Here is a 72089-nt window from a genome sequence, read left to right as displayed (position 1 = left end):
TGCGACCGTTTCACAATTAAAATAATAAAATGCAAAAGTGAACTATTTTTTGTCATTTTCTTCATATCCTATTCTAAAACAAATTAATCCCTAATTAATACTAAAGTATAAAATTAAATCCTAAGTGTGAATGCATATCTTATGTATTTTTTGTATGAGTTAACGTGCACAAATAAAAATGCAATAATTATCAGAAAATGACACCAAAATGCACAATAATGAAGAAAAATCATTTTGCTTGAATTTTGGGAATAATTCATATATAGGGCAAAAATCACGTGCTCACACTACCGGATCTCCACACCCATCGTACAAGCTAAACTTTGGCACTTTAAACCCCGCGGGCAGGCGAACGTCAGGGAACCTACACAACTCTTTGTAAGACATGCTAACCTGGTCTCCCGTCCCTTGCATGTTCTTTAAAGACTGTTCTACGCTTTTCAGCTTCCGAGATATCTCATGTCACCCTTCTTTTCCTGTAACCTTTTCATTTTCAGCATGAAGCTCATCCCGAGGGCTCTTCTTGTATGAGTCAGGAACCTTGTGGGCAACCTTTGAGGGGTAATATTGGTCATCATGAGCTTTGAGTGGGTATTCATTGTTGGGAATAACAGATATGACAGGAGGATAGTTTTGAGGAGAGGTAATTGGAGGATGAGTGATGGAGCTACTAGGGTGGTTGGGAAAGCTGTGATAAACGGGTGGATCTGGAGAGTATGGAGGATCATCTGGTATTATGACCGGAGTTTAGGTAAGGGTAGCATCTAAGAAGCTAGGTTGTGGCGGGGGTGGTGCCTTCCCAATCATCCAGGCCTGATACATGTCCGCAATGTGTTATCTTAACATCCTTACCTCTTCAACCAACTCATTGCCCTGTTCAACCAATTGCTTTTGGGCACCAGTACCAGCCAACTCAATTCCGTTGCTGTCTGCCATTGCCTTTCGACCTTATGTTGTAAAGAAGAGTTACCACTTTAAGAACCACCAACCAACCACCTTCCTGCTCAATGAAGATAACAAAAGGAACCAAATGGGGACATCCTGTTAGCATTAGGGCATTTAACAACTAAAAATATCACATTGCGTGCAATGCACCTAGCAACAATTAACGGTTCTAGAATGACTTCTAGGGTCACAAGGTCACTTGGCATCAACCCAATTTTATTTATTCAATCTTCTTCTCTTTTCTTTTCTAGCACTTCTTAGCTCGCTAATTTTCTTTCCTCTTTTTTTTCTTCTGATTATCGCTCTTTTTCTTCCTTCTCATTTCTCACATCCCATAATTTCACCATCTTTTTCTTCTTTTTTTTTCTTTTCTTTTTCTTTTTCTTTTGGTAAAAAAAATGATTCGATTGAACGTTATGTAGGTTGCCTACGTATCATGACGCCGCATGAATCAGATCTTTGCGTAGTTCTGAAAGAATGGGAATAAAGTAAACAAACTAACGTTCTTTTTTCTTTTCTCTTTTTTTTTTAACTTAAGGACTATTCTTATAAGAAAAGAGGAATAAAAGAACCAATTTTTTTTTATTTTCTAGACTTAATGTTCTATAAACTATTGCAAACTCAAGCTTAACGAGCATATATTTTTTGCTTTTTTTTAAACAAACACTCTATGGGAAATTATTAAAGAAAAACCCTATAAGAGAAAAAAAAAATATTTTTTGACTCTTTTTATTAGGAAGAAGATCGAAAGAATAAACCACAGAAAAATATTTTGAATTTTTATTTGATATCCTGATGCAGGATTTTGAAACAAGCAATGAAAAAGATAAAATAACATATTTTTGGATTTCAATTTGATTGCCTAAAGGAAGAAACTTTAAACAAAAGATAAAATATGTTCTTTTTTCTTCTATGTACAATATCCTAAAATTCTTGGGAAAATAAAAGAATATTTTATTTTTATTTTTCATTAATTTCCCAAAGAAGAACCTCAAAAGAAATTTTTTTTGGATTTTTGAGATTAATGCCTTAAAGAAAACTTTTAAAAAGGTACTAAAAGGAATTTTTTTTTTAATTTTGGTCCTAATATAGTAAAGAGAATATAAAAACAATTTTTATTTAAATCCTAGATATTAATTGCTAAAGGAAAAACCACCTCCAAAATACTTTTTTTTTAATTCCTACAATTAGTATTCTAAAGAAAATTCCTAACGGAAATATAAAACGCAAATTTTTTTTTGGATTTTTATTCATTACACACCCTTTCAAATGCAACATAGAAAGTACAATAATAATAATAATAAAAATCGTCATTACTATACAAAACTAAAAGGTAAAAGACGACATAAAATAAAAAAAATAAAAAAACAGGCTCAAAACTTAAAAAGAAAAGAAAATCTTCTTTTAATCCACTACTGAATTAGCGATCCTGACTAGATGTCCTGAGGCTCTGTCATGCTCAAACTCCGATAAGTAAATCCACGCTTGTATGAGAAAATTAAAACCAAATAGGTTATAGACCTAGAGCGCTATGTGAGACAATAACCCTTCCTGTTGGAAACATGCAAGACATGATTTAGGCTATTTTTGCAAAATGACTTATTTGGCCAAAAGATGGCTAGAAGTACAAAATTTGGCTAAGACCCCGCAAAGCCAAGAACCTAAGATTTACTAGGAAGATCGGACCCTATGTGGGTTGCCTATGTATCACGCCCCGAAAGACGAGAATCAGGTATGCATAGTTCGGGCAGATTGGAAATGGGCGAGAATTAAAAAAAAACAACTAATTTAGAGAAAACATATTTTTTTCTTTTTAAAAAAAAATGATGAGACATGTAACTTTTTTTGGATTTTTTTGATTTTTTTTTTTGATTTTCTTATTTACGGAAAATGATAAAAAGTGCAAAATCTCTTTTTTTTTTGAATTTTCAAGCTCTTTTTTTTTTCTTAACAAGAATGTGACAGAAAACATAATTGGGCCCCACTCACTTTATCTTCATACTTCAACCTCTTTTTCTTTTTTATTTGCCCTCAACTATCATTGGTTCACCAAATGACCCTTTTACCCTTGAAGAAATGCAACATGTAGCACATAGGATGCATCAAGATGGTCTGTTATTTTGGGTACATCTGTCCTAGACGGACCCAACCCCTGTGTTAAGTCACCAAAGTCAGATGCATGTGATGCAAAAAAGTGTTCCTACTAGGGATCCGGCATGATGCTGAGTTATTCTAGGTTCAAAACCTGGGTATGTGTTCTAGACTGTGTACCCGAGCGGACAACTTGAGCCGAGGAGCGGGCTACGTACCGGGAACCAAAAGGCCATCCGGCTTAGTAACTTGTCCGAGCCTCTTTCTTATTTCAAGATATGACACTAACAGAATAGGGAGTCACGGCCAGCGTGCACATCCCCGAAGATGAGAAGAGAAGGGTTTCGTAGCAGTTTATATACAATTCAGATAATATCAAAGCGGTAAAAGCAACATTTAGCACATTAGGCCCACACATGTAATAAAATCAGATAACAGATAAAACCAAATATAACAATTCATCTAAGCTTGAATTCTTGAACCCTGAACCAGAGATTCTAGGTTCTTGTCCCCAGCAGAGTTGCCAGAGCTGTCACACCTCCCTTTTACCTACACCTCTGTAAAGGGGTATATAAGGGAGTTTTTTTCCAACTTAAAGTGACAATCAAAACGGGATTATTTATTTATTAAATTCAGAGTCGCCACTTGGGTTAGTTTTAGGGTGTCCCAAGTCACCAGTTCAAATCCCAAATCGAGGAAAAGATTAACTCTGTTTTACAGTTTGCGAACACAAAAATTCGGGTAAGGAATTCTGTTAACCCGGGAGAAGGTGTTAGGCATTCCCGAATTCCGTGGTTCTAGCACAGTCGCTCAACTGTTATAATTGACCTATTATCTTATTTTAACACATGTTTTAACCTATAGTTCAATTTTAAACTTTATAACCGCTTAAATTATTTTTAAGGAAAATTTCAACGTTATCTAAAACACATCTTGAACCACGTCACATAAATACACCCACGGTCCACGACACATTTTATTAACGTTGTTGAGATTTGGATTTGTGTCACATAAATGCACACCCGAGTTTAGGGAGTAATTTTAAATAGCGCGCCTAAAGCAGCTACACACTTCATGAACTATTTTTCCTTAAACAACTTTGAGATTATAGTAAAGGCCATAGGTTATTAAAATTATTGTAGAAAAATATAAATTAGAGATACCTACAACTTATTAAATTGTTAGCAATCTCTATCAAGAAATCGTTCAACGTTTGGGCTTAATAATAGGGACAACGTTTGGGTATTCTATGTTTAATTCCTAAGTGACAAAGTTGATTCTCCTATGAGCCAATATCAGCCCTCAGTGAGGGTTAACCCTTTAACTACTCAATGGCTCATTTAAAACCCAATCACGACCTCAATGCCTTAAAAGTCCATTTTAAATTCATCTTTTACCTTCTTTAATATTAAAACACATGGACCTAAAAAATTTTCTAAGTTCTATTTATCAAACCTCAAGGCTCTCTGCAGATTTCTTTTGAAAATAAAACTAAACTTCTTTTTAAAAAATTAATTAACCATACTCTACAATTATCATAGAGAAAGCAATGAACTAATACGACACTTTATCAAGCAAAAATAGTGAATAAGATTTAAATCACTCCAAAATTGCAATAAAAAGAAACATAATGTGAATCTATAATGAACAGTGAAGGGAATAACCTTAATTGTCTTTTATTTTTTAAACTCAATTTGCGCAGAGGATCTCACATTTGAACAGAGCTTGGAGCAAAAATGTTTAAACTCAAAGTCAACATACAGAGAAATTGATTCCAACGAACAAAGACCGGAAACCAATCGCCAAACTCAAATAGGACCTCACCGGTGTCCTCGAAACCTGCCGAAAAACCCGAATCCCCACAGCAGCAAAAACTAGAAGAAAGAAGCTATTTATAACGGGGTTTGGCGGTTATTTGGAGCTGATCTCAAGATCGATTTCAACTGGGTTTTGCGGCTGATGTTGCTGCTTTTAGGACTATTTCTCGGGAGATTTTGGGGTTAAATGGCTGCTTCTTTGGCTGAATTGTGTTACTTTATTTTTCAGTTGCATTTAAGAGGTGTGTTGCAACTGTTTTGGGCTGGTTTTTGTGGGAAATGGTGGTGCAATGGGTGGAAATTTTATGGCGTTAAAGCTGGAGAAGAGAGCTAAAAGTCTATGAATTTTCTCCTATAGAAACGGGAATTCCAATTGAGGAAGAAGGCTGGCGGTTTTTTTTTTCTCGTCACTCTCTGTTTCAGTCCTTTTTTTCCAGATCTTTTCTCTCTTTCTTTTCCCTTTTTATTTTTCAGCTCTAGGGTCTTATAGGTCTAGAGTCTATGTTTACATTTTGTGTATTTTGCCAATTAGTCCCTAGGTCTTTTGTATTAAGTCCTTAGGGTCTTTTTATTTATTTTTTGTTCAAAGAAGAGTCTAGAAGGATCTCTAAGGTTGGCTTAACGGGTATTGGGTATTGGGCCAAGAATTGGACTTTAAAACTCTTAAAATTGTGGTCTAATACCTTAATTGACTCCTTTTAAAATAAGATAGAAATACTACACAATGTCAAAGCTAATCCTAATTAATTAAACTAAACATGAAACTATTTTTGTGTTTTCGAAATTATATAAAGATAAAAATAAGGTACTATTTTTGTATTTTTTTTAAATTTATGAAAAATACATAAACTAAAATATTTTTTGTAATTTTCATTTTTCTTGTAATAAAATAAAGTAAAAGAGTAAAAATTAGTTGAAATAACTATATTATGCCTAAATTAAATATTTACATGCTAAAATATAAAAATCTTGGGGAGGGTCAAAAATCACATGTCTACAATCAACAATCAACCAAACAAAATACAGAACTAGAAGAAGTTCATCAGAAGTCAGACAGGTGCACACATCCACTTAGGGGGTAATGGGGATTTGGGGTAAGCATAAGGCACATAGTAAACATAGATACACACAGGTACAGAACCAGAGGGGCCCTTTAAAGGGGGTCAAGTCTTTTTAAAGTGTAGCATGAACTGTAGAGTTAATACATAATCAAGAAGCATAGGATAGCCAATTACTTTACACAAGAAGGGGGCATGCTAGGGATCAGGGAAACATAGAGACATTAAGACATACTAGAAGGGGATCCTAAGGGGTATATAGCATGCAGTAAAGAAGACAATGAAGTAGACATGCTATTTGAAGGTTTAACAACAAAATCATTTTTAAAAGCATATTAGAAACATGACAAATTGAAGTAATAGTACGAGCATATTATTTTTGGGACTTGAATTAAAATTGGAATATACCAGTAAAGGGGATAGTAAACACAAAGTGAAAGAGAACCCAGTAGTCAGCCTTGGCTTTCAGCCGACTGACTTTAGACAGTAGTAAGTGACAAAAAAAGAGAGCAGAAAGCTTTTTAGTGTGAAGGAGAGAGTTTTTGAACCAATGTGTTCGTGTCTTTGTGTTAATGAGAGAGAGTACATATATAGTAGTTCGAAATTAGATAAAAATAAGGCAAGAATCATAGTAGCATAGTAATTATGGAACCAAATACTAATCAAAATCAAATCAATGCAAGTACTCCTTTAATTAAGGGGTAATCAACCAACGGTAATAGGCAAAAATGATTACGGAAAGAAATCAAGTAGAGCATAAGGTACAAAATAGACAATTAGGGGTAAGTACATAGGGGATCAATTAAGGAAATAACTAATGAAGAATCGATAAAATACTCGGTTAACCAAATAAGATAAGAAAATAAAATAAAGTTGCAGAATATGGAAATAATCGAAAATCAGCATATAGTAAATCATGGAACCAAGGATTCGAAATTACTGATTTAAGGAGAGTAACATGGGTTCCCAAGAATAAGCAAATAAACAAGTTAAAACAGGAGAATCGAAAGTCTAAAGGGAAGTTTTTCAAATCAAGCCAGGAAACAAGGAGCTCAGAATTAATCAAGGAGAGAGTCATGAGTTAATGTTTCAGCATATAAATAAAGTGAGATAGGAGTAACCAAACATAGAAAGCAAAGAGGCAAGTCTTGACCAGTCAAGACGAATACAAGCACATAGAGCTGATGTAGGTTAGTCATAAGAAACTCAGTAGAAACACATTCAAAGCGAGATAGTCACAGAAACTCAAACTAGAACAGGCCTGTCACAAAATCAAATGAAGAAACCTAAAAAAATTAGGGCTTTCAATATAGGAGAGTTGAAGAGGTAGTAAACTCACAGAATCAGTCGAAATATGCAAGAAATAGAAGTTTAAACATAAAAATCAGTTTAAATAAAGTTTTAGAAGAATTTCCGAAAACCCTAATTTTAGAAGAAGACGAAAAAGCACTTGGAATCAACAATTCTCATAAAAGAGTTCCAAGGATAGTATAAAACATCAAAGAAACAAACCCAAATCGTTATAAATTTGTACAGATCTAGGATATGTTGGCAAAAATTAGGGTTTCAGAAGAAACCCAAATAGAGATGAAAGAACCTGTCTAGAATCCCAAGGATCGTAACAAATACGGCGTGATTTTTCTCGAAATCACACTGGAGTAGCCAAGAACAGATAAGTGACGAACCCTAGATGCAAGTCGGCATGGCCCTGGGCCCTTGAAGACCTTAGAGAAAGCAAACATGGAACTAGAGAAGCCATTGGAGGCTTAGGAGTCAACGAGAGATCACCGAAGAAGACCGAAAAAGAGAGGTTGGTGGTTAAAAGGGCTAGGGTTAGGTTGAGTTACTGAGAGAGGAGAGGAGAGGAGAGAATACAGAGGCGGCGGATTTGGGAGAATGAGACAGGGATAGGGTCGTTTAGGATTAAAAAAGGAAGGAGTTAATATGGGCCTCAGATCAACGACCATGATTTAATTAGTTATGGGTTGTGTAGGCGGGTTTAGTGTTTGGGTCGGGTAATTTAATACGAAATTGGGCTGGGGTTGGGTTTAAATTAAGGCTAAAATTGAAATATAATCTGGCTATATTTTAAATAGCTAATTTATCCCTATATAATTTATAATAAATAATTCCTAGAAAATAATTTTGTGTGTCAAAATGATTTAAATATATACCTAATATTTTAAAAATATAGAAGATCAATTTTATGCATATAAATATAATTATACATTAACAGGGCTAATATTGCAATTATATGCAATTTAGCTTTAAAAATACAAAATGCAATTATAAAAATGCATAAAAAATACTCTAACCATATTTTGACATAAATATATAAATTAAATGACTAAATCACCACAAATATAATTTGAGGGATAATTATTGGGGATTTTATGAGTAAAAGGGAAGGAAATAAATCAATTTAAAATCTTTAAAATTTTGGAAAAATTATAACAACCTTGTGCATGATTATATATGCATATATATGCTATTTTGAATGTATTTATATATATATAAAAAATATAAGAAAAATTGGGTATCAACAGACTCCACCAGATGCAATTTGCTATCCCAGCCAGTGGAATTTGCTAACTATCTAAAGCCTTTGGCTTCAGAAAAAGATTGGGAAAATATACAGGCTCTCTCGAGAAAGTGCTTGTTGAACAATGTCATGCACAATGCCGCAGCAGTACATTCTTTACTTCCTTTGTTATTTCTTCTGTTTTTCCTCAAAATATCCTGAGTTTGCCCCTCTTATGTTGTAGGCCAACTTTCTTGCTTCTGAGGACCTCCAAAGGTTGATTCGGGAAAAGGAAGAACTTACCTTCGCACGAGATCAACCTTTGGCCGAGCGGGAGCTGTTGCTCGCCTCTTAGAATTGGAAGCCAAAGTTGATGAGGTTGTTGTATCGAAGACTCGTTTGCAGCAAAGCGAGTAAGAAGTGGTAACCCTTAGCCAAGAGATTGGCCCGCTGAGGGTTAAATTTGATATTCTTAGTCATATAAATCTCAACTGTTCATCCTCCTGGATAGCAATTAAGCTAGAAACTACGAGAATATTGTTTAAATCCAATCCCTGTAGATATGATATTATACTATACTATCTTTGATTAGCGAGCACTGTTTAAGTATGTGTTTAGCGCTCGTCATATTTTGGCGTTGCCGGGGATTGACAATCAATAGTATTTGAAATAGTTTGTAGTGCTAATTCAGGAATTAGCTTTTATATTTTCTTTTCTTTCTCTTATTTTTATTTTTGCTTAGTTAACGTCTCTTCAAGATTTCTTTTGTTGAAGAACTCTTGAAGAAAATATTCTTGATATTGATTCTAAATAAAATGAAGATGGAGCATAACCAGCCTAAGAAAACTGTTCCAGAGTTAGCAGCTGAACATTATCACAAGTCTGCTATTTGTTTTAAATGTGGTGGATGTCACGACCCAAAATCCATTAAAGGTCGTGATGGCGTTGGACACCATTGTCAGGCAAGCCAACACCAAATAGTTAATTTAATTCTCATTTTAATATTTTTGAAATCATAAATGTCCTTCAATTTAACTACTAAAAGGTGAACTTTATAGAAAAATAACAATTTTTTTCCAATTTCAATACTGACTATCCCATAATCCTCCCAGGACCCGGTGTCACAAGTGCATGAGCATTTACTAAAGAATAAAATAAAATAAAATAAATAACTGTCTGGTATATAAATTTGGACAGAAAGGAAAATATCAATACTCTGAAGGAGACTCTACTGGCTGCGGATCGCACATAAGATGCAGCTCGCCTCAAGTCCCCGTATCAACCACGCCGCTGCATTGACAAGACCACGAAATGTATATATATGTTTGTACAACAAAATGTACAGCAAGTGTAGTATGAGTACGAAAATAACGCGTACCCGCTAAGTATCTAGTCTAACCTCGACGAATTAGTGACGAGGTTGACTTCGACACTTACTAGTGGTCTGAATATAATAATGTGAGATTCTAATTAAGCATGATTTATAAAGATAACAATAAAACTACTGGACAATTCTTTCATCATATTAAAGAACCCCAAGAACTTCCTTCATTTAAAACATTTGATTTCGCAAACAACGTATCTATACAAATTATAAAAGGGTTTCCAGTTTTATTATCACACATAAATTTCACCGAGGACGTTTGGCCCGATCTAACATATATGTAAGTTGTGCACTGCCGAGGGTCGAACGACACGAACCATAGATGCATCTGTAAATTTTTCCACTCGCAAATCATACATGCGACGCGGTCCCTGCTCGCAAATCATACATGCGGAGCGGTCAAATATAAATATATGGAAATATTCCACTCGCGAATCATACCTGCGATGCGGCCAAATATAAGTTTAACATTTAAATCATATCTCTTTCTTGATTCTTTTTAAAATAATGGAAATTCAACTTGAAACTTTTAAAGGAAATTACCCCGCTCGTGAAACATACGTGCAATGCGGTTACACATAGATTTCTTAAGCTATTATAATATTCCTCAATTATTTTCGAAATTTCGAAGTTCAAATGAAATCTTTTAAATCTTAAATTCTTGAAATTTCAACTCTTTCAAGGAAATTATTACACAACCTCAATCTTGTTTCTTCTTAGGCAACCCACAAACATAAATCGAGAACAATATCAACAAGGCATAATGTAGACCTAGACTACCCGGGCATAAGCATAGCTAGTAGCTACGTACGGACTCTCGTCACCTCGCGCATACGTAGTCTTCCACAATTAAAAGCACATATTAATTTATTTCAGCTATAGGGTTAATTCCCTCTTACAATGTTAGCAAGGAGACTTACTTCATCTCAAGGCATACTTTTCGGTCCAAGGATGAGCTCAAACTTCCAAATCGGTGCCAAACAATCTAAAACTATTCAAATGGTGCATAAACAAATCAATATACGCTCAAAAGTTCATATTCCAACTATTAAGGTGATTACCCAACTCTAAATGCAAGATTTCTAAAATTCAACCCGGGCCCACGTGCCCGAATTTTCAAATATTTTCGAAGATAAACTTTACCCATAACCCCAAGAACTCAAATATATAATTTTTTTTTCAAATTACATGCCCAAATTCGTGGTCAAAATCCAAAAATACTAATTTCTAAGTTTTTTTACCAAAACCCCAAGTTTTCACTAATTTTCCATGAATTTATATATATATTCAAGTATTTAACTTGCAATATGAGGGAATCATTTACCTTGACATGGATCATGAAAATGGAGCTCCAAAATCGCTCCTATGTCGGCTCCTATGGAGGAAATGAGATGAAATGAGCCAAACCCATTTTTTCAAACTTATACACTTCCCAGGGGACCCTTCTTCGCGTTCGCGAGCCCCCCATCGTGTTCACGATGAACAAAATTCTCAAAAGCCATTTCCAAACTCTTCTTAGATAGCCTCTAGTATAAAGGCCATAACATTTTATAATAAACTCAAAATGATAAATGGTTTAATATTTTGAAAACTAGACACCAAGATTTACAACTCTCATGTTTTGGTTATCTTCCAATTCCTTATAGATTTTGAGATATAAGCTGCCAAAGTCAACCCTGTGTAACACAAATTTCTTCTTCATCTTTCCGGACAGCCTGTAGTGTATAAGCCAAACTTATGTTACACAAATCCAAATTCTAAATGGTTTACTTTTCTTAAAATTAGACACAAAGGGACACAACCTTCATTTTTGGATAATCTTTAAATTCCTTATAGATTATAAGATATGAGCCTCCGAAGTCAGACCTGCGTAATAGAGATATTCTTCTTCGCGAACGCAAGAATCTCTTCGCGAATGCGAATAACAAATCCCAGAAGCCAAATCCTTCTTCGAGAATGCAAGAGGATTGATCGGGTCCAACTCTACACCACTAAGAGTGGCAAGAGCGGTTGATGCAGCTTTTATCCGAGAAGGTCGGGATCGAATCCACAAGGAGCTAATATAATGTTTGGAGTTGGATTCCTATCTAATCTAGCAGTGTGTAGTGCTCTTGATTACACTTCCAATCATTCTTGTTTGTTTGTTACTTCTAATTTTTATACTAATGATGCACGAAATTAAGCCAAGTAGATATTTTTGTAGGGTTTTCTAAATGAGTAAAGAGGCACTAGGGAAGTGACTTACTCCTAGGTGAGTATCTAACGGGATCTAAAAATTAGGGCAATAATGTTATAGTTGGGATCGTGATATAGCCAATGCACGAAGCTACTCGCTCTATATCTCTCAGTAGTAAGAGTGACTTTGCCCTAATTGACTTTCTCAAGCCCAATTGGGTGTTCAATTTATGCAAGCAATATTGGCTCAAATTGAAACCTAATCTAATTAACAATATGGAACCCTAAGTCAAAAATAAAAAGAAAAAGGAAGAAGAAGAAGTAAGAACTATCAATTTAAAAGAAAATAAGAACAAAATTAAAGACTAAGGATCGATTGAATTACTAGATGTGAAATGTGAGACAAATGAAGTTCAGTTCTTGTGTTTGTGCAAGTTAGGGCATGGATGAACAGTGTTCTATGGTTGTTTGAGAGTAAAATGATTGAAAAGTGTAAAAGGCTCTAGGACCGCCTATTTATATAAAAGACCCAGGGCCCATGCAGTCTTACCTACCGCGGCCGCGGTAAATCATCGCGGACCGCGGTTGTGAATTTCAGAAGGGCTGTTGTTTTGAGACTCCGCGGACCGCGAAAAATGCTCCGCGACAATTTCTGCGGTAAGCCAAACCTGACTGCAAAAAATGCACTGCGACAGCAGTTGAAACTTCAGAGAAGTTCCATTTTGGACCTTTTAGCATCGCTGACCGCGATCAATTTCCGCCTCCGCGGTAAGGCCATCGCGACTGCAAAAAATGGAGCGCGACAGCGGTCCAAACTTCAAAGAGTGCCAATTTTTTCAGATTAGTCCTACACTATATCCAACATCCCTATATATATCTCACAACCCGTTAGTCCAAAAACAAATCCTACACTAAGAAGAAAATTAAAGAAAAACAAGAAGAAAAACACATGGGTTGCCTCCCAAGAAGCGCCTGATTTAATGTCGCGGCACAACGCAGGTTACCATCAATCAATTGAGATGGATCATTGCCACTACGTGGTTGTCATCAAACTTGCCAAGATAGTGCTTGACTCTGTGCCTATTAACTCTGAAGATCTCACCATTTTTATTTTTCAAATCAAGAGCACCAAACGGAGTCACAAGCACCACCTCAAAAGGTCCACTCCATTTTGATTTAAGCTTTCCCGGAAATAGTCGTAACCGAGAATTAAACAAGAGAACCAAACCACCCACTTTGAACTCATTGCCACGAGAATACTTGTCATGAAGGTACTTCATCTTGTCCTTATACAAGGATGAACTGAAGTAGGTATGAAACCAGAACTCATCAAGCTTATTAAGCTGCTCCACCCGAAGGTTTGCTGCCACATCCCATTCAAGATTTAACTTTCTCAAAGCCCACGTGGCCTTGTGCTCTAACTCAACCAGTAGATGGAAAGCTTTTCCAAACACCAACCGGTATGGAGACATACCAATCACAGTCTTGTAAGCAGTCCTATAAGCCCACAAAGCATCATCTAATTTCTTTGACTAATCGGTCCTATTTGCATTGACTGTCTTTGACAATATGATTTTGATCTCCCTATTGGAGACCTCAACTTACCCACTAGGTTAAGGATGGTAAGGGATAGAAACCTTGTGATTGAGACCATACTTTGCAAGAAAAGTGTCAAATGCCTTATTGCAAAAATGAGACCCTCCATCACTGATGATTGCTCTAGGAGTGCCAAACCGAGTAACGATACTCTTCTTGAGAAAAGCCACAACACTCTGGTCCTCATTGTTGGGTAAAGCCACAGCCTTAACCCACTTTGAAACATAATCAACGGCCACCAGAATGTACGTGTTGCCACAAGAACTTACAAACAGACCCATGAAATCAATGCCCCACACATCAAATATGTCAACCTCAAGAATGGTAGTGAGAGGCATCTCATCCTTCTCTGAAATCCCGCATACTCTTTGACACTCATCACATTTCTTCACAAGTTCACTTGTATCCTTGTACAATATAGGCCAATAAAAACCACAACTAAGCACCTTTGAAGCTGTCCTCGCCCCACCATAATGACCACCGTAGGGAGAGGAATGACAAACATCCAGAATACTTATTTGATCTTCTTCCGGAACACATCTCCGGATCACACCATCATTACAGAGTTTGAACAAGTAGGGCTCATCTCAGTAGTAGTCCAAGCTATCCCGTTCAAGCTTCTTCCTTTGATTAGAAGAGAGCTCACACTGAACAATACCGGTCACAAGAAAGTTGGCAACATCCGCAAAACAAGGCATGCTATTCACCAATACAAAGAGGAGTTGCTCATCAGGGAATGAATCATAAATTTAGAGGCAATCACAAGGCCTCCCCTCCTCCTCTAAGTGGGACAAGTGGTCCGCCACTTAGTTTTCACACCCTTTCCGGTCCACAATCTCAAGATCAAGATCCTGAAGCGATAAGACCATCTCATCAATCGAGCTTTGGCATCATTCTTCGTCATCAAGTAGCGAAGTGTTGCATGGTCGGTATGAACTATTACCTTGGCACCCATAAGATACGGCCTAAACTTCTCCATTACGAACACAATTGCTAACAACTCTTTTTCTGTCACCATGTAATTCACTTGAGCATCATTCATTATTTTTCTTACATAATACACTAGATGAAACATCTTATTCACTCTTTGACCCAAGACCGCTCCTACCTTAACATCGCTTATGTCACGCATGAGCTCAAAAGGTAAGCTCCAATTGGGTGCGGTAATAAAGGGAGTGGTTTTCAATTTGTACTTTAGGAGTTCATAAGCTTTCATACATTCTTCATTGAACATGAACTTGGCATCCTTTTCTAATAACTTGCACAAGAGATTCACTACCTTAGAAAAGTCTTTGATGAATCTTCGGTAGAACCCCCATGCCGAAGAAAACTCCTAACCCCTTTAACTGAAGTAGGAGGAGGAAGATTTGAGATCACTTCAATTTTAGCCTTGTCCACCTCTATTCTGTGCTTCGAGATCTTATGTCCGAGGACAATGCCCTCCTCGACCATAAAGTGGCATTTTCTTAGTTAAGCACAAGATTGGTTTCTTCACAACTGGCCAACACCCTAGCAAGATTTTTCAAATATTCTTCAAACGAGTCACCCATAACACTGAAGTCATCCATGAACACCTCCAAAATGTCCTAAACCATATCAGTAAATATGGCCATCATACACCGCTGGAATGTAGCGGGTGCATTACACAACCCAAATGGCATCCTAGAAAAGGCAAAGGTGCCATACGGATAAGTGAAGGTTGTTTTCTCCTAATCTTCCGGAGCAATCAAAATCTAGTTGTACCCGGAGTACCTATCCAAGAAATAGTAGAAGGCACGCCCAGCAAGTATATCTAGCATCTGGTCAAGAAAGGACAATGGAAAGTGATCCTTGCGGGTCACTTTATTCAGCTTGCGGTAGTCCATGCACACCCTTCATACGGTGACAGTCCTAGTGGGAATCAACTCATTTTTTGCATTGGTAACCATAGTCGTACCACCCTTCTTCGGCACACATTGCACCGGAGAAGTCTAATAACTATTCGAGATGGGGTACACAACCCCTGCATCCAACCACTTAATCACCTCCTTTTTTACAACTTATTGCATAGCCTCGTTCAACCTCCTTTGATGTTCCATGGAGGGCTTGGCATCATCTTCAAGAATAATCTTGTGCATGCAAAAGGCGGGGCTTATTCCCTGAATATCAGCTAGATTCCATCCAATTGCCTTCTTCCATTTTTGGAGCACCGCCAATGTGGCATCTACCTGCATGTTAGTAAGACAAGAGGATAGAATAACTAGCAAAGTTGAACTAGGGCCTAAGAATTCATACTTGAGGTGTGGAGGCAAAGGCTTTAACTCCAACATGGGAGGTTCCTCGATTGAGGGCTTTGTTGGTGGAGTCTTTCTATTCTCAAGATCCAAAGAGAGCTTTTGAGGTTCATAAGAGTAAGAGCCCATTCCATACAAAGCATTGACACACTCCACCCGGCCTTCATCCTCACTGACATCAAGGTTCAACAATACCGCCTCTAGAGGGTCCTCAACATTGATCATTGCACTAGTATCATCAACTATCACTTTCGTGACAAGATCCATAAAAGAGCATATTTTAGTACTGTTGGGTTGCTTCACTGACTTGCATACATAAAAGACCACTTTTTTATAACCCACCCGGAAGGTGAGTTACCCTGCTTCCACATCAACTAAGGCCTTCCCAGTTGCAAGGAAAGGTCTTCCCAATATTATCAGAACCTCATAATCAACCTCGTAGTCCAAGATCACAAAGTCAGCATGCAAAATGAACTTGTCCACCCGAACAAGAACATCATCGATAATACCAAGCGACCTCTTCATCATTCTATTCGCCATTTTCAACCTCATTGAAGTAGCCCTCAATTTACCTATACCCAAAGATTTGAACACAGAGTAAGGCATCAAATTGATACTTGCACCCAAATCGCACAATGCCTTAGCAAAATCCGCACTCCCAATAGTACACGGAATGGTGAAAGCGCTGGGATCTTCAAGCTTTGGAGAAATCGAGTGCACAATTGCACTTACTTGGTGAGTCATTTTGATGGTCTCACAATCCATGGATCTCTTTTTAGTCACCAAGTCTTTCATGAACTTGGCGTAACCCGACATTTGCTCAAGAGCTTCCATCAAAGGGACATTAATTGATAAGCTCTTCATCATGTCAATAAATTTCCTAAATTGGTTCTCTTTCTTTTGTTCGCAAGCCTTTAAGGGTAAGGTGGAGGAGGCCTTGGCAAGGGAGACTTAGCCTTGGGCACTACTATTTCCGGTATGTCTATTACGTGTTCCCTAGATGGGTTCACGTCATCTTGGGTCTCCATCTCATCATCATGAACATCAATCCCAACTTCCGTATTCATATTCTCTTCTCTCACTTGCTCTTCAACTAGAGGAACATCATCATCTTGCACTTGAATCTAATCACTTACAATTTTTTTTTGCTTGGAGGTATTCACATCACCACCTCGACCGCTACTAGTAATCACCGCCATTGTATGCCCGGTGTTGTTCTCACCCTTTAAGTTTACTACCGTATCACTAGGTAGAGCCCCCTTAGGGCGAGTATTCAAAGACTGTGAAATCTGGCCAAGTTGAACCTCCAAATTCTGGATTGAAGTACTGTGGGATGCCAACTGGGCATCAAAGTCGGCGTTCTTCTTCATCATTTGTTCAAACATCATCTCGATCCTTCCTATCTCATTGTTTGACGAGCTAGGACCATGGGACGGAAATGGAGGTGGGTTGTTTGGTTGTTGATACATCGGAGGCCTTTGAAGCCTTGCCCCCGATTCCCTTGATTGCCATTGTTCCAACCCCCTTGGTTGTTGTTTCCTCCCCAATTGTTGTTGTTGCCACTCTAGTTGCCCTGATTGTTCTGGTTGCCCCAATTTTGATTGTTGTTCCTCCAGTTGCTATTGCCTTGTTGGTTTTGATTTCTCCAATTTCCTTGGGATCTCCACTGTTTTTGTTGGTTAGGAGCATTGCCCCTTTGTCCTCGGTAATTGTTCACGTATTGCACTTCTTCATTTTGCTCATCATAGCCCTCATCTTGATTGAAACCCCCACTACCTTGGTCATATTGATCCGAACTACCTTGACCTTGTTAACCTCTTTGTCTCCTCTTATTGACCAACATGTTGACCCCTTCCATAGCATTTACTTGTCTAGGAGCTTGAACTTGTTGCAATTGAGCTTTTGCCAACTGGTTCATTGTTGTAGTTAACTCTGCTATTGCCTGGCCATGATCATGGAGCTCTTTATGCAAGTGGATGACAGTGGGGTCACCCTGTGGCACATTGGCTCGACTTTGCCAAGCTGAGGAAGTATCTGCCATCTCATCCAATATCTCACACGCTTGATCATAAGGTGTGTTCACAAAATTTCTCCCTTCTAGCTGGTTCACTACATACTGATTGGTCGTGTTAATGCCATGGTAGAATGTTTGTTGAATCATTGCTTCGGTCATGTCATTGTTCGGACATTCTTCAACCATTGTCCGACATCTCTCCCAGATCTCATGAAGTGGTTCATTAGGTTCCTGTTTGAAGGCCAAAATCTCATCTCTCAAAGTCGCCATATGCCCCGACAAGAAAAACTTGGCTATAAACTTGTCCGCCAACTCATCCCACGTAGTGATGAAATGTTTGGAAAGCCTTTAAAGCTAGTCCAAAGCTTTCCCTCTAAGTGATAAAGGGAACAATCTCAATCGAAGTGCATCCTCTGACACATTTGTTTGCTTGCTTCCCCAACAGGTATCCACAAAGCCTTTAGGATATTTATAAGCATTCTGATGGGGAGCACCTGTGAAATACCCTCGCTGCTCCAACAAAGTCAATATTACATTTGTAATTTGGAAATTGCCCTGCCCGGATCTGGGGTAGGACAATCGCACTAGCATATCTTTCATTTGGAAGCACCCGAGGAGCCGCTCTTGGAGGTGGCGAGGGAGGGTCTGGAACATTATCATTGGCCTAGTGGCCTCTCCTTTGAGCTTGAGGAACTATAGGTACCTCATCATCAATATTGTGATCTACCTCCTCCCCCGGAATAGCATTTCCAAGAGGGTCACTGTTATTGTTCGCCATTTTGTACCTGAATTGGCGACACACACAAATTAGTATCACATAAGGAAAGAAAAACAAGACACAAAACTATTTAGATAGTTATCCAAAACTGTTAGCTCCCCGGCAACGTCGCCAAAAAGTGATCGGGTCCAACCCTACACCACTACAGAGTGGCAAGAGCAGTTAATGCAGCTTTTATCCGAGAAGGTTAGGATTGAATCCACATGGAGCTAATCTAATGTTTGGAGTTGGATTCCTATCTAATCTAGCAGTGTGTAGCGCTCTTGATTACACTTCCAATCATTCTTGTTTGTTTGTTACTTCTAATTTTTATACTAGTGATGTATGAAATTAAGCCAAGTAGATATTTTTGTAGGGTTTTCTAAATGGGTAAAGAGGAACTAGGGAAGTGACTTACTCCTAGGTGAGTATCTAATAGGATCTAGAACTTAGGGCAATGATGTTATAGTTGGAATCGTGATATAGCCAATGCACGAAGCTACTCACTCTACACTTCTTGGTAGTAAGAGTGACTTTGCCCTAATTGACTTTCTCAAGCCAATTGGGTGCTCAATTTGTGCAAGCAATGTTGTCTCAAGTCGGTTATTACTGTCTTTAGGTTTAACCCTTTAATTGGGGCTATCAATCTCTTGAATACACCCCAATTCCTTGTTGGCCTAAATTTCCTAGACTTAAGCTCTCTTTCTCAAGAAGAGCCTATGTCAAAAAGGCACAAATTAGTGTTTGCAACCACTAATTCAACATAGAAAGCATAAATCAGGCCAAATATCAACCACCCATAAATATCTAAGCCATAAATTAAGAGGCCCATTAAATACCCACACTAGGGTTGAGCCACAACCCTAGCTAATGGGTTTAGCTACTCATAATTGAAGAAAACATTATAGATTGAGATGAAGAATAATCCATAAATTTTATTACAAGATAAGAGTCTAAGATTAATTGCTAAGTAAGCTATAAAATTACACAAAATAGACAAAAACGGCGTTCACGTGCTCAGATAACATAAGATGAACTAAAAATCTAAAAAAGTAGTATTTATACACAACTAAATTTTTCAGATAAAAATTCCCCTAACAAAAGTACCGCTGACAACGGAAAATGGACCGCTGCAGCGATGAGGTTACCGCGGCCGCGTAAAATCAACCCCGAACCGTGGTCTTCTAGTTTTAGCTTCAACTTTGGCTCTCTGAATCTCTTCACTGTGCACCACAGAAACAGGACCGTTAGTCACGGTAGAGGTCGCATAAAATCACCGCGGACCGCGATAGCTTGCAATCTCAGAAAATGCATCTCTCCAAACCTTGCCACCGCGGACCGCGATAAAAGGACTGCAGTCATGGTGGGTCTTCTGCTCTGCGGTGGATTTTTCGTTGTAGCACTGCTTTGACTTGGCTTTTGAACTTGTGCAGGTTTCACTCCTTTTTGAGCTGGTTATGACATCTTTGTCTCTTCTTAACCAAACACTGCAAACAAGCACAACAAGTTAGCTTTTGGGAATACTTGTACACATTTGTAATCCAAAACTCAAGCAAAAGGAGCATAAAATAGACTAGAATCCCTAGTTATCAAGGATCCTCGCGAACACGAAGAACAATACCAGACACCAGCATCAGCTATTGCAAAATAGCCCGAAATAATTCGAAACCACCCCGAAACACACCCGAGGCCCTCGAGACCCCGTCCAATCACACAAACTAGTCTCATAACATAACACGGACTTGCTCGAGGCCTCAAATCACATCAAACAACATCGAAATCATGAATCACACTTCAATTCAAGCTTGATGAACTTTAGAACTTCAAACTTCTACATTCGATGTTGAAACCTAACAAATCACGTCCGATTGATCTCAAATTTTGCACACAAGTGACATTAGATATTACAGACATACTCCTACTTCCGAAATTGGAATCCTACCCCGATATCAAAAAGTTCACTTCTAGTCAAACTTCTCAAAAACCTTCAAATTTCTAACTTTCGCCAAATGACCCCAAAATGACCTATAGAGCTCCGAATCCACTTTCGGACGCGCTCTCAACACCAGAATCACTATGCGGAGCTATTCCCAGACTTGGAATCCCAAACAAACATCGATAATATTGAAATACACCTCAACCCAAATTTATGAAATTTTTCCAAAATGCCATTTTCCACAATAGGCGTTGAAATGCTCCTGGGTTATCCAAAACCCGATCCGGACATATGCCCAAATCCAAAATCATCATACAAATCTGTTGTAACCTTCAAATCCCAATTTCGAGGTCTTTTACTCAAAAATCACACTTTAGTCAATTCCTCCAACTTAAGGCTTCCGAATTTAGAATTTTCTTTCCAAATCAACTCCAAACTTTCCGAAATTCATATCTGACCATGCGTACAAGTCATAATACCTAAAGTGGAGCTGCTCATAGACTCAAACCGTCGAGCGACGCGCTAGAGCTCAAAACGACCAGTCGGATTGCTATAGTGGAGATCATCTATGGGTTGACTGTCAAGCAGGTAAGTATTCCTCCTATAGCTTATTTTTGAACACTCTCACTTTGTTTCTAGTCCGTACAGGTATGATATTTCTTATGGGCACAATCCTAACTCTAGTTGGTATGAATACCCTTATTATGATTGGAATGAAAGCAAAGTGAGATAACCACCTTAAGAAGAGAATGGTAGTTTAGAAGAGCTTATATATAAATTCATAAATAAGGTAGAAGAGAGATTACACAAGATGATGAAGCCATTAATAACCTAATGATGCAAGTGAGTCAAATAGTAAGTACACTTTCAGAAAGCTATTTGCATTATGATGGTGAATATACGGACGAGATACCTTATGAGAATGAGCCTATCCGAGAGGATGAGCATCCACAGAGCCAGCTTTCCACTCAGCAAGAGGACTCTGATTTAAGTGTCATGATTGAAAATAAGGCTTTGGTTGATTATAAAGTAATAGAAGAAGAGTTCAAACCCCATCCACCTATCCACATTTATAATTTTTAGTAGACGAGAAAGAGGAACAAATGGTCTTGGACTTACTAGAGGAATACCGACATGACCTTTCTTCTTCATTTTCTTATTCTAACCTTGATCATGTGGATTTTATTTTTGGGAATTTATAGGAATATGTAGGGATGATCTTGTGAAGTAATGCAAATACAAGTTGAGGATAATTCTACAAGAACAATCCACCGCTCAAAATGAGGCCAAGAAAGAAAAAGAGCGGGTCTTACAAATATCCTTAGAGGACTTTGGCTTGATAAGCTCTATAAAGAATCTCGAGGAGTGAAAATGAAGAATGAATTTAGAATTAGGGGTGGAGTTCACAAGTTCTCGAAAACAAAAAAGTTCAAGGGAGTTTTCTTTACCTCTTACTTTTTATTTGTGTGTCATGGGGACATGCCACAATTTAAAGTGTGGGGTGGGGATGTAAAGGTGTAAATATGTAAATGTGCATTTGTTTTATTTCTTTTGATTGAATTTTCTTTAAAATCGATTTCCTTAGGTAGTGTATTCCTTAGGTAGTGTAATAATTCCCTCTTAGTTTTTCTTTGTACCGTGGTTCTTTTTCATGGTTTTTGTTTGAACCAGGTGTAGTTAGTTTTTATATTTATTTTTTAGGAGTACGAGATCTTGTGCTGTGATTTTAAATGAAAGCAATATCTCTTTACTTTATTATGCCTAGAGAATTATAAGTGCTTTAGTTATGACGCTTAGGCTCATTTTTTGACTCTTGTATAAGTATCTTAAATTGTATGATTTTAACTTTGCTTAACTACTTTTACCAGAGTGTCTCAATGAGTCCGATCCTGAGTGAGTTATGTGCCATGCGTATGTTAGGTTTTATGTATTATGTGCACTGAATTCGATATCTAGAACTTGCCCCGTGTGTTTGTAAAGCGAAATACTAGTTTTATTCAGTCTTGGAAGTGATATAGACATTTCTGTGTTGAGCCAGTTATTAGTTGTTACCCATCTAGTTTTTATGTATCTTAGTTAACCCCTTTGAGCCTGTAATCATGTTTCTTTGGCAACCACATTACAAGTCTTTCCCATTTATTTGAATTGACCATCTATTTGAACCTTTTTACTTCTCGCGGGCACTTGAATTTGTTATAAACTTTGTAAAAGTTAAAGTATGGGGTGTTGATTTAGCTTTTGAGTGGAACTATTAAAATAAGGAGAAAGGTGCAATGTTTAGAAAAAGTAAGAGCCGCTTGAATTAAAAGAGAAAATAAAAAAATGAAAAAAAGTAGTTGTATTGTTGTGAAAAAAAATACTCATTGATAGTGGTAACTCTTGATGTAGTTGTGCTTAAAGGAGTTGGAAGTTGATGTATATTGAAGTAAAGGTGCAGTTATGGTTTGACATAAATGTGAGATTTTGAACGGTCAATTGTACGTATTAAAGTGCTTAGGGAGGTGTAGCCACTATATCCAAGTGTATCCTACCTGTACCGCAGCCTACATTACAACCAAATAAACTCCTACTTGATCCTTGACTTAATGAGATCAATCAGTAGATTAGTACATTACGGAAAAGCTTATGGTACGTCTTTTGTGGCACATGAATGTTACTTCTGCGAGTGAGTGAATTCTTTCTATCTTGAGTTCCTAATTATTAAAATTTATTATCTGTGCAACTACTCTCTATTGTTGTGTGAGGGAACTTGATTCATGAAGGAAAGGTAATATCATTGACCTTTGTGATAGAGTAAGCGAGCGGGTTGTGAAAAATATGTGGTGTTGTTGAGTCAACTCTTGAGGCGATGATCTTACGGTATTGTGCTTAATCTATTTGATTATTCTTGGTGTGATGAGTTAGGAGAGTTGTTCAAAAAGTTCGTGTCTATGTAAAGTGTAGTTTGATTTCTCGAGGACGAGTAATGGTTTAAGTGTGGGGTGTTGATGGTAGGCTATAATCCCGTATTTTAGTCGCTTATTACACTCTAATTTACTGCATTTTACTTGTGTTTGAGCTTTAATGTTAGTGTATTGCACTTATTGTTTGTTTTATTCCTTGTAGGAAGTGATTTCGAATTTAAATGTTATTCGAAAGCTAAATCGAACAAGTTGGAGTTTTGAAGTCTAAGTAAAAGCCCAACGGATCAAACTAGGATCGCGTTCGGGGGTCGAGGACTAAGTCTGGATATCAAAAGGTGAGAAAACAAAAATCACTCTGAGAAAATTGCACTACCGCGCCGCGGGCCTCATAGTGCTAGTGCAATTTTCCTGCAAAGTGAAAAAAACTCGATATCTATAAAATCTGCACAGCCACGCCACATGGAGCGCGACGAGGTGCGACGCAGCACGACAGTGCAAACTATGGCCAGAAATGATTTTGCAACATGTTCTACAATTTCCCAGTAGCGCCGCATAGGGTGGCGGGGGCCACAACGTAGTAGCCCAAAAATGTTAGAGTGACTTCTCATTACCACTAAAAATGATAGTTTCGTCCGGGGTTTGTTTTGGGGGCGGCTTAAATACACCAAAACACCATTTTAGATGGACTTTTGAATAGTTTTAGACCTAAAAAGCTAAGGAGGAGTGGGAAGAACACAAGCACAAGGATTTCATCATTCCTTCCTCACTCAAGATCCGGATTTGGATTGAATTTATGTTTTCCTATACTTTAATTATATTTTTGATAAATTTCTTTATGTCTATGGAGTAGTTCCTTTTGGGGTTTGACAGATTTGGTATATTGATTATTGTTTGATAACTCTAGTTTTATGTATTTGAATCATTTTGGAAGATTTAATTGTTGCATCTATATTCACTAGTTCATATAATCGAGGAAGGCATAACTTGTGATATCTTTGTATCATATTGTTGGTTGAGTTCATAGATTAAACCTAGTTATCTTTGCATCTTTGAATCATTGATTAAACCTAGTTAGGAGAATAATCAAAAGTGGTTTTCCTAAAAACCGATCCACTACGCATTCTTGCATATCTTTAGAGTGCCTAAATTGGTTCATCTCATGAGGTTAAGACTTAATCGAGATAGGAGTTTCTGCTGAACATTTGTACTAATAATAGAGTGAATTCGAGAGACTCACTTGAAGATTTGAAGTGAATTATCTAGAGTTAGATCCCGAATAATTATCTTGCACCTATCCTGTCAAAACCTATCTTCTCCCACTAATAACCTTAGGTGTTTATTCCTTGTTTCGAAAGTCATTAGTCAATAGCTTTAGATTCTTAGTTAATTTCAATTCTTAGTCACATAAATCTCAATTATTGATCCTCCTGGATATCAATTAAGCTAGAAACTACGAGAATATTATTTAAATTCAATCCTCGTGGATAATATATTATAATATACTATCTTTTATTAGCGAGAACAATTTAAGTGTATGTTTTGCACTCGTCAAGGGTTTTCATATGTATTTGTGCAAGTTTGCTTTTTGCGTCTTTTTGTGCAAGGCTTCGGGGGTATTTTGTTCCCGAAGGCATTTTGATTTCGGACATAAGTTCTTCCGAGATCAACCCTTTAATGTGAGGTTTTTCATAAGAGAGGGCCCTCTTATGTTTACAATGTTTTTGGCTCTTCGATTGTAATATCGTTCCATTCTCTGCTTTTGGCTGCCATTCTTATATGCGCCAAGTCCCTATGCTCATCGAGCAACTCCAAGTTGATTAACATTGATTCGTTGTTTGACTCTTCATTTGCTTGGAAATATCTCAAGGTGGGCTCCCCTACTTCCACTAGGATCAAAGCTTCTGCCCCATACACAAGGGAAAAGGAGGTTCTCCTGTGATTGATTTGGCCATTGTTCGGTACGCCTATAGCACTTCAGGAAGTTCTTCAAGCCATTTGCCTTTGGACGCTTCCAACCTTTTCTTGAGATTTTGTATAATCACTTTGTTCGTTGATTCCACTTGACCATTTGCGCTCGGAAGATAGGGTGATGATGTGATCTCTTTATTTTCAAATCTTTAAGGAACTTTTTTTGATCTTTGAACCAAAAATTAAGTCCTATTATCGCATGCTATCTCTTTAGGTATTCCAAACCTGTAGACTATGTTTTCCCACAAGAAATCCACTACCTCATATTTGTTGATCATCTGATAAGGACCTGCTTCAACCCAGTAAGAAAAATAGTTAATTAAAATCAAAAGAAACCTTACCTTACCAGGAGTTAGCGGAAGTGGTCCGACGATATCCATTTCCCACTTCATGAATGGCCACGTAGACAGAACTGAATGTAGTAGTTCTACCGGCTCATATACTAGAGGTGTGTAGCGTTGGCACTTATCGCATTTTTGTACGAAAACTTTGGCATCTTGTTTTATGCGAGGCCATTAATATCATGCCCTTACCAGTTTTAGCACTAAAGAATCTGCGCCCAAATGGTTTCCTCATTTCCCTTCGTGGACTTCTCGCATTATGTAATTAGCTTCGGACGCACCCACACATTGGGCCAGCAGGCCTTAGATAGATTTTCTGTAGAGTTGGCCTCCTTTGAAGCTATATCGTGCTGCTTTAGTGTGCAGCGCCTGCGATTCCTTGGAATCTTCAGGCAACTTCTCGTGCTTGAGATAATCGATGATCTCATTCCTCTATTTCCAAACCAAATTAATCATATGTACCTCGTAGTAGCTATCCACATCCAGGACCCAGTGCATGAGTTATACTACCGTCCTGGAATCTGATTCCTTTATTTTTGTTGATGAACCGAGGTTAGCCAGTGCATCCGCTTCTGCATTTTCTTCCCTCAGGATATGAGTAATCGACCACTCCCAAAATCGAGCCTGGACTTTCACTATATATTGTTGCATGTGCTCCTCTTTGGTTTCGAAGATCCCGTAGACCTGATTTACCACCAGCTGAGAGTTTCATTTGATTTCTATGACCTCAGAATCTAGTCCTGGGGCCAATTTGAGTCCTGTAATTAAAGCCTCATACTCTGCTTCATTGTTAGTTAAAGGGACCATTCTTATAGCTTGCCTTAGAGTTTCTCCCGAAGGCGTTATTAATGTTATGCCAAGCTTGGACCCCTTTACATTGAAGGCTCCGTCCGTAAATAAGGTCCAAACTCCTTATGTCAATTTTGACACCATTACTGCCTCTTTAGTCTCTAGAGGCAAAAATCTCGGACTAAAATTGGCCACAAAGTCGGCCAAAACTTGTGACTTAATTGCAGTCTTTGATTTATATTCTATGTCGAATTCACTCATTTCGATGGCCCATTTGGCCAATCTACCTGAGAGTTCGAGTTTGTGAAGGATGTTCTGCAGGGGAAATATATCCATTACAACTATTGAGTGACATTGGATGTAAGGCCTCAGCTTCCTAGTGGTGACTACGAGAGTTAAGGCTAGCTTCTCCAAATGCGGGTAGCGAGTTTCTGCATTTACCGCTACTTCCGAGATTGTGAGGTAGACTAACAATGTTTCACCTTCCTTCGATTTTGAAAGTAATGAAGGGCTTGACAAGTACTTTTTCAAATCTCTCAAAGCCTGCTGGCATTCCTAGGTCCATTCGAAGTTGTTTTTCTTTTTGAGCAACATGAAGAAATAATGGCATTTCTCTGATGATCGAGAAATGAACCTGCTTAAAGCAGCCAATCTCCCCGTGAACCATTGGACTTCTTTCACGCTCGATAGTTGGTCCGGTATGTCTTCGATGGCTTTGATCATATCGGGGTTTACCTCAATCCCCCTTTGTGATACCAGACATCCTAGGAACTTGTCAGAGCTGACCCCGAACGTGCACTTCTCGGGGTTAAGCTTCATGTTATGTTTCCTTAAGATGTCAAAAGTTTCTTGCAGATGCTTAAGATGATCACCTGCATTCAAAGACTTAACTAGCATATCGTCTATATAAACTTCCATAAATTTTCCTATTTGTTTTTCAAACATCTTGTTTACGAGCCACTAATAAGTGGCTCCAGCGTTCTTCAACCCGAAGGGCATCACATTATAGCAATATGTGCCGAATTTTGTTATGAACGAAGTCTTTTCCTGATCCTCCGGGTTAATCCTAATTTGGTTGTACCTGGAATAAGCATCGAAGAAACTCATTAACTCGTGCCCGACCGGCGCATTAATCATTTGATCGATGTTTGCCGGTGAGAACGAGTCTTTCGGGCATGCCTTATTCAAGTTCTTGTAATCTACACACATGCAAAAATTATTGTTCTACTTAGGAAATACTAATACATTAGCTAGCTAATTTGTATACTTCACCTCCTGGATTGAAACCGATATCAAGTAGGCGAGTTACCTCTTCTTTGACAAACTTATTCTTGGCCTCCGCAATAAGGCGTTTCTTTTGTCTTATCGGAGGGATGTTGGGATCCAAGATTAACTTGGGCACGACCACTTCCATTGGGATACTTGTCATGTCCTCGTGCGAATATGCAAAACAATCAGCATTATGTTTAAGAAATTCGATAAAGCCAATCCTGAGCTCGGGGTGCAGTCATGCCCCCAAGTGGATTTTTTTTCTAAGAACTTTTCAAATAATTCAACTTGCTCGAGCGTTTCTACTGTGGATTTTGTTGCATCCGTATCTTATGGTACCCGAAAATATCTCGGCACCTGATAAGATTCTGACACTTCTTCCCCTAGCTAACATCATTTGATTCGAGAGCGGGCGCCGGTTGCTGTAGTTACCATGTGTCCTTCCCTTTAATACAAGAGATCGAAATTGCATTAATCTCCCTCACCGCAAGTTTATCGCCCCTTATTTGTTTGATCCCTTCGGGTGTTGGTAATTTCAGCAACTGATGATACGTTGATGATACAACTCTCATCTTGGGCAACCATAGTCTTCCCAGAATAATATTATATCCCATATCAACATCCACCACTTCAAAAAGAGTCGTCTTCATCACTTCTTCGGCATTCGTGTGTATCAAGATATCTTCTCAAGTTGGCACGCTTCTGAGGTTGAATCCGGCGAGGAGTTTTGTGGCCAGAACGATGCTTTTGATGAGTTTGGCTTGCTCCAATACCCTCTATTGTATGATATGGTACGAACTCCCTCAATCCACTAGAACATATTTGATTTTAAAATCTAATACATTTAAAGAAATTACCAAGGCATCGTTGTGTGTATCTGTCTGCGTCCTCCTACGTAAAAGTGATGTCATCTACGGCACCTTCCCGGAGCCTCTTGCTTTGGTATATAAATACCTTTGTCTTTTTTTGCTGCCGAGAAAGTGACCCTATTGATATCGTTCCCCCCGAAGATCATGTTGATCGTCTGATGCGGAGAATCTTCTCCTGCTTTTGAGGGTTCTGCGTTATCACGATTGCGATCATAATTGTTCTTGACCCGGTCACTTAAGAATTCTCTAAGATGCCCATTCTTCAATAGTATCACCACTTCTTCTCGCAAATGTCTACGGTCCCCAGTCCAGTGGCCATTCATCCGGTGGTATTCACACCACAAGTTGGGATCCCTCTGGATAGGATCGGAGCTCATTGGCTTCCGGAACCGCACTTCTTTGATGTTTTTATAGATGATACTAACTCCACTATACTGATATTGAAATTGTATTTTGGTAGCCTAGGGTAGGAAGGATCTTGCGTACCTGACGCTTATTTGTCCTACAATGATCTTTGTTCAGATCACAATCAGTTCTTCTGTCAGTAGCAAACCTATTTGTTGACCGGAACCCTCTGTTATGTCCTTCGATCCGTTTGTAGGGCAAAAACCGGTCCCTTGAAGACCGTCTATCTGTGTCAAAATCATCTTTTGATTTTTCTTTATTCTTCTCCCGTTCTTTTGCCAATGGTAGGAAGCCAACCTGATCATCTTCGGTCCTTATCTTTGACTCATACTGATTGTGGACATCCGCCCAAGTTGTCACTTAGAATTCAAGCAAGCTTTCCTTTAGTTTCCGGGAAGCGTCTAAACTTTTCAGATTCAGCCCCTTGGTAAATGCTTCAGCCGCCCATTCGTCCGGAACATCCGGGAGCAACATCTTCTCCTTTTGGAAATGAGTGACAAACTCCCATAGCAACTCGGATTCTCCTTGTGCAATTCTGAATATGTCGGCCTTTCGGGCCTGCACCTTTCTGGCTCCAGCATAAGCCTTAATAAAAGAGTTTGCGAGCATCTCAAAGGATTCTATGGAGTGCTCGAGTAACAACAAATACCATGTCGAGGCTCCCCTCATGAGAGTCTCTCCAAATTTCTTCAGCAAAATGGATTCAATCTCGTAGGGAGCTAAATTATTTCCCTTTACCGCCGTTGTATAGGTGGTAATATGCTCCTAAGGGTTTGAAGTTCCATCATACTCATGTCGGGCATTTTAAGCCGCTTTGGGATTAATTTTTGTGTTGCGCTGGGATTTGGTCCATATGGGCATTCACTCCCTCATAAATCGTAAGAGTTCACTCTTAAAGGGATTGTTCTCATTGTTGGGGCTGGATCCGCTCCCCCAACCCCATCGGAGCCAACCTCGCCATGTGAGGTGGCCTAGAATGATCACTTGTTGTTCTTGTATGACCCTTACCGTATCAATAACATGCACTTCTTCAGCATCATCGGAAGTCGCCTCCCGAACATGTCGTGGGTACCGCCTATCGTGGATAGGCGAGGCATCGTTCCCCTCATTGTGGTTGTCACTAACTGAATCCTTGTGACGAGGCTGGTCTCCTTAAGCCTCAAGATTGTGAGTATTGTTAACACCATTTTCTGCCATTTTTTGTGATTTTTGCTAATACAAATAATCAAAACACGTTAGTAAAAGAGGCAAGGATCAACTTAATTATACGTCTGTCTAGGCCCCACGGTGGACGCCAAACCGTTTACCCGTAAAATAGTACAGTTGAATTTATACATGGTTTCTTGACAACTGAATTAATTTAATCCTAAAATAATAGAATAATTAAAGTTTACGCAATACTTAGCCTTGAAACGAAGATAAAATCACAGAAGCAGTAATTCCGGGAGCTGAGCTTCCGGGCAGAATAGTGATGAAATCAAGGAATAAGAAGATAAAATTGTATAAAACTTTGAATCAATTGTAGTATAAGTTTGCCAGAAAAGTCTCCCTTTCCAATGATAACAGAACTCACTATTTATAAGTGCACCTAGAGAACAAGGTCCTAGGATCATGCCCTTCTTTAATATCAATTATGAGGGCCATTGATGAAGGTGTAACGGTGAACATAAATGACAAATTCTCTGTAATGTGAAACACATTAAATACTGTGAAATATTCTCCATTAAATACTATCGGGAGGATGGTATTTATTGCATCTTTACAAGTGTCATTTTTTCTGGTGACAAATGGGATGATTGCCTTCGGTTCTAACTATCCTCCCGCCTTAAGTTTCACGTGTCACCCTCTTAAGTGGCCACCTAACATAGCATATTTTACCCTATACAATACGATAAAAGTTAAAGGTAAGGATCAATTTTGCTTGTCAAAATAGTGTTTAACATGTTCAATATTCTTAAACTATAATGACAAAAAGAAACATGAAACAATAAATGTAAAATACACAAAGACCTTATTAAACTTTTCCGGAAAATGTATTTGAACACTTAAACTAATCGGGTGACTTTTTACTCCCTCAACACATTGTGAGTGAATTTTAGTTGACACTCCATGACACCATACCGATTAAAGAGTAACGAGTATGGGCTACACTCTTTATGATGATGCCACATCATTAATGAGGTTTGCCATGGCAGACCACCCAAGTCTAGCACTTTGGTAAAATGGCAAACCTCATTAATGACGTGGTTGTATTGGGAAAAATTATATTTAGATATAAAAGAGACGTGTCGAGACACGTAGACTGGTCAAATGGTCAAAGAATTACAACTAGCCAAGAGGCACGAGTTGCAACAGATACGAGCAAATGGCAGAGGAAGAGGCACGAGCAGTTATTCAAATAACTTAGCGCCCGTACCTATCTAAGTTTTATGTCCGAGAATCAAAAGGAATGAATGTAGCAATAGAAAAGAGTGCAGATACGACATTTAATAGGCATTAAATGTGGAATACGTTAGAGAATTTGTATTGAATGTAATAATTATGCAACGTAGCATTCATTGTCTTTAATTACTCATAATAGCCTCATTATGATTTGGGCAAAATGTATATCTCCAAGATATCTATAAAAAGGAGATATCTGATCAATTGTAAGGACACAAAAAAAACTATTGGAATAAACTTTGGTTTACTTATTTTTCTCTTGATTACTCTCTTGCTACCTAAATTACTTCCTTTTATACATTCTTTTGATTATCAGTAACCCGTATTCTTCTAAATTCTAGCTTTGACTAAAATTTCATTTTTTGGTTAAACAAATTGGTTCCGTTACCGGAAAACTGATAATCTATTTTCTTTTCACTTAACTTTCCTTGTTGCATCCATTATGTCGAACAACAATGACAACACTCAAGGAAACCAAGAGAACCAACAAAATCGGGGAGATCCATAGAATATTAACACTCAAGTTCCTACTCCACGAGACTCTCCACGACAATCTCATGAGGGTACTCCTGATGGGTCTCAAATAAACGAGCATGCTCAATTTGAAAATGTTAAAGCTGTTGATGAAGCTTTGCAGAAATTAATTGTTGCTTAGGTCAACGAAGTTGTTGAGGCACTTGTTAACTAATTACCTGTTGCAACACCCACACCTACTCCAAATAATAACACTTTGGAAAACCCTCGTTCCGGGCTTGTTAACTCAGGCAGCGGTGGAACTCCTAGTGAATCACAGGAGAGAGAACCAGGTAATGTAATTAATTCTGATTTACAAAATTTAGTACTAACCTTGCAGAAACATCTCAAGGAGCAAAGTGAGCACATAGAGCAGATACCTGGGGTGCCGCCCATAATCAAAGGGGTAGATATGGATAGATATTCGCAACAACCCTGGAAGCCAAGTGCTGCTCCACTCCTGATTCCAAAAAAGTTCAAAATGCCTGATATTCCAAAATATGATGGAACAACAGACCCACGAGATCACGTGACTGCATTCACAACGGGCGTAAAAGGCAACGATTTGACTAAGCAGGAGATTGAATCAGTATTAGTCAAAAAAATTGGTGAAACGCTCACCAAAGGAGCGCTAACATGGTATTCTCTTTTACCCGAAAATTCTATAAATTTTTTTGCTGAGCTTGTAGATTCTTTCATCAAACCACACTCGGGAGCTCAAAACGTAGAGAAAAGAATGGAGGATATTTTCAAAATCAAGCAAGGGGACTCAGAACTGCTTAGAGAATTCGTGGACAAATTTCAACATGAAAGAATGACATTGCCACGTGTACCTAACAACTGGGCAGCTATAGCTTTCACAAGTAATTTGAATGAAAAACGCTCGGAAGCTACAAGGAGACTCAAGGAAAGCCTTCGAGAATTCCCAGCTACAACGTGGAATGATGTTTATAACAGGTATAGCACGAAGCTGAGGATTGAGAAAGATACTGTTCCACGATTTCAAAAAGAAGAAAAGATAAGTTCGAGACGTGCGGAAATCGAAAAACGTTCCGGTAAAAACAGGTACGAGCCTTACATGGGACTTGCGGGAAAGGACTCACGGTCAAAGCAGGATAATCAAAGGTACGACCACAGATCAAGAAACAGAGAATCAGGTTCTTCATCAAGATTCAGAAATGAGCAAAACAACTATGAGTTACGAGATGATGATAGAAATTTAAAAGAGAGATTCGGTGGTTACAACTTCAACGTCAGCACCTCCGAGCTCGTAGCTGTTTTGAGAAGCATGGGAGATAAGGTTCGATGGCCAAAGGAAATGAGATCGAATCCAAACAGGCTCAACCCTAACCATTGGTGCGAGTTTCATAATGACCACGGACATAAAATTACAGATTGCAGATTTTTACAAAGTGAAGTTGATCATTTATTAAAACAAGGACATCTTACTGAGTTGTTCAGTGAGAAAGGCAAGCAAGCTTACATGAAGAACAGGCAGGAGCCTCCCAAACCACCTTCTCCAAAAGAACTGTCAACGTTATAAGTGGGGGAGAAGACGTCAATGGTATATCATATACTGCAGCTAACAAAATTTCCAAAGTAATAATTACCTAAGGAAAACGGGTGCGGCATGTTTTAGAGGAAGACAACATTACATTAAATGACGCAGATGCAGATGGCGTATTAACCCCTCATAACGACGCACTGGTAATATCTTTAATTGTACATAATACTAATGTGAAACGAGTTTTGATTGATCCAGGTAGTTCCGTGAACATTATTTTGCTAAGAGTATTACGTGAGATGCAAGCTGAAGATAAAGTGATAACAAAGGCGCATACTCTATCTGGATTTGATAATTCTAGTGTCCTCATGAAAGGAGAGGTAACACTCACCACATTCGTTGAAGGAGTCGTCAAAGATACAAAGTTCCAGGTGGTAGATATGGAGATGGCTTACAACATGATTCTTGGGAGACCATGGATCCACGAAATGGGTGTTGTTCCTTCAACCTTGCATCAAGTTATTAAACTTCCATCGCCATGGGGAATTTTCCAAATTCGTGGAGATCAACATACAGCCAGGGCTATCAACTCTGTTGCAGATACAAGCACGAAAAATGAAGGTAAATAGCAATCACAGAAGGTAGTTGAGGACACCACAACACAAACCTCAACTGAACAAGGGGATGTAGATTCAAGGCCCGATAGCATACAAGAACCAGAAGAGAATGAAAATATCAAAACAACAATAGAGTAATTAGAGCCTGTCGTGTTATTTGCTCAATGGCCTGATAAAAAAGTCTATGTTGGAGCCAATCTTAGCCAAGGTATGAGAGGTAAGTTAATTGAATTTTTAAAAACTAACGTGGACTGCTTTGCTTGGTCCCACTCTGACATGATAGGAATACCACCGGAGGTGATGACTCATAAACTAAATGAAGATCTATCATACCCTCCTGTCAAGCAAAAGAAAAGAAAGCAAGGAACTTTCAAGAAGAAGTCCAAAAATTGCTAAAAATTGGTTCCATTCGTGAGGTAAAGTATCCTAACTGGTTAGCTAACACTGTTGTAGTTCCAAAGAAGAACGATAAGTGGTGGGTTTGTGTAGATTACACAGATCTTAATAAAGCCTGCCCTAAAGATTCTTTTCTACTACCACACATAGAGCAATTGATTGATGCAACTGCAGGTCGCGAACTATTAAGTTTTTTAGATGCATATTCAAGTTATAATCAGATTAAAATGGATCCGAAAGATGAAGAAAAAACTTCATTCATAACAGACATGGGGACTTACTGTTATAAAGTAATGCCCTTTGGTCTAAAGAATGCAGGTGCAACGTATCAGAGGTTAGTTACCAAAATGTTTCAAGAGCATTTAGGAAAGACTATGGAGGTATATATAGATGATATGCTTGTTAAAACTCAGTATTCAAAAGATCACATATCACACTTATCTGACACATTTTCAATTTTGCGCAAATTTAATATGAAGTTAAATCCCAAAAAATATGCATTTGGCATTGCATCAGGTAAGTTTTTGGGTTTTCTTGTTTCTAACCGTGGTATTGAAGTGAATCCTGCACAGATTAAGGCCATTGAAGAAATCCCTGATATACTTTCAAACAAGAAAGAAGTTCAAATATTAACAGGGAGAATTACAGCCTTGGGAAGATTCATTTCTAAATCATCAGAGAAGTGTTTTAAATTCTTCTCAGCCCTTAAGAAGAAGGATCATTTTGAATGAAATGAGGAATGTCAATAGGCACTCAGGAATTTAAAAACGTACTTATCAAATCCACCTTTGCTGGCAAAACCAAAGGCTGGGGAAAGACTACTCATTTACCTTGCTGTTTTGGAAGTTGCAGTAACCGCTGTTTTGGTCTGAGAAGAACAAGGTAAACAATCCCCTATCTATTATGTTAGTAAATCTTTGTTAGATGCGGAGATGCGGTATCCTCAGTTAGAAAAACTTGCACTTCCATTAATCATGGCATCTAGAAAGTTAAGACCTTACTTTCAGTGTCATCCTATCGCTATAGTAATTGCCTACCCTTTACGTAATATATTACATAAGCATGAGTTATCATTAAGTGGGCAATATAGTTAAGTGAATACGAAATCACATACCAACCTAGAACTGCTATAAAATCACAAGTGTTAGCTGATTTCGTGGCTGATTTTAGCTAGGGGATGCAATTAGAAGCAGAAAAAGAATTACAGGTATTCAATGGAGCTAACCCGGGAACTTGGACTTTATTCACTGATGGCTCATCTAATGTAAAAGGTGCAGGTTTAGGTATTGTCTTGGTACCACCTACGGGTGAAACCATTCGACAAGCTATTAAATGTCACTCCATAACTAACAATGAAGCGGAGTATGAGGCTGTGATTGCAGGTCTAGAATTGGCACGAGAGCTTGGCATAAATCAGATTATAATCAAGAGTGATTCGCAACTCGTGGTTAATCAAATACTGGGGACTTATACAACTAGGGAATCAAGGATGCAACAATACTTAGAAAGGGTACGAGAATTGATAAAGCAATTTCAAACCTAGAAAGTTATACAAATACCAAGGGATAAAAATGTTGAAGCGGATGCCCTAGCTAATCTCGCATCTACAGCTGATGTGGCAAGCGATGCAAACGCCTCAGTTATACATTTATTTCATTCAGTTCTCGATCCTGATAAGAATGAGGTAAATTTTAATAATTTAACTTGGGATTAGAGGAATAAGATTGTTGCTTTTTTGCAGTATGGTACCGTCCTTGATGATAAGAAAAAAGCTCATGCACTTCGAAAGAAGGCTGATCGGTACTGCTTAAAGCAAGGCAATTTATATCGTAAAATGTTCGGTGGTCCCTTAGCAAGATGCCTCGGACCTTCGCAAACGGAGTATGTAATGAAAGAAATACACGAGGGACATTGCGGGAATCACGCAGGAGGAAGGTCATTGGTAAGAACCTTAATTAGGGCAGGTTATTACTGGCCTAAAATGGAAGAAGAAGCAGAAAGTTTCGTGGCCAAATGTGATAAATGTCAAAGGTACGATAACGATATGCATAGAACTGCGGAGTTATTACACCCGGTCATTGCGCCATGGCCATTTATGAAATGGGGAATGGATATCGTGGGTCCATTACCTCAAGCAAAAGGACAGGTAAAGTTTCTGCTTGTACTCACTGATTATTTTACTAAATGGGTGGAGGCAGGAGCATTTAAACAGGTGCGAGAAAAGGAAGTCAAAGATTTTATTTGGCGGAATATCATATGCCGGTTCGGTGTACCAAAGGAGATCGTGTGTGATAATGGCCCTCAATTTATTGGAGCTCAAATCACAGAATTCTTTCAAAGTTGGCAAACTAAAAGGATTACGTCAACGCCTTATCATTCGGTGGGTAATGGGCAAACAGAATCAACGAACAAGGTTATTATCAATAATTTAAAGAAGCGATTAGAGGAATCAAAAGGTAACTGGCCTGAAGTGTTACCTGGGTTTTATGGGCATATCGCACAACTGCAAAAACAAGTACAGGAGAAACACCGTTTTTCATTGGTTTATGGAGCTGAGGCTTTAATTCCAGTTGAGATAGGGGAACCAAGTACACGGTTCACACGGGCGACACAAGAATCTAATGATGAGGAGATGCGGGTCAATCTAGATTTACTCGAGAGGAAGAGAGAAGCTGCATTAATAAGAATGGCAATACAAAAGCAAGTCATAGAACGATATTACAACCGAAAAGCACGCCTCAGATTCTTCAAAGTGGGGGACTTCGTGCTTAAAAAGGTTTTTCAATCTACAAAGGCAGCTAACGCGGGTAAATTAAGTCCAACATGGGAAGGACCCTATAGAGTTCGTGATATTGCAGGAAATGGAGCATATGAACTGGAGACAATGGATGGCAAGATACTACCTTCACATTGGAATGTTGTTCATTTGAAGAGATACTATTTCTAAGGAATACTCACGGTTAGGTATCACCATTTTAAATTTAATTTTTGAATTGTTAAAATTTTACTAACGATTTTAGATGATAGGCAAAAAGCTAACCCATACTAAATGATGAGTCACGACCTGTAAGGCACACGGAATAACCTAAATTCCTGGCCTAGGGTTACAATTATTCTGATAGAAATTCAAACGGGTTAAGCAGTCTTCATCTATAATCGCACCTCTGAGTCCCGTAGTTTTTCCTTTTCAAGAAAAGGACCAAATAAGAGAAACTATCAAGTGCTCGAGGCTTCATACTTCAATACTCAAACAATTGGGGGACTACATAATATACACAGACATGTGTATAAAGAAGGCAAAGAAGATTGAGGAAAAATCAAGCCTAAAAGAGTCAAGTGCAGAGTAAAAGTCACAAAGTCACGAGATGGAGCCACGAGCTAAGGCCAAAGAAAAACCTCACTATAGTTAGGCTAAAGGCTATGTACTAAAATGGGTTATAAGGAAAAACCCAGTGTCTATTATTCTTCTTTTGTAAAAATATGTTACAAGAAAAACAGTTACGAGAAAGTTATAGATGTAATTCAAATACATGTAAAGTATTATTCAAAACTTGTCAAAGTTATTTCAAAGAAACATATGTGTTCCTATTTCTTTTATCGTATGATAACACCATTATGAAGTTGAGACGTCTTCTTCATTAAGTGTCGAAATATAAAAGGGCCCTCTTTTATAAAAATCATGTTTAAATTAGTTAGTCATGAGATAAACAGAAGCATTTTCGAAGAACAAAAATGCAAATTATTCTATACGTCCTTAAATATAAAGGCAAGAATAAAGCAGACAGAAGTTTAAGATAATAACATGAAAAACTTCTTAATACTTAAAAACTGAAGACTAAGTACGAACTTAGTCATAAACTATGAAATTGTTTATACAAATTGCCCCATAAAAGACTTGGGGACTTGTGTTTCCAAAACCAACCCTCAAATGAAGCTAAGGGTTTGATTACAATTTTCCAAAATAAAAACAAAAACAAAATCATTCAAATGATTAAAACTGGTCACTGAGAAGTTTGTGGAACTGAAGCAGGAGCATCAATAACAGCAAGCTCAATTTGGGCAGGTGCATCAACAGATGCGGTTTCAACTTGGCTTGCAGCAACAGGCTCGATTGGGCTTGAAAGAGTTGGGATACCCGTATCAGCTTTAACATTCACGGGAGCTTCAACCACGGGAGAAGGGAAGTCCTGAGTTTGCTGAGCTTTTTCAATGGTTTCATTGATCTTAGCTAACTTTGACTCCAGGTTGAAGTTGTCTTGGCCAACTTTAATTAGGGCATCATGACGTGAATTCAAAAATGCCCAACTTACCTCAACAGCAGATTTTTCTTCAAGGATCTCATAATCCTTTTCCCAATCAGCAATCGCATTCTTTAGCTCTTCATTTTCAGCGAAGGCGGAGTTATAAGAAGCTTGAAGAGAGGCATGGGAGCTCTCTAAGCACGCACCTTATCAGCAGAGACTCAAAGGTCTTCTTGTGCTTTAGTTAAGCTTTGCACGAGCTCCCCAACGTAAACTTTTTTTTGACTCAAAAGAGCTTTTAACTCTCTGTTCTCTTCACTGGCCTTAGATAGTTGCTCTGAGAAGGAGGATTCGAGACGTTCTTTTTTTTCTGCTTGGCTTGAGGAAGCTTTTACAACCGCTAACTCTGAAGTTAAAACCTGCACCTGCTGCTCTAAGGTACTCTTGCTCTCTTGTAAATCTTCCATATCAATTTGTGCACTCTCAAATTGTTCCTTCCAATTGATCGCCTCCAACTGAGAATCACGTGCTATCTTCTCTGAATCACGTGCTACCTTCTCCAAGAGGGGGATTTTGTTCATCATTTCTGTGCCAATAAGATTGGCTTAAAAAAGGAAAGGGAAATAAGAATCCCAAAGATAAAAATATTTTACAAAGTAAAGAAGGGAGAGAAGGAAAATACCTTCAAAGTGGCATGCACGATATCATTCATTAGAGTCAAGGAACTATGGCTCTCCAGCTTTGCTTTTTCAATTAGGCTAATTAAAGGCTCCAGCCATACATCTGCCTGACCTGACTTCCTCAAAAGGCTGCTATCAGCAGGAACTTCAATAGTTACCCTCCTCATAGCGGCACTTCTACTTGAAGAGCCCACTTTCGTATGATGAATGATAAGAGGGGGAATTGTCAAAGGAGGAGCGGTAGAAGAAGTGAAAACAGTAGAAGAAGGAACAGAAACAACTGGGGCTGGTAAGAAAGGAATCACATGCACGGGAGTTGAAAAAGAAGATAAGGGTATTTCATCTAAAAAGGGCCCTAAACTTCCACTACCAAAACCAATGATGAAAAGTTGATCAATAGACTCACGGGTATCATGAGGAGTGACGTCATCGTCAGGAATTATTACTGGGGTTTCAACAAGTTCGGTAAGAGAAACAGAAAGATGAGGGGAAAATTCAGCTTCGTCATCAGAGACGATGCATCTCCTAGATCGTGGCCTCGTCACCAGGGAGCCCCCATCTTCCTCTTCTTCAGAGTCTTTCTCTTCAACAGCTTTCCTTTTGGCAGAAGAAGAACCCAAGACTATTTCTCGAGCTCTTTCTAAAGAGATACGGGTCCCCGAATGAGTACGGGTTCCCGAAGAGACAGAGAGGCCGCAACTGCTTTAGCAGTAACTCCTCGAATAGCAAATCCTGATAAAAAGAAGGATGAGAGTTAGAGCAATAAAGAAAAATATATATATATGCGTGAAAGATGAAATAAAAACTCTTACCATGAGTCTATACTTTCCAACCGTAACTGTTAGAAAGTATTCTCCAAGGCCTACCATCTATTGGTGCGGTCTTCAGCAATTTATTTACCCAACCGCGAAAATTGGGAATATCCTCCACAACTCCCATGGTTGCTAAAAAAAAGGGGGCAAAATTAGAAAAGTTGATAAACTTGAAGAAAAAAGGCACGAGAAGGATAAAAGACTTACGTGCAAAATTTCACTTCTCAAGGAAGGGAACGTTATCCTTACCCACTAAGCCAACAGTGGGGGTAGAACAAACCGGGCGTACCAACCACAGTCCTTGTCATCTTTAGGGCTCACCAAAACCCTCTTACTCCTGGCCACTAGGGTAAAAACACCATTACGGAAAAGCCTAGGGGAGTAAAGATGAATCAGGTGAGGGAAAGTAAAGGAAACGTCAGTCATATTGGTTAAATGCCTCAAACATGCAACAACCCTCCATATGATTGGGCCAATTTGACCCAAACAGACATTAAAAAAAGGGCAAAATTCAAGAATGACTGGGTCAATAGCTAGTTTGAACCCTAAAGTGAAAGGGTATGTATAAACAAAAGAGAACCCAGTCAAGTAAGAAGTAATTCTCTGATTTGGATTATGGATAATAATGGGAAAATCATTACTCCAATGGCAGTCTTTACGAACTACATGAGTCAAAACTTCTGTAATTTGAGTGGGGTAAGCATCAGTACGATCTAAAGCGGAAACCTGGTTTCTAAGAGATTCCCTATCATGGTAAAAAGATTGTTTTGTAGGGACTATCTTCTCTACTAAAGGCTCACCTAATGGTTCAGAAGGTTCTTTACCCCTAGAAGAAGGACCAGAACTAGGAGAAGGTATAGACGAACCACCACCACGAGTAGACCCTAAGCTACGAAGCCTATCTCCCCTTCAATGCCTAATGGGGCATTAGGGAAGGTATCAACAATGGAAACTCTCCTAGGGTTAGGGTTTGGTGAAGACATGGCGAAGAAGAATAATGTGAGGAAGAAGTGAACTGAGATTTTGAGGAATTAAGTGTTCAATAAGCTTTATGTGTTAAAAGACAAGGAAAGAAATTATATTTATATTAATAAGCAACCGCCAAAGGTAAAAGTACAGTGATGGAAGGACCATAATAATAATAACTGGCACTTCGTGAATAGTGGAGTCGTAAAAAAAGCCTTGAAAAGGGCTGCAAAACTACAGAACCAATGGAAAAATGACACGTGTACGGAGCATTAAATGGAAGCGATAATTGAAGCGTCAATTTTGGCATAGCATTAATGGTGACAAAAATTCTCTTTTAATGAAATCCACTTCCCAAATATTCAACTGATGAATAAATGGAAAGTGGGGGGACTATCTGTATTGGAAAAAATTATATTTAAATATAAAGATGATGTGTCGAGACACGTAGACTAGTCAAATGGTCAAAGAATTACAACTAGCCATGAGGCACGAGTTGCAACAGATACGAGCAAATGACAGAGGAAGAGGCACAGACAGTTATTCAAATATCTTAGCGCCCGTACCTATCTAAGTCATTTATGTCCGAGAATCAAAAGGAATGAATCTGACAATAGAAAGGAGTGCAGATACTGCATTTAACAGGCATTAAATGTGGAATACGTTAGAGAATTTGTATTGAATGTAATGATCATGTAATGTAGCATTCAATGTCTTTAATTACTCATAATAGCCTCATAATGATTTGGGCAAAACGTATATCTCCAAGATATCTATAAAAGGGAGATATCTGATCAACTGTAAGGACACAAAAAAAATACTATTGGAATAAACTTTGGTTTACTTGTTTTTCTCTTGATTACTCTCTTGCTACCTAAATTACTTCCTTTTATACATTCTTTTGATTATCAGTAACTCGTGTTCTTCTAAATTCTAGCTTTGACTAAAATTTCATTTTTTGGTTAAACAGTGGCATCACCAGAAATAGCGTGACTCACACTCGTTACTCTTTAACTGGTCTAATGTTATGAGGGTGGAATAAAATTTATTCACAATATCTTTAGGGGGATAAAAAATTACCAAATTAGATTAAGTGTTCAAATATATTTTCTGGACAAGTTTAATGGGATCTTCATATATTTTGCCAAAATAAACAAAGTCAGAAATTATTGCATGATGGTTGTTGGAAGGAAAGGAGAGGAGAGAAGAAGACAGAAGAAAAGAGAGAGGAGAGAAGAAAAAAAGGGGAAAATAGTATAATTGAATGCATTAATCATGGTTTGGGGGTCTTTTAAAGAGGAACGTATCGATTTGTAAAGAAAATTTAGCTAGTTTGAATAAATAGTAAACTTTATTTAAAGCGGGTAAATTAGCTTGTATTATAACATAAATAGGAAAGAACCAGAAAAAATTCATGTAACTGTTCTCTAATTATTCGAAATTGAGACGTTCTGATTGTAGTTATAGGAGATGACTATGCAATTGCAGGATGTGATAGACATTAGTGAAATTTTGAAAGCACAATTTTGTGGAGTAGTTCTTAAACCAATTACCATCCAATGCATAGCCATCATACAAAAATACAAATATCTCTGACTTCTTTGACTAGTTCACTTCCAGAAACGTAGACAAAACTTAGCCACTAAAAAGCACCTAAAAAAGCATATTCATGACAACTTGACAACTAATTCCACTTATTCAAACTTCAGCCTAATATGCCTGTATTTAAAAAATCAGCAAGAAATAGCTACAAGAACTCAAGAAGGAACTATGTTATTCAACATCACTTCAAGAAGTGGTGAAAATGATAGCTTAACAAGCCTTTTATTATTGGCAAGATCAGAGGCGGTTTCAAGATTAGAGGTTTGGTATCATACTATTTTACAAACATTGACATATTGCTATTTACATGATCAAAGTAAAGGTTTTTCACTTGATTGGTTTGGTCTATTTTGGGTTTCGATTCGAGTTATTCATCTTTTCGAGTTATATAGACAAACCGATCAAGCAAAAAAAATTAATATTTTAATAATTTTGACAATCTAGAGCAAAGTACCAACTTTCAAGATATTATTACATCACAAATAATAGGAAATGTAATTTTGATCAAAATTAATAACTATAACATTCTTGAGAAGATAGAAGACTTACCAATTTAATGACACTAGAAATTGGAACTAGTTTAATCTTATATATCTAACAAACTCTAAACAATGCTAATACATTAGGCACGCTTACACCAATAAATTGAATGGTTATTTTTCTTTTCTTTTTCTTCAATTAACTGAGCAACCAAAAGAAAGTTAGGGAAAACTAAAGTAGAAATAATTAATATAAAATACAAATATATACATAGTACATACAGAGGACTCGAAAAAGCGGAATGTACGGGGAGAAAAAAAATTTGTGTATGAGTTTGAATTTTGAAATTTTGGTTGTTATTTGGTTAAAGAAATTGGTTTCCTTAGTTTAAAAATGAAAAATATAATGTTATATTTAAAAAGGTAAAGAAAAATAAGAAAATACAGAAGATGAAAATATTGAGGCTGAAAGTTTAAAATTGAAGCTCAAAAAATTCAAGTATCTAATGCTAAAAAGCCTAAAACTAAAGCGATAAAACAGTAAGAACAAATGTTGACTGGATTCGAACATTGGCGTCTGGACACAAAAATCCAGCAATTTACCAGTGGCACCAAGCTCATGTTTGCTAATCTGGGTGTCATCGACTAATATATATCAGATCTCTTCTATATATACACAGAAATAAGGGTGTACATAGGTCGGGTTGGTTCGATATTTACAATTATCAAACCAAATCAACTGTGTCGGGTTATTAAATCTAAAAACCAAACCAAACCAATAAAACTCGGGTTTTTTACTCTCGAATTTTCGGGTTATTCGGATTTTTTCGAGTTTCTTTTTCCGGTAAAATTTTCGTAGAACAAAACATATAAATTGTGCTCAAAATATTTCCTTAGTCCTACTAAGATATAACTATATAAAGTATTTTCCAAGAAAATAATACAAAATATGAGATATGACATGGCATTATTCTAAAATATTCAACAATAAAGACAATAAAATTATGTAATATAAATATTGCTAATTAAAAAACCATAATAAAAATAAACATAATCTAAAAGTACTAAGTCATACTAAAATAAGTAGACTAATAAGTGAGTATTAATTACATGATTAAACGCTAAAGGAAAAATAAAATTAGGTTATGCATTTTAATCTAAATTATTGCAAAACAAAAAATAGATATTCAATACATTCCTGTTCGTAGTATTGAATTGAATATCTTTTGTTAGCATTAGTATTGATTTGATTTTGGTTTGGGTTTTTGCTAGCACTACTTAATTTACTAATGTTAATTAGTAAATTAAATAAGAACATTCAAAAGTTCTAAGTCCAACCTTGAAATAATATCTCAAAAGATAAAATTATGAAATCTTTTAAGAAATATTTATAAATTACATCACAATAATTATATTTATATATTAAATATATCTAAAATTTCTATATATGTAATGTCGGGTTGGTTTGGTTTCGGTTTGACTTTCTTTAGTTAAAACCAAACCAAACCAATTATGGTCGGATTTTTTCTCCAACACCAAACCAAATCAAACCAAACCATAGTCGGGTTTTTTTTCTCGGATTATCGGGTTGGTGCGGTTTGTCGGTTTCCTTTGTACACCCCTACACAGAAATATTGAGGTTTGCGAGTAGCATGACACTCATACTCCCTTAGTAGATCCGGCCCCGGGCAAGATATAAAAGGCATTCATGATGCGAGTATTCTGCTCAATTAGTGTGTCCCAAAAGGCTTTTAGTGTTTAAAGTGCTAAGTGATTTAAATTAATCATTTTAAAAGTATACACAAGTACAAGATTTATACCGAAGTTTACGGGATCCAAAAACACCTAAATATACATAGGTCCACCTATGTGACTGCATATAATTAATAACCTTCCCATTGAAAGGTAATATTTGACTTGCTTCATGAGAAGTATCAAAAGTGATTTTAATCATTGATTAGTTTTTAAATTAATAATTTGGAATAGAAATGGTTCATATAACTAACTGTATTACATAGTATATTATAACGTTAATTTAACCTATGTTCAAAGAACTGTGACTACACTATCAAAGTTGATTTTTTATTTTTTTTCTGGTCAAAGCCGATTTATTACTTTCCCTGTTTCTGCAATTTATTTTTCTACCAATTACTAGTCCTAACTTTCTTTGGGGGAAAAAAACTTTTTAGCCTTAGACACTGTACTAAGCATTGAACTGTAAGGTAACTTTTTGTTTTTTGTTTTTATGCATGTAAGTTATTATGATGTAAATGCAATTAAACATGTTAATATGGTTGGACTCGAGTGCTTATCGAAGTAAAAGAGAAAAAGGGAGAAAAAAAAATAGAAAGGGAAAATCCCGCTTATTAATTTATTTATTATTACAAGAGAAAGAAAAAAGAAAAATTTCCACATCAACTGTCCTTCGGTCTTCTGGGTTTTCTCCATTTTCACCTGTTTGAGATTTCAACTGGTAAGTCTTGCTATTTTGTGTTTGTTTTGCTGCAATATTTTTGTTTCAATTGTTATTTCCCCATCCGATGTTGATTATGATGTGTATTTATATTCATGGTCTGAAGCTTATTGGGGAAACAGCCCATTACCTTTTACCATAATTTGATGGTGTTTGTCTATGTAAATTTTGGTTAATCAAGTTAAAGTTATGATATTTCTTACTAATACTGCTGAATTCTACACAAAGCAGCTTGTTCTACCTTAATTAGAAACATATTACAATTGAGGACGTTTAGGGTTTACAATCTCTAGTTTTATTTTAGAAGAATTTGGAGTATAAAATTGTGGTCTAGTCTTATTCTTAAAGTGGGTTTTAGAAGAATGATTACTATCCCCTAAATACGTGGTAGCTGAGGATTTGTGTCAGAGATGCTACAAATGATGCAACTTGTTTTTGTTTTGTAAATCTTTAACTATAATGCGAGCTTGCGATTTAGGCATACTAGTTTTTGTTGCTTAACTATAATGCGAATATACAGGTCACTCTGTGATCCTCACAAGCATTCTTAATCCACCTGTATGCGGAGTTATGAGATAAAGAATGATTTATTATGAAGATATAAGACGGAAACAATTTATCCAACAAAAATAAAAGAACAATTCTGCAGGTATTGAATGAAAACAAAATGTCAAAACATGCAAGGCATATCCCCTCTTATGACACCACTATCTATAACTTCTTAGAGTCAAGATGCTAGCCACAAAAATGTTCTTTGATTGAATCTTTTGCATTTTTCCATTTCTGCAGCCAAGACAGAACTCAAAGGAACGATGCAAATCTAAATAAGAGCAGTTCATAACATGCAGACCTATCTCTTGTTGGCACCCACTACCATTGATAAAGGTGGTAGCTCCAATCAGAAATTATCTTTTGGACCATGGGCGTGGCCTAGCAAGCGCGTAGGTATTTTTCAGCATCGTACACGGATTTCAGCGTCTGCTATCGGCGGTGGCCTGCAGAACCACTATACTGTGCTTGGTGTGCCACACAATGCTTCTTCTGCTGATATAAAAAAGGCATATCGTCTTCTTGCTCTCAAGGTACTATCATGTCTTTGTAGGATACATGTTTTATGGGATATACGAGGATAAAAGAAGGTATTTTAGGAGAATTAAGGAAATTGTTAAGAGACTGAGACAGAAAGTAGGATGCAAGTAAGTTACCTTCCAACCAATTATATAAACAATAGGAGGAAAAGAACAGCATTCACCTCAACCAATTCTTGTCCCTCTTTTCCTTCTTCCAAGCAGAGTTTGCCATTGACAAACTTTCCTATGAGATATTATTGTGGTTGCAACTGCTTCTTTGTCTTGCCAATCTGTCAAAATATCATTTCAAGTATGTGAATATTTGGTTCAGGGTAAAAAGGAACGGATAACTATATTTCATGCCCGTGGTATGTATGGTTCGCCTTCTTGTTTCAAACTTTAGTTGGCATAGACAGGGAAAGACTTCTTGTATGGTTACAAGTTATTTAAAAGCTTGGAACTTTTGCTGCCACCAAATTAAATTTAAGGAGTTTTTTGGAAATTCATCAAAATTCCTCCATTTCATCTCTAAACAATTAAACCCAACTTATTAGGACCCCTACTGGACTTTTGCACGAATCCCTCCACCCCATTGCTTTTTCTGGCAACTGCTCATGCCGATTTCTTTCTCCAGCAAACTCCTCATCTTCATTTCAATGAATAAAATTCTAGAAGCAAGATTCATTCATCAAGCATTATCAAGGAATTTACACAAGCACATCATTCCATCGTAGTTCTAGTTTTTCACCATTTCCTGTGGAACGATAAACCTAGAGAAGTTCTTCTCTATACAGTCATAATTTGTTTAAGCTTAAAAAAAGAAATCTTTTCTCAGAAACAGTAATTTCTTGCACTTAATAAAAAGATCATTCTAACCCCACTGAAACTTGACCGTGATGCCATTATTTAGTTGCAATCTAAGCCTCTTCTTTGGTCCTGGCCCGTCTGAGAAAGAAATGAAAAGGATGTTGCCGGCGAATAAAATTTGGAGGGGAACTTCGCTGGAAAAATGGGAGGGAAAGTGAGGACCTGGATGTGGAATTTCTTGGTAGTATAAAAGTGTTGTGGAAAGACAATAAAGTCCTCACTTGTAAGAAATGAAGATGTGTTTGTAAGGGTATATTGGAGAATCAAAAGATGTTTACAAACTAACCTACTACAACCATGTAGTAAGTTAGCAAAAATTTTATATATATATATATATATAGAGAGAGAGAGTCAAACCAATTACCCAATCAATCTATACGTCTCGGTCATAGAATGTAGTCAAAGTACCATAGATCCCACACCAACACCCATGTCATGTCGACACGGGTGCTGCATGGCTTTTGAAGAGTCTGCGCAACATAGGTGTGAAGAAATCCAGTTTCCTTTCGTGCATTTGTGATATGAAAAAAGCTTTGCATTAGATTATCAATGCTCTGTTACTGACTCTTATTCTATCAATTATTTGCACATCATAAATGCAGTATCATCCTGATGTTAGCAAGGATTCAGGAGCTGAAGAGGTTTTCAAGAAAATCCATCTTGCATATGATGTGAGTCACTCCTTCGTGATTTTTGGCATATCTATTTTTTATTTCTAGAACTTAGAATTCATATCTTAAGCTGTTATATATGCTAAGGCTGTCATTTAAACCTCTTGCTCGATCGAGAGGGAGGGAGGGAGGAGAGAGAGAGAAAGAGAGAGGAGGTAGTTTTCGGACTTATCTTCTTACATAGCGTTCCCGTTTATACTTTTTTGTAATGCTCTCTCTCTCACACAACCCCCACCCACCCACGTACACACTATTTCCAACCCTGCTCTCTCTTTTTCACACACACACTATTTCCAGCACCAGTTGTACAACTTTTATTTCCTATGCTGATATGATCGACTCTGGGATGCAGCAGGAGATTGATATAGCAATTCTTGTTAAGGTAGTCTTTCACAGTAGTTTCTGAGGTTCTCCTGATGCTAGGTAGTCCAAAGTATCCTAAGAAATAGCATTAAGAAGTTTTTATCTGGTATATTGCAGACCAAATAATGGCTTCAGTTACCGGTTTATCACGCATGGAGCTATCGCAGATCAACTGTTACTATTGAACTTTTCTCAGTCATTTTGAACTTGAAGGAGGAATATTTGTTTCTTGGTTCAGGATCTGGATATTAAGTTGGCCTCGAGGGTTGCCTATTCTGTAATCTCTTTTTCCTAAAATGGACTGCAAGCAAATGCACCGCGTTATTGATGAATGTGTTTGTCAAGAAGCCACCTAGTGGAATTGTTGTACATCTTTGAGTGGCTGCGCTCAGATTCAATTCAAGCCTTGGATTGTATTGAACAGGGTTTTCCCTAGGCTTTTTACAGAACGTGTAACTGAACATTGAAAGTTTGAAAGAGATCACCTTAGACCTGTGAGTTATAGGGTGCTGTCATAGAGCACAATTCTGCTCAGAGAAAAGGTCAAGGTGTGTGTAAGGATACCTTCAAGGAGGGAACAAGTGCAGTTAAGGCATTCTGCTTGGTTGATAAATGGCTGTTTGTATGAATGGGACTGAAAAGAAAGGCTCATTTGAAAAAATAAAAATAAAAACAGAGGATAACGAGGCAGATTAAGAAAGTCTTATATGGAAGGTCAGAGCTGATGCTGAGCTTATATTACTGGTTGAAGGGCTGATAGGAAGAGAATTGAGATTTAAGAAAAAGGAGGCCTTACAGTTTTTTGAACTGTTTTTGCTTCATAGTATGGTCTTTTTGGTAGATTTTTTCCCTTTTCTTTTTGTTCCCTTTATTTGATTGGTCTTCCTGATTTTTTCAGTTTTCAATAGGTTCGCCTTTTGAGCTTTTGGACCTTTGATGAAACTATGCCAGTGCATTACACCTTTTCTGATGCTTGTGATAAATTTTAGTTCATAATCAAAATTCCTTTTTGTTAAATTTTTAACATCACTGAGAAGTCTGTTTGGTTTTGGCAGGTATTATCCAATGAATCATCAAGAAGTCAGTATGATCAGGCTCTTCGACATCAGGATAATAGTGACAGGCCTTTAGGGGGAGATTGGGAATACGAATATGAATATGACGATGTCATAAGAACCTATAGGTGGGCTGATCTGAGACGAAAAATGCGAAGAGAGAGATATTGGGAAAGGTACCAATATCATACAAGGGAAAACTTCTCCTCGTATTATGATAAAGATGAGGAGTCTGAAGAAGAAACTCCGGATGAAGAAAGAGGTCCATTTACGGAAGTGCTCAGATCTGCATTTCTCTCTTTATTCCTAATGTATACCGTAGGTATTCGTTTGTCTTTGACATTTAGTAGCCTCATGTCCTTGCTTGATCGAAAGTTAGACGCCGGATACAAGATTGGTTATCTACTTGCATGGATCTTGGGAGCCAGAGGTGGTATTTTACTTACATTATGCCTTTCGTTCGCAAGTTGGCTCTGTGGCAAAACCAGCAGTAGCGTAGTTGTATTGGTGGTAGTAGCCATGTGGGTCGGATCCAATGTTGCTAGGTATGCTCCACTCCCACAAGGCGCCATTCTTACTCTGTTATACATGTCAATCAAACTACAAGTTGATCTTAGCTAAAGTTTCTGCTACAAAGAGACCACTTTCTGAATATGCCACTCTTTCTCTGTAAATATGCTCCACTATAACTTTCAGTTATGTTTCTTATAGTGTAGTCAATAGTAGTGGCTGAAACAGGCCTAGTATGAGACAGAAATAGTTGGTTCTTAAATGTAAATGCATAATGACAAAATTTAGTGGCTACAACTTGTTAATAGTCATCTTTAACCAGCAGAACTGAAAGTTACAGTAGCTATTCTTCAAATTGCATTTTCCTTTTCATTTCTCTTTTTCAAAAACCGTAAACACCCTAATTCCCTTCAGAAGAAGAGAACAACCCCCCTATTTTTAACCCTAGCAACTAGGGCTGCTTATCGGGCGGATTGGGCGGTTAATTACTCTTAACGGTTTGGCTTAACGGTTATCGGCTTTTAAATGCACTAATCCGTTAGCCACCCGATAAGATATCGGGCGGATTTGTATCGGTTTAGCTCTTATCGGGCGGTTATTGGGCGGTTTATCGGCCTATCATACATATTCACAAATCGAAATTACACCAGACATACATATCAACATATTCTTACCTATCCTCTGTTTTTGTTGTCCCGTTGTATATCCAGATCCTAGAGCAGTTTCAGCCACACATCCTTCACTTTACCGGGCTCAAGGTCTTTCAAATCTATTCGAGCACAACCAATGAATTCAGCAGCCTGAATCCCTTCATCATCATAAACTCTAATTGTTAAATGTTGAGTGGAGATGTCTTCAACTATGAACTTAAAGTGCTCATTCCAGATCGGATTTAAACAGTTTCCTTAACAAAGGAAACAAAATCTGGCGCTATGCATTCCTCATCAGGAGATAAATAAATTAAGAAGGACAATAATAGATGGAAGTTCTCTTACAATAACTTTGCTGGTCTTTGTCCTATCGCGTAGTGGACGTATAAACAACTCAACAAAAGGATCAGACTTCCCAATGATGTCTTTATTAGTCAACTCTTTGGCTTCGATGAGCTTGACTTATAATATACCAACTGGCTTTAGCTCCAGGTCACTGCAAGTAACGTTAGTCCTAGACACTAGACAGACAGAGTACTGGAAAGTGGAAACTAAAGTCAAGGGTTTTTGTCTTTTTTTTTTTATATTTAATATATATAAATCAAAATAAATTTTGAATATATATATATATATATATATATATTCTTAACGGGTTAACGGATTATCCGTTAAGAAAATTGAATAATCCGCCCCCAAACCGATAAGCCGTTAATAAAAAAATCTCAATCCGTTCCCCGTCCGTTAAACCGTTAACCCCGTTACCAGTAAGCCATTAAGCTTCGGCTCGGTTCGGTTTTCGATTTCGGATCGGTTTTGAACATCCCTACTCATCCCTCCATTTCTTTTTAATTAATGGTAGTGACTGTCTAGCTGTTTTTTTCCTTCTTGTTGTCGTCTTGGCCGGAGAGGTGATTAGGCAAGACATGGCGCAACTTCAGATAATCGAGGACATGACCCTTGATTAGGAAGGTATGGAGGTCGAGGATTAGTAGTATTAGTGTGCAGTCTTCCTTTCTGTTGGTAGTAGGTTTTTATGATTAACCGTTGTTTTCTTTCATTGTTTATCACCTTACTATCTTTTTTTTTTTATTCTGCTTCTATATGACTTTTTGGTGTTGTCCCTACTTGTCTATATTTTTATTAATGTGGTGCTTATGCTTTCTTGAGCCGGGGGTCTATTGGAAACAACCTCTCTATCCCTACAAGCTCCAGACCTCATTGTATAAGATAATACCGGGTATGTTGTTGTTGTCTTCGTCGTCTTGGCTGGGTTATGAGCCTTGGCTTGATCTCTCATGGTTTACATACTTCATGTAGGTGCAAAAAATAGAGGAAAACCCCTTGTATATAAACTCTGATTTTCCTTCATCTCTGTTGGCAGGTTGGGTTTTTTTTTTTTTGGGGTGGGTGGGTGGGGAGGGGGGGGGGAATTTGGGTGCTTATCAACTGCAGAAACATTAGAGTGGAGCACAAAATTTGTTTCCAAAACCAAAGGAAAAAGAATCTTCATTGGACAATATGCTGCATTGTGGAATCCAATAGATTCTGTGGTAGGATTTGTATCTCAAGATTCCCTCCCCATTGGAACTATCTTTTTCATCTCTGACCACATTGGAGATATCTACACTTATAAATTTCAAGGAGTAATACATCTTCTCATTAATTCTTTTTACCATAACTTTTATAACATATTCCTTCCATTTTTGGTATTTTAGCATAGATCAGAAGATATATTACAAATGACAACAAGTTGTCCAAACCTTGTGCTACATATAAATTCAACTCTATCCATTTTTCGGGTAAACAAAACACATAACGCAATGATCCTCATATTCGGATTTGTGTCATTTTTCGGGCAGAATATAACAAGCAATCTTTCAATTTTTTATTGTAGTTAGCGAATAGAAAGAATATATAACAGATAACTTACTCTTTCAGCCTTACGAAGGCCCTTACTAAAATGTCGTTCGCCTTTTACCCTTTAAAACATAGCGTTCACATTGGACAATATAGTTTAAGTATTTCATTAATATTTAATAAAAATTTAACAATCTTGGAATGTTAACGAGATTATTTGGTAAATTTTTGCCACAATTATTTGTTATTAATTTTGCTTTAATTATTTAGTATAATGTTTCTTCACGTTTCTTACATAGGAAAGTTGATAAAAAAGTTTTCCTAAACTTTCGCTTCCCTATGACTTCGTTTGTTTGCCTTAATTATTTGGTAAAACTTGTCTTCATGTTTCTTACACAAGGAAAGTAAATAAAAAGAATTTCCTGCACTTTCGCTACTTGGTTCACTCTCATTAAATGACCGTATGTCTATTGGACTTTGGTTAAATTCCCTTTATTCTTTGGAGTAGTAAATATTTGGTAATTTTTTCATACACTAGAATAGTTAATAACGTTTTTTTCTTAAACTTTTACTACTTTGTTCAACTTTCAATAAATGACTTTATTTGTCATTAAATTATCTAAACTAGGAAATTTTGTAGTTAGATTCTCCACGAGCATATAATTCCTTTTATGTATCAATTTGTGTACCAAAATATTTCTATAAAAAAAGCTACAATGTCACAATTTAATTGTCAAGCTTCGCCCTATTCCAACACCATAATTTCAGGTTTTGAATCTTTTACTAATATCAACATATTTTATTACTTCATATTTTGCAAGTACGTTTGCATGCACCAGATTTTATTGTTGCATCAACAATTTATCTTTATTGTTGCATCAACAAATTGTTATTATATAATTTTTGTTTCATGTTTTGGACGTGGCTAATTTCACATCTCACATAATTTATAAATTTAATACATATTATCGAACAATTGCAATTCATCACAAAAATCGATTAGACATTTGATCTAAGTCTTATTACTTAAATTAGTATTTTTTTCTTTGCTATATGATAAATAATACTTATTGCTATGCCAGCTCAAGTTGCTTGATTTAAAAAAAAAAAATTAGACTATCTCCTTTAATTCTGTGTAATATTAATACTACAAGATTTGCATTATTTGCAATTGACATGCTTGAATCACTTAGATTTCAACAATTACATCTGTTCAGGTAAACAATCTTCCTTATATCATAAAAATAATCAATTATTGAATTAGTCACTTTGATAACTTATAAAACTCTTATGCATGCTTTATTTTAGGTACACTTGAATGGCCAGTAAAAAGGAATTGTCAGACCAGTATGTCCCAATTAATAGTCTAAGAGTATCTGATTCGTGTTGGGTAATACGAGTGTTAGTGTTTGGGAGTGGAATAGTAAAAGAGTTCAACAATAAAATAAATCAAGGTACCCGAAAAATTGTGACATTAGTTAATGAATAGGTAATTTTTATTTTGTATCAATATTTTATTTCAAGTCTTTTCATATTATAGTTTTAACCAACAGATTAGCTTAAAGTGAAACTTTTTACCGGGAACAAAAATTCACGCTATACTTTTCAATGGTTATATTGAGAAGTGGGAAAATTATTTACAACAAAATAAGATTTGTTACATCATAAACGGACACATCAATAGTGCCAATCCTAATTTCCAATCATCGCACAAGGAGCTTGAGATTGGTTTTAAGGTGAAAACTTTAGTTGAAGAAAGCAATACTCACTTGTTGGCCATTGGTTTTTCAAATAATTTTATTTCATTCGATGAGGCATCAAAGTGCACCAATCGAATAAATTTTGGTAAGTTATTTAGATTTCATCCAGTAATCTTTCACTAAATATATAAATAATATTTTATTTCTGTTCGCCTTATTAATTTTTTGATAATATACATTACAACATCCAAGCTTCGTTGTACCATTCAATTTAGTGTCTACACGCTGAATACAACTATTTCTTTAATGTAATAATTTTTTTGCATCGTCAATTGCTATTATACTTAATTCATTCTTATTCAATTAAATATGCACTATTTTAGACAGTTTACCATTTAAATATTTGTTACATCATCAGTTACCTTTATACGTAATTCATTCTTATTCTACCTAATTAAAATACGCTCTTTTGTGCATAACGCATAATACACGTGCAACGCACGTACACTAAATCTAGTCTATACTATATTCGAATAGAAAGAATATATAACAGATAACTTACTCTTTCAGCCTTTATAATCTTCACTTTATTCCATAAACAACTTGTTATAGCCATTGAGCTTGGGGATAATATAGCGGGAATGTGATTATAAATAAACTATATCGAAGCAATTAAGATCAAATTTTGTTCTTTATCTGCACTTCATATTCCATTTGGTTGCCTGCAAATATTCCTCTAATTTCAGGAAAATTAATTGTAGAAAAATTTAGAAGTTTCTTAAAAATTCAAAGAATTTGTTTTCATGACTTAAACCAAGTATATATATCTTTCAGCAATCTCCCGTTTCCTTTTCCTATAATTTGGTGTCTACTTCGATACATTTGGCAAACAAAGTTTAAAATTAAAAACAAAAAATATATGGTCCATACTAAAAAGAAAAATATTTGTCGATTTAATCAACATTAAAGCTTGAGAAAAATATGCATGATGATCTTTAAAAAATGTGGGTGATTTTTGTGCTTTTGCTTTCTACCACAAGGAACAGTACGTGAAGACTGTTTCACTTTTTATCTTTTTCGATTATCATTCTCATAAAAACTTTGAAACTAATTAAAATGAGTTACAAGTCAGGAAAAGAAGATTTCTTTCTAATTACCGTTTGACTTCAAGGGGCCTAATTACTTCATTATTGGTGTATTATGTGACCTTTCTGATCATGTAAGGCTTTTTTTTCTTTTCAGAAAGGAATGTCACCCTCTGTCATTAGATAATATAAAGGCAAAAGATATAATTTATCAATTAGATTGCATTCGAAAAAAATAATAGTAATAAATATATCGCATTCCTTTATTGTGGAAAGAATCTCATGAATTATTAAATATGAATTATTAGATATGAAGTTTGTCGTGGGATGGATAAGATTTTTTTACTTTCAATCAGAAGTGTCGGGTTTGAATTTTGAATATGAAAAACTTCTAATAAAAAATACTTTCCGTTATTTGTTCTTACGAATTAGTGTTGGGAAAGGAAGCTTCTATGCGAACAAACTAATTATGAAAAGCGTGGAAGATGGAGATTGCATCGGATTCACGTAGTATGTTTGTTATTCGCGAGTACAAAAGGATATTTGGTTAATTCCACGTTTGAAAGGGATATTATTCTTTATTTTCTCTCTTTTTGAAACAGTTTTTGGGATTTAATGGAATATGATGATGAAACCTTAGATTCTCCTCTTCAGCTTCCTCTAGCTAGAAGAGTACTGATGCTGATGTTATAGGTTTATAAAGTATGGACTAGTCCCCCACGCCCCACCCTTCCAATACGTCATATAATTCAACTAATATATACTAACATCATAAAGATTTTTTATATTACTAATCTTAGGATACGCGTGTACCTATTTAAATGAGTAAAAAAAAATTAAAAATCGTCAAATGTTATATTAAAAATAATTTTTTGGTGCTAATGTTTGAGTTATTATAAATAAAGTGTAAGTTCCTAAAAATGAAAAATATTGATCCTATATATCTAATATAGAAAAAAACTGCCACATGCAAGTTCTCAATCATCCATTAAGAATCGCAGGATTAGTTATTGTAGTGATTTTTTATTCCTATAGAATAATGGGAGGATAACTAATTTCGTGATAATTTGAGGTAACTTATATCCAACCAAACAACCCCTTTTCAACTTAAGATTATATGGACATCACTAAGTTAGCATTAGGTTTTATTATTTTATTATTTTTAATTATTTTCTTGAGGTAAAAACTTGGAATTTGACCTTTTTCTTATTTATAGAATTCGCCAATGAGCACATGATTTAGTGGTATTAAAAAGAATGCGGAAAATATTTTTAAAAATAAATGTGATCATTTATAAAAATGATATTTATTTGATAATGTTTGGGGGTGGGGGGTAATTAGTCCTTATAATTATTTTATTTTGTACCATGTTTTATATTATGAAAATTTTCATCTCTAAGTTTCTCATCAATAATTTTTTTGATTTTTGCAATTAAATGATAATTTTATTCAATGTGAAATCTCTATCTTTCAAGTTTAAATCACATTGAATACTAATATATTCACGTTGTCTAGGTCTAAATCCAATTGAAGTCTAATTCTTGTTTGCTTCTTCCGAACGCAGAAAGAAAAACTCAAAAAAACATGATGCATTTTATTCATCTCAAACAGAGATTGTGAGAAATAAAAATTCATGGAGGTATACCAACTGTAACGACCCGAACCGTCGTTTCCTGTATTTTTGTCCCGTATTCCCCGTTAAATGCTTATTCATGTTTCAGTATGTGTACTTGATGAATTTGAGTCAATTCAGATCGAGTTTGGTATGAAATGGGACAATTAGTCTCTTTAAGGAAGAATTAGTTTGGAAAAGACAACCGGACATTGACTAGTGAGTTAGAGGGCTCGGAATTTATTTTCGATGATTCGGTTAGTTTCTGGAGATGATTTAAGGCTTAGGAGAGCAACCGGAAGTAATTTTGGAGGTTCGGTGTAGAAGTTAGCCTATTTTGGCGAAGTTAGGATTTTGGCGAAATCTGGTTGGTAGGTGAGATTTTGATCCGGTGGTCGGAATGGGATTCCGAGAGTTGTTGTAGCTTCGTTAGGTGATTTTGGACTTGTGCGCAAAATTTCAGTTGATTCGGAGGTGATTTGGTCGGGTTTTTGATCAAATGCATATTTTGAAAGTTTTGGAAGAACTTAGGCATGAATTCGATGTAACTTGATGGTTTTGATGTTGTTGAGGTATTTTGATGATTGGAATAAGTTTCAATAATGTTTTAAGATATGTTCGTGCTTTTTGTTGAGGTCCCGGGGACCTCGGGATGATTTCGGATGGCTAACGGGAACTTTTGAAGTTGGAAATTTCATAATAGACGAAAGTTGTAAATGAGTGCGCACAAGGCCTCACTTTGAACGATAATATCTCTCGTTATATAAGGAGTTGTGTGAGCTAGAACCTATCAAATTAAATCCCTTTGAGTCTAGTTTCCAACGCAACAAACCGTTTGTCATTTGGAACTGTATACAGGAAGTTATGACTATTTCACTGGTCAGGTGTCAGAGCGCGCGAAGATCGCGCGAATTCGCGCGTTTCGCGCGTCTGAGGCAGAATGCTCAGCAAAAACGCGCGAACAACACGCAAACTCACGCGACTGGAGGGTTTTTAAGTACTCTAAAGACCGGAAATGAGAGGAATTGAGTCATTTCTCAAGCTTAGGGCTTCCTCTACATCCCAACTCGACCAAGGCACCAATTGCACTCCTAAGTCAAGCTTTTAAGTGTGTTTTCATGGTGATTTCACTTCACAATCACTAGTTACAATATGATTTTGATTGGATTTCATAGGATTTCTTCAAAATCTCAAGAACACCCCAAAGTTGACTTTCAAGATTTGGTCTACAAGAGGTAATCCTACACCTTAGACTTACATATATGGAGTTAATATGGAATTATGAGTATGAATCATGTATTACAACTTATGGTATGTTGATTGGAGGCCATAAATTTCCAATTTAAATACATGAACATGGTAGGGATTTAAAGGTGTTTAATTGATGGAATTTTGTTGGTTGGGTATGAATGGATGGTCATACATGTGTAGTTGGAAGTTATAAATTGGTTAGGAATGATGGTGAGATGAATTGTTGGTTAATGGTAATAGTTGGAAGAACCAATACTATAGTTATGAGGTGTAAATATCTATGCCTACAAGGTGTTTGATAATATGCCTTAAATGGCATAAGTTATGGAATTTAGTACTAATATTGGCCCTATTGAATGACGTATTGTAGATTGAAGTTTACCTAAGAGTAGTGGATCATTGTAGTACCATTAAGGGGCAAGTCCCATATATGTATGGTTACAACCCCGTCTTTTAGAAATCGAACTTCATCGATGTTTGTGTGATTTTTTTGGCAGATTCGTCGTACGAGGAGGCCAACCGAAGAGGCAAGGGCATAGCGAGCTAGAGGTGAGTAATGATTTTAAATGATGCACTGAGGGTTTGAAACCCCGGATTGCACAACATACTGCTATGTTGAGATAAGACACGCGTTGTATGACGAGCGCGGGGTCATTTACTATTGGGGATTGTGACTTGGTCCATCCCAGTTGATATTTTTACCGCGTAATTGATAAAGATTTATTGTTTTTCACTATGATTGGGCTTATTGCCATATTTGGGCTTCGTGCCAATTATCTGAAATCTTTTGTGAATTTACATCACTATTTTCCTCACGAATTGAAATATTATTTGAACTCAGTCCAATTGAATTATATTATTTTGTGAACTCAACTAAATTTATACTCAACTCGAGATTTAATGATATTTATAATGTTGTTGAGCTGAGCACTATTGTTTTACTGATGCCCAAGAGGCTTATGATTATTTTCTGGACTGATTGAGGCCGAGGGCCATACGTGAGGATATGTTGAGTGATGTGAGGAGGCTTTCAGGCCTCGAGTGTTATATGAGGAGGCTTTCAGGCCTCGTGTGTGATGTGTGAAGGCTTTCAGGCCTATTGATATTGCGCTTGGGCTGTAGGAGCCCCTCCGGAGTCTGTACACACCCCCAGTGAGCGCAGGGTACCCAGGTGAGTTGGGAGTGGGCCCGAGAGGCCGTTGCTTGTGTGTGGTGAGTTGGGAGTGAGCCCGAGGGGCTGATGTTGTGTGCTGGTGAGTTGGGAGTGAGCCCGAGGGGCTGATACTATACTGAGATTTACATATTGAGCCCGAGGGGCAAGCTTTTGATTTATCCTTACTGTGGAAATTATTTGATTTATCCTTACTGTGAAAATTATTTGTCTTTACTGTTTTAAAAGAAAAATTATCTGATACTCACTATTTTACTGTATAACTGATTTTACTGCTTGGTATAGCACTATATTGTGCCGTTATGAGATTTCATGTTTTTAGTCATTATTTATTTTTATTACTCACTGGGTCGGAGTACTCACATTACTCCCTGCACCATGTGTGCAGATACAGGCAGAGCTGAGTTCGCTCCTGAGCGCTGATTCTTTCCAGACCAGGCGGTGACTAGGAGTAACGAGGTAGCTGTTGACGTCCGCAGCCCCGTTTTATCCCTTATCTTTGTTGTTTATGATAATTCCAGACTTTGTAAAATATTAGTAAACTCTGTAGTAGCTAATGACTTGTGACACCCTGATTTCGGGCTGAGTTGGGAGGGTTTTCCTTGTTCTATCACGTTTATTTCGCATTTAAGATTATATTGCCCATGATTTAGACTTATTCCTGCTAAGTAATTATAAAGAGATGTATTGTTTTGTTGATTGGCTGGCCTTATCCTCACGAGAGGCGCCATCACGACCGGGTTGGGATTTTGGGTCGTGACAAGTTGGTATCAGAGCCTAGGTTAATTGGTCTCGCGAGTCATGAGCCGGTTTAGTAGAGTCTCGCGGATCAGTACGGAGACGTCTGTATTTATCCTCGAGAGGCTGCAGAACCTTTAGGAAAACTTCACATTCTTGAATTCTTATCGTGCGTCCTTGATTCAGCTTGAAAAGTAACTCTTACGATTCCTTCCACATGTTCGTATGCGCGAACGAGCACTCAGTATTCGATTTACCTTGATGGTTTGTAATTCCCCGATAGAAGGGCGAGACGTGATCTCGGTGAGTTTGATGTTAGGCCAGTCTGGAGGACTTGAGGCCGGATCTTGCCTATGGCTTGAGCACTGAGCTGCTGATTGTGCGAGCAAGTGTTTTGAACCTTTATGTTCGGTATTGTCCCTATTAGTGGCAATCATGGCTGGATAGCTACGTGAGGAGTATGATAGTACTGCGAGATGTATCTATATGACTTGGAAGTGACGAGGAAGGTCTACTAGATGATAGATGAACTATTGAGTGTATGATTTCCATTGTGATAGGATATGTAGTCCCAAGTTATGGGTGCGTGAAGAATCTTTTTATGTCTCCTATTTGGAGTGAAGTAAATTTCATGTTACAGTATGAGTTTAGACTCAGGAAGATTAAGTGATTGTGTAATGTGTATGGTAGTGGAAGGTATACAAAAAATATTAACTAAAGGTAAAGCTAGTGGGTAATTGGCTTATGAGGGGAATCTATTTGTCATACTAGTTAGATAAGTCTGGGAGCTGAGATCGCTTCTGTAAATGTATTATGACGAAATCGTTGAGTCAAGGAGACCACCTTGAGGGTCGAAAACATTAAAGAAAGAATATGTTCTTACTCGGTTGAATAGCCCAATAATGGAGGATTGAAAGGTATTTTCTATGTGTTATGATTCAAATAGGTGCAACGCATGTCCATGTATCAATTTTGATAATATAATACATGTAATATTGAGATTAATGTTGTTGATATATATTGTGATGCTTTGTCAAGTTGTGGACGTGTTGTTAGGATGGTTTTGGTGATTCTCTGGCAGGTGGATAGGCCCAATTACAAAGGAAACTCTGCCGAAATTTTTGAAAAATTTGGGACTTAGTAAAAAAAAATTGTCGCCTAAAGAGTGGGCTTAACTGTTGTGTGAGTGAATGCAAAAATTGCAGAAGAGTTAAAATTTCTGATGATTCGTGTTTCCACAAGCTTATGAAGGAGTGAGTTTAATCTCACCATGGTATTACGGCAGCAATAGAGTATATGTGTTGTGATCTATGGCTTCGAGCCAAGTTGGGGAGCTTGCTATTGGTTAGCGGATTGTACGGTTATGTACTATGTTAGTTCCGATTTGATGCATGCTGGTGAATCAGTTCTGGTTGTGGAAATTAGGCCGAGAATGGCACGAGTGAAAGAAAAGTTTTGACAAGATGTCATGAGCTCGGATGAGCAGAAGATAAGTTTTGATGTTTACGGTAAGTTGGAATTGTCTTCAGCGTCACCTAAGATCTGTGTTTTGTAAAAAAGGTTTTGCATCCCGATTAATGACTCTTGGTCGCTCTTCAGCGTTAGTGCAATCGATGGTTTGGAGGTACGCTCCAGATATTGTTGTGGTAGGTTGTGGGAGTGTGTCCCACGGGAAGATTATATAAGTGTGGCATGTGATCACTTGATTGATTAAAGATGTAAACCAAGTATGAAGTTTGTGATGGTGTCGTTAAATTAAAGATTCATGCCTGGAGGGCACTTGGCATATTGGGTTGTGAACTGGGGAGGATTACCCCGATTGTGATGGTTGTTCTTGTGTATTATGAGAAAAATGGGAGTTATTATGGACCTTTGAAAGGTTATCAGACTAGTTCAGTGTGATCAGAATCGGCTTGAAGTTGATGGATAGATTTAATGTGAATAATGGCTCTATATCAGGCCAAATGTGTGCATTTTAGTAACGCGGTCCTCATGGAGGAGTAGTTAGGTTGATGTTTCATTGTCAGATATTTCGCGTAGTGATACATTGCGCTGTGTGAGTTGTGAGACGACTTGAGAAATTGCTATGTGTTGAGAATCTGTGTAGGAATGACGTTATATGAGCATCTTGGCTCTTGAAATTCAGATTGTACATCGCACCTCAGTTGTGCTTGAGTTTTGTAGCTTATAACGCTATATGTCCCTCAGAGATACTATTATGCACTTAGCATGCTTACGACCGATACTCGGTATTTTTTTTTGTAATGAGCAAATTTGGCTCGATGTGCATCTCCTTATGTGAGATCTATGTGTGGATCGGGTGGCACGCCGCCATTGGTATGTTATCTGGATCGGGTTGCATGCCGCAATAGTGTGATGTTGAGTATAGTTTTCTATATGCTATTTTGTATGCCTTGCTTCCTGTTTTCTAAGGAAAGTCTGTATTAGTGTGTGAGATTGGTAATTCCTTCCAAAGTTTGTTTTTCTTTTGTATCGCGTTCGAATTGGTAGCTTATTGGCATATTGAGGCATCATATGCGACTTTTGATTATGTCTGGGGTGGCTTATTGCCTGAGCAGTTCGTACCGGGTGAGACGAGATCATTGAATTTGAGATTAGTGCAATCTGAGTATATGAAGTTAATTAAGGAGCTAAGACCATGATTTTGCTCAAAATGAGGTGATAGTTCTTGCCAGGAGTATAGGACCAACGAATCGTTGTCTCGACAGTGGTCATGAATTTATGCATACCTCATCCGTCATGTCAATATTGTAAGAGTTAGAACAATACCTATGTACATCATGCAGAACATGAGATGTGTAGCGATTTTCTTCTAGGTGATTAGAGGAAAAAAAAACTTCAGATGATTAGGGCGAATGATCTTCGGATGATTGGGGAAATAGTATTGCTAACTGAAAGTGACTTGACGAGAGTATATGTCTCATAAAAAGGTAATGTTATTAAACTAATGATATTTCGGTAGTATTGCGGCATGTTCTTGTTGGGTCCGCTGATGGTACTGATGAGCTTGAGGTACGGCTCTTTCGTTTGAGTCATTTTTCATGACTTGAGTATGTTCAGGCCATTTCTTATTGGTGCGCGTATTATGAAAGTTGTGGCTTAGGCCTGTATTGAGGTATCATATCACCAGAGTGGTGTGTTGGATTCGAGGTGATCATTGGGGTCATTGATGAATACGAACGGATTTGATTTCAGCATGTTTGATGGGTAAATATCGAGGTTCGGTTTTTAAAAAAAAATTGTTACTATAATTGCTAGAGGAGAAATGGCCTCATGAATGGTTGATCTGAGCAATGGTTATGATTTATTGCGTGTTTCAATTATCATTGGCAGTATATGAGAGTGTTGGAATGAGACATTGGCTAATAAGAGATTTCTATCGGTATTTGGTTGTTGTGGGCAGCTGCTGTGAATGGAAGTTATTGCTGCATTTGTTTGAGTTATTGGTATATCATACAATTGCACCTAAGGTTGCAGGCATGGTCTATTACAGCTGGTTCAAACTTATTCTGAATGTAGGTGTGAGGTTCTGATCTTGTGTATGATTCCGAAAAGGTGAAATGTGGCTCTATGATTTATGGGCTAGACTAGATTGTGTAATCTTAGTTACAACGCGTTATCGGACCCATGTGAGATAGGGTGACGTGGGATCATCTCCGGGCTTATGCTTGATAAGGTCATTCAGCTTTTGGTTGGCTTCTAGGACAACTCTGGGTACGCTCGAGGACAAGCGTTTGTTTTAGTTGGGGAGAATGTAACGACCCGAACCGTCGTTTCCTGTATTTTTGTGCCGTATTCCCCGTTAAATGCTTATTCATGTTTCAATATGTGTACTTGGTGAATTTGAGTCAATTCGGATCGAGTTTGGTATGAAATAGGACAATTAGTCTCTTTAAGGAAGAATTAGTTTGGAAAAGTCAACCGGACGTTGACTTGTCAGTTAGAGGGCTCGAAATTTATTTTCGATGATTCGGTTAGTTTCGGGGGATGATTTAAGGCTTAGGGGAGCAACCGGAAGTAATTTTGGAGGTTCGGTGTAGAAGTTAGCCTATTTTGGCGAAGTTAGAATTTTGGCAAAATCTGGTTGGTAAGTGAGATTTTGATCCGGTGATCGGAATGGGATTCCGAGAGTTGTTGTAGCTTCGTTAGGTGATTTTGGACTTGTGCGCAAAATTTCAGTTGATTCGGAGGTGATTTGGTCGGGTTTTTGATCAAATGCGTATTTTGAAAGTTTTGGAAGAACTTAGGCGTGAATTCGATGTAACTTGATGGTTTTGATGTTGTTGAGGTGTTTTGATGATTGGAATATGTTTCAATAATGTTTTAAGATATGTTCGTGCTTTTGGTTGAGGTCTCGGGGACCTCGGGATGATTTCGGATGGCTAACGGGAACTTTTGAAGTTGGAAATTTCATAATAGACGAAAGTTGTAAATGAGTGCGCACAAGGCCTCACTTTGAACGATAATATCTCTCGTTATATAAGGAGTTGTGTGATCTAGAACCTATAAAATTAAAGCCCTTTGAGTCTAGTTTCCAACGCAATAAACCGTTCATCATTTGGAAGTGTATACCGGAAGTTATGACCATTTCACTAGTCAGGTGTCAGAGCGCGCGAAGATCGCGCGAAGTCGCGCGTTTCGCGCGTCTGAGGCAGAATGCTCAGCAAAAACGCGCGAACAATGCGCGAAAGCATGCGAACTCGCGCGACTGGAGGGTTTTTAAGTACTCTAAAGACCGGAAATGAGAGGAATTGAGTCATTTCTCAAGCTTAGGGCTTCCTCTACATCTCAACCCGACCAAGGCACCAATTGCACTCCTAAGTCAAGCTTTTAAGTGTGTTTTCATGGTGATTTCACTTCACAGTCACTAGTTACAATATGATTTTGATTGGATTTCATAGGATTTCTTCAAAATCTCAAGAACACCCCAAAGTTGACTTTCAAGATTTGGTCTACAAGAGGTAATCCTATACCTTAGACTTAACATATGGGGTTAATATGGAATTATGAGTATGAATCATGTATTACAACTTATGGTATGTTGATTGGAGGCCATAAATTTCCAATTTAAATACATGAACATGGTAGGGATTTAAAGGTGTTTAATTGATGGAATTTTGTTGGTTGGGTATGAATGGATGGTCATACATGTGTAGTTGGAAGTTCTAAATTGGTTAGGAATGATGGTGAGATGAATTGTTGGTTAATGGTAATAGTTGGAAGAACCACTACTATAGTTATGAGGTGTAAATATCTATGCCTACAAGGTATTTGATAATATGCCTAAATGGCATAAGTTATGGAATTTAGTACTAATATTGGCCCTATTGAATGACGTATTGTAGATTGAAGTTTACCTAAGAGTAGTAGATCATTGTAGTACCATTAAGGGACAAGTCCCATATATGTATGGTTACAACCCCGTCTTTTAGAAATCGAACTTCATCGATGTTTGTGTGATTTTTTTGGCAGATTCGTCGTACGAGGAGGCCAACCGGAGAGGCAAGGGCATAGCGAGCTAGAGGTGAGTAATGATTTTAAATGATGCACTGAGGGTTTGAACCCCCGGATTGCACAATATACTGCTATGTTGAGATAAGACACGCGTTGTATGACGAGCGCGGGGTCATTTACTATTGGGGATTGTGACTTGGTCCATCCCAGTTGATATTTTTACCGCGTAATTGATAATGATTTATTGTTTTTCACTATGATTGGGCTTATTGCCATATTTGGGCTTCGTGCCAATTATCTGAAATCTTTTGTGAATTTACATCACTATTTTCCTCACGAATTGAAATATTATTTGAACTCAGTCCAATTGAATTATATTATTTTGTGAACTCAGTTACATTTATACTCAACTCGAGATTTAATGATATTTATAATGTTGTTGAGCTGAGAACTATTGTTTTACTGATGCCCAAGAGGCTTATGATTATTTTCTGGACTGATTGAGGCCGAGGGCCATACGTGAGGATATGTTGAGTGATGTGAGGAGGCTTTCAGGCCTCGAGTGTTATATGAGGAGGCTTTCAGGCCTCGTGTGTGATGTGTGAAGGCTTTCAGGCCTATTGATATTGCGCTTGGGCTGTAGGAGCCCCTCCGGAGTCTGTACACACCCCCAGTGAGTGCAGGGTACCTAGGTGAGTTGGGAGTGGGCCCGAGAGGTCGTTGCTTGTGTGTGGTGAGTTGGGAGTGAGCCCGAGGGGCTGATGTTGTGTGTTGGTGAGTTGATAGTGAGCCCGAGGGGCTGATGTTGTGTGCTGGTGAGTTGGGAGTAAGCCCGATGGGCTGATACTATACTAAGATTTACATATTGAGCCCGAGGGGCAAGCTTTTGATTTATCTTTACTGTGGAAATTATTTGTCTTTACTGTTTTAAAAGAAAAATTATCTGATACTCACTATTTTACTGTATAACTGATTTTACTGCTTGGGATAGCGCTATATTGTGTCGTTATGAGATTTCATGTTTTCAATCGTTATTTATTTTTATTACTCACTGGGTCGGAGTACTCACATTACTCCCTGCACCATGTGTGCAGATACAGGCAGAGCTGAGTTCGCTCCTGAGCGCTGATTCTTTCCAGACCAGGCGGTGACTAGGAGTAACGAGGTAGTTGTTGACGTCCGCAGCCCCGTTTTCTCCCTTATCTTTGTTGTTTATGATAATTCCAGACTTTGTAAAATATTAGTAAACTCTGTAGTAGCTCATGACTTGTGACACCCCGATTTTGGGCTGAGTTGGGAGGGTTTTCCTTGTTCTATCACGTTTATTTCACATTTAAGATTATATTGCCCATGATTTAGACTTATTCCTGCTAAGTAATTATAAAGAGATGTATTGTTTTGTTGATTGGCTGGCCTTGTCCTCACGAGAGGCGCCATCACGACCGGGTTGGGATTTTGGGTCGTGACAAGTTTTTTCAGCCTCATAACATTGATCAATCTTTACAGACGCTAAATAAGCACTTTCATAATTATTCTTGTGACCTTTAGATAGATTAATAGAAATTCCTGTCATAGGAAGATGATAATTTTTTCCTTTGAGCAAAAAAAGGGACGTAATAATAGAAGTGCGAAGAGAAGGAAGAAGCATTGGAAATTTTTTAAAAGAAATTTTATCCAAAAACTATTTTTCTAAATTTAATTTTTTTAAACATTGTTATATAATTTTAATACATCTACTTTGCAAATTTAATTTATTTTAGTAACAACATACTGATCACAAAGATTGAACAAAAATATTCAAGACTCACTTACTAACTAAAGGTATGTTTAAATCAGAACAAAAAAAAAGATGAAAATAAGGAGATTTACACAATGCATCGAACAAAAGAAATTATAAATCCACACGAAACCATAAACTTTCACCTAATATTCAAACAAGAAACATTCTGATATCATTCTCATGACTTTCTTCAGAATATACATACAAACAAAAGGACCTTTTATTGAATAAGTAAATTATTCGTGAAATGAAACACTAACATTAGTTTCTAACTTTTTAGTAATTTGGAGAGTCCTGAAAATTGAAAGGCTCGAAACTTTACCTAAAATATCTGGAATTAATCGGTTAAATTGTTATGTTAATAGAAAATTTAATTAATTTCTAAGTCCTAAATATTAAGAAATAGTTAAATGACTATTTTGAAATATTAGAAAATAATTAAATGACTATCCCTAAATATTAGGAGAAACAGTTAAATGACTATTTTGTCAAATATGAATTCTATTTTCAAAGGGTAAAAAAGGTGAATGACATTTCGCTAAGGGCCTTCGTGCTTTTAATATAGTATAGATCAGTCAACGCAGCCTTGCTACAGATAAGATACAATAGAATAAAAAGATTTGTATATGTGGTATCTACTAGTTGGAAATAAAAAGCTTTTGTAACGATCCGACCAGTCATTTTGAGAATTTGCATTCCGTTCGGTGGCTTAAGATCTCGAGCAGCTTCGTATTGTGTATTATGACTTGAATGTGTGGCCGGCTTCGGTTTTCGGATGATTCGGGATTGATTTGGAAGACGAATTCTTGTTTTAGAAGCTTAAGTGGTAAGAGTTGACCGGAGTTTGACTTTTATGTAGACTACTCCGGAATGGTGTTTTGATGATTACAATAGCTTCGTATGGTAATTTTGGACTTAGGCGTATATCCGGATTTGGAGGTCCGTAGGTTGATTTGATGCACTTTGGCGAAAATTGGAAAGTTGAAGGTTTGGAAGGTTGAGAGGTTTGACCAGGGTTGACTTTGTTGATATCGGGTTTGGATTGCAATTTCGGGAATCAATATAGCTCCGTTATGTCATTTGGGACTATCATGCAAAATTTGACGTCATTTCGGGATTTGATATGATTCGGTGCGAGTTGTAGAAGTTGAAAGTTCATAAGTTCATTAAGTTCGATTTGAGGGGCGATTCATAGTTTTGATGTTGTTAGATGTGATTTGAGGCCTCGATTAAGTCCACATTATGTTATGGAACTTATTGGAATGTTCGGACGGGGTCACGGGGGCCCCGGGTGTGTTTCAGATCATTTGGATCATGTTGAGTGAAGCTGGTTTGGGTAGGGATCTGGTGTGGCATGGTCCGCAGGTGCGGAAGAGAAGCGGCACAGGAGCGACAACAAGGCTAGATAAGGAAGACTGCAGAAGCGGAGGCCTGGGCGTAGAAGCGCAAGTGCAGAAACACATTTATGGTCATAGAAGCGACATAAATCTGAGGTATTATATTTCCGCAGAAGCAGATTACTGATCGCAGAATTGACCGTCGTAGAAGTAATCTTTAGACTGCAAAAGTGGAATTCCTAGCAGATTGTTTATATTTTGAGGGTTTGTCCATTTTTGTCATATCTTGAGTTGTAGAGCTCGGTTTTGGGAAATTTTGGAGGGGATCTTCACGTGTTGGATTGGGATAAGTGTTCTTTACCCGAATTTGATTATATTTCGTAATTCCATCCTTGTTTATATCATTAAATTAATTATATGAGCTGGAGAAAATTGGAAATTTATGTAAAAACTTCCTAAAATATAAAATAAGGATTTAAAGGCTTTGATGTCGAAGTTGGATAATTTTTGTATGGTTGGACTCGTATCGGAATGGGTGTTCGGATTTTGTGAGTTTTGCCGGGTTCCGAGGATTTAGCCAGGGGTTGACTTTCTGGGTTGACTTTTTAGTTTTCATTAAAGATCAAATCTTTACTATACGTAATTATTTTCTATGGTTTTTATTTATGATATTGAGTTATTTTGGTTAGATTTGAGCCGTTCGGAGGCTATTTCACACGAGAAGGTCATTTTAGAGTATTGATTTGGCTTCTTTGAGGTAATTATCTTGCCTAACTTTGTATGGGGGAACTACCCCCTTAAGATTTGAGCTGTTTGTGCTATTTGTGTTATGTAAAAGCCGTGTACGCGAGGTGATGAGTGTGTACTCGGGCTTGTATATGAAAATTGACCGGTTTAGACTCTTAGGCTTCCTTCATATATTTATTTGAAATTGTTAGCATATGTTATATTTTTTATTTGTCATGTTTACTACCACATGCTTTATTTGAAGTTGTTGTTACATGTCACATCATTTATTTGTCGAGTTTACTCTTATATGCTTTATTTGAAGTTGTTACCTCTTTTATCATTATGTGACTTCCTTTACTATCGAGTTATTCTTAATTGAAATTTTTGTTACATGATACCCTTTTGTTGCCGAGTTATTCTCATGCATTAGACGTAGTTGCTAGTTCGTGCCATCTCTTTCATTGTTAGCCTATTTCAAACACTAGAATCCGGAGTTTGCCATTTCATACAAAATACCTTCATTATCGAGTTTATTCTTAAGCAAGTAATTGAAGTTGAAATTATTAAAAGTCATTACTCTATTTTAATTGAAGTTGTTACTCTATTTTAATTGAAGTTGTGATTAAAGGGGGTGTTGTTCATTATTGAGTTACTATTCCGGTTATTTTGTTGTTATTGAAATTTTATATACACTGTGTTTGGTCCATGAGCTAATTGTTGTAGAAATATTGATATTGTTAGTTCTTTTGGAAAGGCTGTGACCTATGGGCACTTGTGGTACGAGTTGATATGTCGTATTGATGTGATGTTAGCACATGTGAATTATTGTGTTGATTGGTTATTATTATGCGGAGCATATGGGTGGCATCTCATTGTTGCTGTTATTGCGGGGCATAAGGGTAGCATCTCACTGTTGTTGATTGTGAGGAGTAATATGGGTGGTTATTGTGTTATTGTCTAGGCAGAGCGATAAGGGTTGCATCTCATTGTTGTTGATTGTGCGAAGTGATACGGATGACTATTATGTTATTGTACACAGAGTGATACGGGTGGCTATTATACAGAGTGATAAGGGTGGCTTTAGGAGAGATAAGGGTAGCTAATGATATTGTCAGGGCAGAGTGACACGGGTGGCTATGGGAGAGATAAGGGTGGCAATATCAGGGAGGATGTGTGATGGTTTGGAGGCATTGTGTTGGTGAATTTCGTGTGATGGTGTGATTTTCTTTGTGTTTTCATACACCTTGCGTGACTTGTTTTGTTGTTTTAGTGAGCTATTCGATATTTTTGATATTACTTGTTGACTTGGGCTGTATTAGTACACTCGCACAAGCGTATACCGTAGCATGCCACTTATACTAGTTTAGGAGTATGAAACTTAACATTTATTGATCATGCCTATGTATTCTTGTATTCTCTGTTTTCATGTTGATACTGAGCATGTGACCATACCGAGCGGATTGTGATATTGAATCTATGACCATGCCGTGCAGATTGTGATTATCAGCCTGTGATCATGCCAGACAGATTGGGATGTTAGCATGTGAGTTGTCTGTGCGGTTGTGATTAGACATGTGAGCACAAGGTGTCGTGAGCATATGATTTGTGGTTTAAGACTCGTCACTTGTGATTATGAGATGAGGTATCTCAGAGTAATTTCGTTGCGAAGATTGTGTTAGATCGGCTTGATTAATTGGTTGTTAATTGTTTCCTTTATTTGGTTTCAATGGTACTTTCGTGGTGTTCTTATTACTTTACTATTCATATCACAAGTTGATTCTTGTTGCCATTTACTGATTCCTGCTTTCATTATTGGCTTTATACTTTTATACTACACATGTATTTTGACTAGTATGTGTCTTGACTTGTACCTCGTCACTACTCCACTGAGGTTTGTCTTGATACTTATTGGGTACTGACCGTGGTATACTCATATTATACTTTTGTACATTTTTTTGCAGATCCAGGTATTGGAGATATCAGACTCAGGCAGAGTAGCTTATTGATCAAGAGGATTAAAGGTAGAGTTGTTTGATCGTTGCAGTCCCGCGGAGTCCTTTCATTTCATTGTACTGTCTGCTTGTTATTTAAACAATATTGTATTTTGATCTTTGAGATTTTTTCATGTATTCAGCTAGATTTCGTGACTCTGTATTACCAAGTATTGGGAGGTTGTTAAGATTATTGTCGCGTAGGTTTATTTCTCTTTCGTTTCGGTATTCATATTAAGCTCTATTTTAAATTATCATTGTTAAACTGGCTTAATTATTGTAAGTACTCAACTTACGTAATCTTAGAGACTAAGAGCCATCATGACGCCTAAGGCAGGATT

General features: G+C 37.3%; 1 protein-coding gene across 3 annotated transcripts; it reads left to right on the top strand.

Annotated features, from left to right (window-relative positions):
- Positions 1-42982: 42982 nt before the first annotated feature.
- Positions 42983-50727, top strand: LOC107815515 (uncharacterized). Of its 3 annotated transcripts, none has more exons than XM_016641105.2 (4): positions 42983-43145; positions 46626-46918; positions 48376-48444; positions 49863-50727. In XM_016641105.2, exons 2-4 carry the CDS (start codon positions 46679-46681, stop codon positions 50481-50483), a joined length of 930 nt encoding a protein of 309 aa, XP_016496591.1. In that variant the 5' UTR covers positions 42983-43145; positions 46626-46678; the 3' UTR covers positions 50484-50727. The 3 variants fall into 3 exon arrangements, with proteins under 3 accessions (XP_016496591.1, XP_016496590.1, XP_075109818.1); XM_016641104.2 differs by lacking the exon at positions 42983-43145 and adding an exon at positions 45662-45836; XM_075253717.1 differs by lacking the exon at positions 42983-43145 and adding an exon at positions 45886-46485.
- Positions 50728-72089: the final 21362 nt, after the last annotated feature.

Source organism: Nicotiana tabacum, chromosome 5 (genome assembly GCF_000715075.1).
Source record: "Nicotiana tabacum cultivar K326 chromosome 5, ASM71507v2, whole genome shotgun sequence".
Taxonomy (NCBI): domain Eukaryota; kingdom Viridiplantae; phylum Streptophyta; class Magnoliopsida; order Solanales; family Solanaceae; genus Nicotiana; species Nicotiana tabacum.
The sequence above is the reverse complement of the archived record's forward strand: the minus strand, read 5'-3'. Positions and strand labels throughout refer to the sequence as shown.

Bases quoted from the DNA above. Each gene is read 5' to 3' on its own strand.
- LOC107815515 (XM_016641105.2), top strand. From the start codon at position 46,679: ATGCAGACCTATCTCTTGTTGGCACCCACTACCATTGATAAAGGTGGT. The intron at 46,919-48,375 runs GTACTATCATGT...TCATAAATGCAG, and splicing joins ATCGTCTTCTTGCTCTCAAG to TATCATCCTGATGTTAGCAA. The intron at 48,445-49,862 runs GTGAGTCACTCC...TGGTTTTGGCAG, and splicing joins AAATCCATCTTGCATATGAT to GTATTATCCAATGAATCATC.